General features: G+C 40.6%; 1 long non-coding RNA gene across 2 annotated transcripts; it reads right to left on the minus strand.

Annotated features, from left to right (window-relative positions):
* Window positions 1–23197: 23197 nt before the first annotated feature.
* On the minus strand, window positions 23198–37650 carry LOC122688125. 2 transcript variants are annotated; one of them, XR_006339346.1, is made up of 3 exons: window positions 37590–37650; window positions 31246–31410; window positions 23198–24332 (listed from the first exon to the last, which is right to left on the minus strand). It is a non-coding gene; the product is annotated as an uncharacterized LOC122688125 (long non-coding RNA). The 2 variants fall into 2 exon arrangements; XR_006339345.1 differs by lacking the exon at window positions 23198–24332 and having other exon boundaries at window positions 31057–31410.
* Window positions 37651–72089: the final 34439 nt, after the last annotated feature.

A 72089-nucleotide genomic window follows, 5' to 3' on the forward strand; every position in this document is an offset into this window, starting at 1 on the left:
TTACCAGAAACCCTTCAACCAAAGGTCTTCAGTGGAAAACTACACTTTTACACTGCATGAAATATCGCCCAGGGGAGCTTTTTGGGCAGGTGACTTATAGTCACCAAGATGCGCAGGAGAGCATACAGATTTAGAAGGACACATCAGAACGCACCAACTCAGACCTTCCTGTGCTCACCTGTCTCCAGGAACTTGTTCTAGGACCATTGACATTGCAGTGCCCGGCCAACTTCATGTGAGGACAGTCCAAAGGGCCTCTCCTTTTACTTCTTGCTGAGAGGCTCAATTGTTGCTGCGGCTTGAAATGTCAAGGGACTGAGAGTTCACCATACACTACCTGGAGTATAGGTGAATTAAACGCCAAGGGGCCAACCTTTACCCAAAGAGATAAAGACTCTTTGTGACCCCATGAACTGTAGCCTGCCAGGCTCCTCTGCCCATGAAATTCTCAGGACAGAATACTGGAGTGGGTGGCCATTCCTTTCTCCGGGGATCTTTCCAACCCAGGGTTGGAACCCAGGTCGCCCTCATTGCAGACTAATTCTTTACCAACTGAGCTGCCAGGGAAGCCCAAGAGAGATGAAGAAGAGCACATATATCCAGCCTTTTCCCCCACAAAGCAGACTCTCCTGAGATACTGAGTTCGTACAACCTCTCAGCAAAAGATCCCACTGGAATTCAATGATCGGATGATCTTGATACCCAGCAGAGGTCAGCTTGGTATTACACCTTCACTTTGTTTTTCTTCCTGACCTTAATCTCCTAAATCCTCACTCCGCCTCCCCTGGATTGAGTCTCCTGATGAAGCGCTAGAAAGACCTTTGCCTCAGATCCTGCTTTCTGAAGAACCCAAGTGGACCAATTGATCTGAATCTCTGCAAATGTATTAATCAAAATGCTTTCAGTTGCAAGTGGGAAAAAGCACAACTGAAAATATCTTAGGACATTTATAACCTTACACACTAAGAAGAGTGGGCTTCAGTCATGTGTCATCCAGGTATGAAAATACTGTGGCTTCTGCTTACTTTTACCTCTTGGCTTCCTTTTTACAAATAGTCTCAGAGACACATTCCTCCAACTTAAAATTCTCAGCAGATACAGTGATTTCTTTTTTGAAAATCTCTATATTCATCCAGGGAGGCATGTATGTTCATCCTGGGGCAGGTACTGTCCCTGGGAAGAGCGACTTTGGGTAGGAAGTCAACCCTATAATTATCATTCTCTCCAGGAATTTGTGAAATGAGGCAGGGAAAGTCCCGTAAAGGAAATATGGATGCAGAAGAGGCAAAAGGAAGTGATTACATGGAAAAAGTTGTCTTCACATTTATGGGGTTCAGATTGCACCCATAGATCATAAACTTTCTGTTTTCCAAGATTCTAGAGGTGAACATAATCAATTATTTCCCAAACCATGCATTTTTCCCTAAACACCATCTTTTTATTGCTTTTACTATATGAGGCATCCTAAAATCTTCCAATCAAATTGTGGTCCACAGACCAGCACCGTGGGCATCACCTGGGAGCTTGTTAGAAATGCCCAATCTCAGACCTCCTGTTAGGCTCACTCAATTCAAATCTGCATTTTAACAAGGTCCCCCATTGATTTGTATGCACATTAAAATTTGAGAAACAGTGTCCAAATGTCCTGTGTGCAGACAGACTGAATCCCTGATATATAAGATGGGAAAGGAGCCATTAGGTCTGACAAGGTTTAAGATGGGAATGATAATTTTGTCGTTGGGATAAGATGCTGTCATATTTTTTTAAAATTAATCCCAAAGCTGATGGTCAAATAAGTTATTCATTTCTTAGAGGAGCATCTGGCATTTTCCAAAGAAGAGTTTATTTACACAACCAAGATTATAAATCCCACACCTACACTCTTTCACAGACGTCATATGGCAGCATGATTTTTTTAAAGGTGCAAAATGTAAAAACAGATTCAACAAAGTAAAACTATGCATTGTGTTGACCAGTAGGTGCTGACGGGAATGGTGGCACAGTGGTAAAGAACCTGCCTGCCGGTGAAGGAGACACAGGAGACGCACGTTCGATCCCTACATTGGGAAGATCCCCTGGAGAGGGAAATGGCAAGCCACTCCAGTATTCTTGCCTGGGAAATTCCAAAGACAGAGAAACCTGGCAGGCTAGAGTCCATGGGGTCACAAAGAGTCGGATATGACCGAGCCCAGCACAGCACAACATGCAAAGTAGCCAAGAGATTTGCTAGAAACATTATTTCCATACAATTTGGAAGTTTATAGGGAGGTGTGTGTTGAAGCACCACCTGTAAGTCTAGTAATGTGTTCTTCGTGTAAATACTGTTCTCATAGAACTGTGTTCATGGCAACAAAATCGAAGTCCACAGAAAAACTACCACCTTTAACAAAGAAATATGATCTCTCTCTTTGATGTCAGAGGAAAATGCACATGGGTCAGCAATGGGTATATGGCTGGAGAAGTATAAAATGCTGAGACTTGGGCATTAAAATTCAAAGGCAATAAAGGGAATCCACATTTCATATGATCATCTGTCTTTATATTGTCTTTCATAGTCATCCACCATATCTGAATCTAGCTCACAACACATCATGGGACAGAAATGCATTTCCTTTGCAGGTGATAACTTTTTCAAGTCATTACTTGAACATACTAGTGCCTGGGGTTTAAGAGAACCCTGTGAGAAATCAGAGCCAATCATATAGTTGTTGTAGTGGGTTGACTGGTGACCCCCCCATCTCTGCCCCACCCCCTAAAAAAGATAGGTCTATCTGGAACCTATGAATGACATCTTATTTAGAAAAAAGGATCTTTGCAGATGCAATTAAGTAATTAACTTAAGGATCTTCAGATGAGATCATCTTGGCTTAGAGCAGATCCTAGGTCCAGCGACCTTACAGGAGAAAAAAAAAGAAAACACAAACACCGGGAAGAAATAAAGTGAAGATGAACACATGTTGGAAATATGCTGCCGCAGCCAGGAAGCACCAGCAGCCTCCACAAGCTGGAAAAGGCAACTTCGGATTCTCTCCCAGAACATCCAGAGGGAGCACATGCCTGCCAATATTCGATTTTAGGCTTTTAGCCTCCAGAAATGTGAGAATAAATTTCTGTTGTCTAAAGTCACCCAGTTTGTGGTAGTTTATTATGACAGTCCTAGGAAACAGACACCCTCATTTCAGGTACTCTTTCTTCTAACTTTCCTCCTAATTTTATAAAATAGACTTTTTAGAGACGGACTTTGAATATATCAGCTGCAAGCCACCCAAGGTTTTCTTTGCCTGGTGATGTAGATGGGGAGGCTTGTTGCTGGGAAGAGATGCTAATGAGTGGCCGTATATAAGGCATGAAGTTTGAATCATTTTTCCAGGATATGTGATACTCCATCCATATGCATTCTGTAAGTTCCCTTGTGACCAAGGCACAGCCAATAGAGGGAATGAAGGTAGCCATAGAAGTTGTTATATATAGCATTAAACTAGGCTCAGAGCTTTATTTTCACCCTGATCCATTTCAGAGTGAATCAGCCAGAGATCACAGTTTTGTTTTAGTCAGTTGGTGTTAGATCCCTGTCAGACTTATTCTTAGAAGTGCATCAGGGTACAAATAATTCATTCTGTGCTTCAGAGTAAAGAGAGGCTGAGTCTGGCAGAGGACAAGTAAGTGGGAAGCTGTTACGAATTGAGAAAACGACAGATGTGGTTATTCTCAGGACAATAACTGACAGTCATAAGCCAAGCTCAATGCAGGGAGGCACTCAGAAAACTCAGTCTAGTCCTGGACTTGGTGTTTGGGAAAGTTATGCAGGTACGGAGGTTATTAGGATGTGCAGATGCTTTTCTCAATTGTTCTGATAGTTCGTTCCAAGTCTTGTGATGGAAAAAAAGGCGGGGGTGTTACCCTTCTCTATTTCCTGTCATACCTCACCCCTGAATATGGACACCAGTTTGCAAAACCGGAATCAGATACCAGTTAGCTCCCAGAGAAGCACGATCATTTGCTTAAAAACCTGTAAGCCCCAGTGGAAGTCAGTGAAGCCCTCAGCAACAAAATGCAGAAAGGAAACTTCACTGGGAGATACCAGGAGAGACAGTAATCCACCGTTACACGTCAAATCCTGCGCTGGCTCCAGCCTTAAATCTGCGATGGCCTCAAATCTGTGTGTGTTTAAAATAAAGGCCATTGATATACCATTGACTGTGAAACAGGAGACAGTGCATTAGGAAAATCCCCACGTGTCCACATGTGAAAACAAGTGAGAGGGAGCCAGGGGGAGAGTGAGGACCAATGATCTCAGACTGAACTTGGGTGAAAGAAATCTCCCAACAGAGAATGTTGTAAACTCATTGGGAAGAGTTCTCCAGAGTTCAGTCCCCCAAAAGAAAATTCTCACTTGATTTTATAACTGTTGGCAGTTAGAAGAAGAACTGTGGAGGGTTGAACAGTGGCTTTTCAGAAGATACCCACATCAAATTCCAGGAACCTGTAATGATATCATATATAGGGCACGTGATGTGATTACGTTATAGATCTGGAGAGGATGAGCTATGTGGATTATCTTTGTGTGTATGTGTGTGTGCTCAATTATTTCCAACTCTTTGTGACCCCATGGACTGTACCTTGCCAGGCTGCTCTATCCATGGGATTTTCCCAGGCAAGAATACTGGAGTGGATTGCCATTTCCTCTTCCAGGTGCTCTTCCTGACCCAGGAACTGAACCTTAGTCTCCAGCATCTCCTGCATTGGCACACGGATTCTTTACCACTGAGCTACCTGGGGAACCTCAGTTCAGTTCAGTTCAGTCGCTCAGTCATGTCCGACTCTTTGTGACCCCAGGGACTGCAGCATGCCAGGCCTCCCTGTCCATCACCAACTCCTGGAGTTTACTCAGACTCATGTCCATCGAGTTGGTGATGTCGTCCAACCATCCTCATCCTCTGTCGTCTCCTTCTCCTCCCACCTTCAATCTTTCCCAGCATCAGGGTCTTTTTCAAATGAGTCAGCTCTTCATATCAGGTGGCCAAAGTACTGGAGTTTCAGCTTTAACATCAGTCCTTCCAATGAATATTCAGGACTGATCTCCTTTAGGATGGACTGGTTGGATCTTCTTGCAGTCCAAGGGACTCCCAAGAATCTTCCCCAAAACCACAGTTCAAAAGCATCAATTCTTTGGTGCTCAGTTTTCTTTATAGTCCAACTCTCACATCTATACATGGCTACTGGAAAAACCATAGCCTTGACTAGATGGACCTTTGTTGGCAAAGTAATGTCTCAGCTTTTTAATATGCTGTCTAGGTTGGTCGTAACTTTCCTTCCAAGGAGTAAGTGTCCTTTAATTTCATGGCTGCAGTCACCATCTGCAGTGATTTTGAATCCCAGAAAAATAAAGTCTGCCACTGTTTCCCCTGTTTCCCCATCTATTTGCCCTGCAATGATGGGACCTGCTGGGTCCTAAATGCAATAGCATGTATCTTCATAAGAGAGAGACAGGAGGAATTCTCAGGGAGGCAGAGAAGAAGGCAAACATAAAGATGGAGAGATGTGGCCACAAGCCAAGGAACCCCAATAACCCGGAACCTGGAAGAGGCAAGAGAGGAATCTTCCCTAAAGCCACTGGAGGAAGCACAACTCTGTCACCATCTTGCTTTCAGACTTCTGGCCTCCAGAACTGTGAAAGAATGCATTTTTTTTTTTTTTTGGAGTTTAAGCAGACCAGTTTGTGTCATTTGTGTTGGCTGCCCTAGGAAACGAAAACGAAAACTAAAATCCACAGTGTTTGAGGGCCAATTGACTGCCCTCCCATTCACACCCTGAGGAACAGATATTTGTCTAAAGCATTTTAGATTAAGTAATAATAACTTCCTAGGCTTTGAAGAACCATTTATCAAGAGCTAATCTATTTTTAGTTTTCACCAACATAATTTTCCCCCCAAGAACTGTGAGTCTAGGTTTCTATTAGAAAGAAAAATGTTGAAGGTAACGGATTTTTGATCCTGACTTGGGTATGGTATTTACACAAGCTATTAAGTTCTGTATTATTTACTGTCATTTCAAACACAGAGACAAATGTCAGAAGGGAAGATAGAGACCAATATGAATTCCTTATGAAGAAAAAAAGTGACAGAGAAAGAATGAGAGAGAAAGAAAATGGCACTCATGTATCAAGGAATAGAGTTTAGATCTGTGGCCGGTGCCTTATGAAGCTTGTGAACTGTAAATAACAACTTCATCATTCCCACCCAGGAAATACAGTTCTCCTGGGGAAACTACAGAGGGGCAGCAACAGCCATTAGTGTAGGATCAGCTATGATTTACCTTTGATATTACCAACATGGCAATCTGCACTAAGCAAGAGGCTTCTTTTCCAATAACCCCGAAGGATGTTCAGAGGTCAAAACTGGAGTTTTCTAAGATCAACATTGTTGGAGGAAAAAGTTCCACAAAAGCAGTAAAGTTTTTCAGACCTGTACAGATTTCAAGCATAAAATCAAACTTTACATTCCATGATGGGATTAATTTGAAAATTACCATCTTGTGTCTCAGATTGATTTAAACAAACTGCCTCCATTGCCCTGGAAGCGTCCTCAAATTGTGCAGTGGGACCAAATATATAATAGGCTGGAGGCCAGGATGGGGTGTTCTGTGCAGGTGAAAACTTTCTCAGTCTATTCCCAGTGATAAGACAGCCACACCCATATGCATGAGCTCCTGTTCATAAGCAGTAGGTGTCCATGTTCGTAAAAAGGAATAAAAAGTAGGTTGAAGATAATATAGCACTCCTTGGCTTTCTTTTTTAAAATTTGTATTGAAATATAGTTGATTTACAGTGTGGTATTAGTGATTCAGTTATTGTTCTATTGTTCAGTCACTAAATCACGTTCAACTCTTTGTGATGCCATGAACTGCAGCACGCCAGGTTCCCTGCCCTTCACTAGTTCCCAGAGTTTGCTCAAGTTCATGTCCATTGAGTCAGTGATACCATCCATTCATCTCATCCTGTCACCCACTTTTCCTTTTGCCCTCAATCTTTCCCAGCATCAGAGTATTTTCATATATATATATATATATACTCTTTTGTAACATTCTCTTCCATTATAAGTTATTACAAGATATTGAGTATAGTTTCCTGTGTTATGCAGCAGGTCCTTGTTGATTATCTATCTTATACATGAAAAGTCAAAGTGTTAGTTGCTCAGTTATGTCTGACTCTTTGCAACCCCATGGACTATCGCCCACCAGGCTCCTCTGTCCATGGGATTCTCCAGACAAGAATACTGGAGTGGGTTGTCATTGCCTTCTCCAGAGGATCTTCCTGACCCAGAGACTGAACCCAGCTCTCCTGCACTGCAGGCAGATTCTTTACTGTGTGAGCCACCATATAGCAGTGTTTATATTTTAATCCCAAACTTCTAATTTATCCCTCCTCGCCTTTCCCCTTCAGTAGCCATAAGTTTATTTTCTATATCTGTGAGTCTGTTTCTGTTTTGTAAGTAAGGTCATTTGTATCAATTTTTTAGATTCCACATAAGTGAGATCATATGATATTTGTCTTTGTCTGGTTTACATCACTTAGTATGATGATCTCTAGGTTGATCCATGTTGCTGCAAATGGCATTATTTCATTCTTTTCATGGCTGAGTAACACACACACACACACACACAGATCACATCTTCTTTATCCATTCATCTATTGATGGACATTTAGGTTGCAGGCTTTCTTTTAAGTCAATCTTTGATTCAGATTTTCTGGGAATCTGCGTTTAAGTGGGTTAACAATGAGAGTGCTGACTCTAAGGAAGAATGTATTATCTCAGCCTACTGATAATGATAATAGCATCTCTATTAAGTGACTTTGGGGACTAATATATATTTAGTTTTTATTCTGTCTACAAGGTTGAGCTTCTGTTGATTCATAATCTGAAGAAATTCACGTAACCAGTATGAAGAGAGTACTTGATATGTCACCCACTTGGCTATTAAAACATATATATATATATATGTATGTATGTATGTATATATATATTATGGCCTTTAACTCTCAAAACATTCTGGTGAGCCAACTGTTAGCATCCCTCTTTTACATGTGAGGGATCTAAACTTCAACATGTAATTTAGAAATTTTAAATGAGAGCACCAAGGTTTACAATTTAGAAATTCATACCTAATCAATAGTTTATACCAAATGTATTCTACCATCCATTTCAAGTTTGAAAGCATAGTTTTAAAACCAGGTGAGAACAGACATCAAAATGGTTCTAACCATACATCAGTGAAAGAGTGAAATACAGATGACTATGTTGAATATACTGAATGGGAGGTCTTACACACCCATGTTGTTGGAGAAGGCAATGGCGACCCACTCCAATACTCTTGCCTGGAGAATCCCATGGACGGAGGAGCCTGGTTGGCGGCTGTCTATGGGGTCGCACAGAGTTGGACACAACGGAAGCGATGTAGCAGCAGCAGCAGCACACACCACGTTATTACTCTTTAAAAAACCTATAATAAGTCCTCTGTGAAGGCAGGTATAGTTGTTACCCTGACATTAACATTCTGTGTTCGGCTTTAATATATTTTCTAATTGTCTATTCCCCTTCCTATAGGAGGATATCAGATTCCCTCCAGTTGTCACATAACTTTTAATATCGCTCTGTGTTAGAAATGTAATTCCCCATTCTATGGACTTTCTGTAGCCAATGACATTTGAGCAGAAGTTTTAAGGGTGATATCCTATCGCCAGTACTCTTACTGTTTCCCTTGCCAGGAAAGGAATGGTTCAGATAGGAACTTCTGCCTCCTTCTAGATCTTGAAGTGAGAAGGCCCATGGAGCCTAATTAGAGATGACTACAGATAATAGCATAAAAACTGAGTGAGAGAGAAACTACCATTGTTGTAAATGAATGAGCTTTTAGAAGTCTTGTTTGTTGCTGCAGCCTACGTTAGCACAAGCTGACTATTACATCCAAGTATTGTTCTGCTTTTAAAAAAATGAATTCCCAAGCTTTCATATGATTCTCAACCTTAAATTCTATACTGAAATAAGCTAGCAACTAAATGTGAAGGTTGAAAAAAGTCATTTTTATGGCTTGAAAATAAAATGTCTTTGAAAATTTACCTCCAATATACTCTTTCTCAAGGAAGTCACTGGAAAATATATTCCATTAAGCAAATGACCAAAAAAGGAAGAATACATGGGATCCAGGAAAATGGGAAATCCAGTTCAAAGAGAAGCAGATAAAACAATTAGCGTAACAGCACAGAGAAATGTCCAGATGACAGTTGTATATCAATTACATAAGGGCATATAATAAAACTCCAGGAGAGATTTCCTCAAAAATATGAAATTGATAGGATACCGAAAGTGTTGAACGTCTATAGAGCTTTACTACTAGATGTGAGGCTCAGGATCATTTTTAATTAAAAAAAAAAAAAAAAAGGAAGCTAAGCAAAAGGGTGGGAAAAGGTAATTATTAACTCTAGGAAAGGAAAACATGGTGTGAAGGAAAAGAAAATTAATCATGGTTCAGCTATAGAGAATGTTTACCCAGTCATAATACAAACACTGAATACTGTACCCAGAATTATAATACAAGTGTATTGGGAAAATGTGTGAACTGGAAGGCTATTATGTAAAGGAGGAGGTGGTAAAAGAGAGCTAATCTTTCATAGAGGGGAGTTAATTGATAATATCTATAATGAAAAAATTAAGCAGGAATATATACATGTTTTCTAGAGATGTGTAAGTAAATTCAGAGAACATCAGTTGAAGAGTTGAAAGTTGCTGCGTTAGGGGGGCTGACAAAAGGGGAAGGCAGAATACAGTTTTTTGTAACAAACCTTTTAGAAAGAAACTAGGTTGAATCCTTGAAATGCACGCATGTATAATTTGATGTGAAATAAACACTATTTAAATAAATATCCATTTTCAAGTAAGAGGGGTATAATTTAGAAGTTGGTATCAGGTAGTTCAGGGAAAAGCAGAAATGTTCCCCTACCTAGTTGTATTTTTCTAAGTTAAAAATCACATTTTCGGATCTGCAGGTTACTGCTAATTTCTGCCTTTCATTTGATCTCAAGCCTCAGTGTTAAGTTTCTGGAAGTTTTCTTCTTTAGTTTTTTCAGAGAAGAGCAAAAAATGTCTATGATGAAAAGCCAAAACCCAAAGCAGAAGCAAGTAAAGAGAAAAATCTCACAAATCAGACTGAAAATACAGCATCTATTAGCCTCCTGAGGCTCTGTATCAAAACACAGGATCTTGGAACCTGATCGGATTTGGAAATCCAGAACCCCTGCTGTTTCTTCTCTTTTCTTTAGTTTCTTTTTTCTCTTTGCTTCTAGTGTGCTGCAACCAGCAGGGGCTGGGAATGTGGTACTGTGGTACGTCCCTCCGGCCCAGATATTCACTCCATTGCTGGGCTGCATACTGAATGACCAATTAAAAATCAGCATTCTCAGAATTAATTCTGACCCCTGGGAGCAGGGTTCCCTCTGGAGTTGGCATGAGTGTATATGAATGTGCAAGGGAGCTTGCTGAAAGGCAGCTGACAGGATTTGCATCAGACCTTTGTGTGTCTATGCCTGTATCAACCTTTTGATAAAATACCTCTTTGAAAAGCCAGTCCTCGGTTTTCAAGCCTTGCAAATCCCCCAGAGAAAGATTATCACTTAGATAAGCAGCAGTATGTTAAATGACTCCATCTGCAAATGGATTAAACACACACACACATACATACATACACACATCAACCAGAACAACAAATCCACATAGAATAAGAAAACTTCACATCTTCTTCTTCCAGTGACTTATAGGGTTGTCTTAAAACAAGGTTCTTCAAAAAAGACACAGTGGAAGAGACTGGGAGTAAAAAATCCTTGCTCAGTCACCCTTATGAAAAGTCTGTAGACTGAAATGGAAAAGCTATATTATAATCTCCTTTACGAAAATGGCTCCATCTATAAAGTAAGTGTTCTATTATTCCTCTTTAATTTCTAGCACTTCTTCTCTTAGAGAACATCCGACATGAAAAACTTCTGCAATTAGATTTCACAGAAACATGAGATAATAAGTTTCGAGCTGGTTGGAAGCGCTGGGATAATTTAAAACATAAGGGATGAACCTCTGCAATGAAGAGATGATAAGGCATAAGCTCTGAGAAGGCAGGTTCGTGTGGCTGGTTAGTTAGGGCTTCCTGATTTCTAGTCCACGCATGTGGCTGATAATGTAAAAAAACATTCAGAATGAAAGGCCATTTGATGGTGTTGGGCTGCGCCTCTCAAACCTGCAGACCTTGTGGTTGTCCAGATGTGAGATGAATAAGAAGCCTGGAAACTGACAGAAACGGGAGAATCTTACACATGTGGAGCAGAAGGTCCCCGTGTAAAGGAGACGGCCGACGGGACATGGCTGCGTTCTTCTCCACTTGGGGGAAAAAGCTGGCTACTGTTTACGTGGGAATTGACATCAGGGTGCCTCATCAGTTACCAGGGAAACCAGCACCTGGGGCAGGGAGCAAGCATGTAGGTAGTTACTCATTATGCCCTAAAATTAAGAAGAAGCAGCATGGGATTAAGGTCGAGCATGGGATGTACGGAGAGCAAGAGGGCAGCCATCTTGAATGGCCTGACCATACGGGCAGGAATAGGGTGAATGCCAGAAAGCAGAATGACCTCCAGTTCTCAGATAGCAATTTTTTTTTTAACCTGGTGTACAGGTAACATTTACAAATAAAAAGAAGGTATTAGGTATAAAGAATCGATGCCTTTGAATTGTGGTGCTGTCGAAGACTCTTGAGAATCCCTTGAACTACAAGGCGACCAAACCAGTCGATCCTAAAGGAAATCAACCCTGAATATTCGTTGGAAGGATTGATGCTGAAGCTGAAGCTCCAATACTTTGACCCCCTGATGCGAAGAGCCGACTCATTGAAAAGACCCGGATGCTGGGGAAGACTGAAGGCACAAGGAGAATAGGGCAACAGAGGATGAGATGGTTAGATAGCCTCACTGACTGAATGGACATGAACTTGAGCCAACCCCGGAGATAGTGGAGGACAGGTGAACCTGGGGTGCTGCAGTCCATGGGGTCTCAAAGAACTGGACACGACTTAGTGACTGAATAACAGCAAAGGTGTAAAAAATCTGCAGACTCTGCCCAAAGAGAGAGCCAAGTTTATGCCCACGTTTGCCTTATTTTGAAAAGCACTACTTACAGGACCTTTGTTGACTGTTCTTTGAAGCTAGTGAGAAAACAGGTGAGGGGAAAATTTGAACACAAAACCTGAATTTAATCACAGATCCTCTGACACACATCCAGCCCAAGGCTCCCTCAGTTGCAGCTCTTCTTAGGTAACTGCCCAGAAGCAAAACTGAAAGAAATATAAAGGAAGCTTATTCCCAGAGACTATTTTCCTGGCTTTCAAGGCCTTTTTTCCAATGATTTTCTTTTTTTTCTCACCCATCTTATTAAGTGAAATATGATGAAAGTTTAGGAATTTTAAATCCACAAGTACCTTTACAACGGAGCAAAATAATCTCGGAGCACGGATTATGTTCTGGGTAGGGAGGATACATATTCACGTTCAAACAGTTATCCATTAAACCCATATGAGTGTCACCAAACAATCTCTTCCCATCCTTTTCTATTTCACTCCATTTTATAATCTCAAATTCATCTCATAGGCCCTTTCTTGGCAAATTACTACAATGCATTCACTTCTGAGGAACCTCAGTCATTACAGAATGTGTATTTCCAGAGAGTATAACCCCAATGAGTGCACTGAGAAAATCAGCTGGATCCAGGTGGAGGCCATCTACGATGATTCTCCTGTGGCTGGAACTAGTTTCATGAGCTGCCAATGTCCAAAGCTATTTATAAGAACATAATGGAGGAAGTATCATCTCAAAACCACACTAGCCAGGAAACAAATTCTAGGCAAACCAGCATGTTGAGATAGGATAAAAATGAAAGAAAGAAAGAAAGCCTCTAATAGGTTTGCTTCTCTTTTGTGCCAGCTGGTCTCCCTGGAGAATCCCCTGTGCCAACTTAGTCTGCAGGTATGTTCCCTAGGCTTCTCTTACTGGGTTAGTCAAAAAGGAAAGCCTGGGCACCACTGCCAGTGCTTGCCACCCATTGATCAACACAACGTCCTATGAACAAAGAGGGTATGAGTTATGAAGGGCATCTTCAACCTTTGCCCAAAGGGAGAGTGAGATTCACGCCTCTTTTATTCCACTTGGAAGTCTCTTCCTCTCTCAGTTCCTTTGTTCCTTGGAGAACCTCAGTCCTTCTGGCTTGGAGTCTCTCACCACTCATCCTCTTTAGACAAAATCTATTGTGTATACCAACCATCAAGCCCAGTGACTTTTGGAGTTTGCAAATGCTTACCTGAATTAGGCTTATTTGTCCTGGGACACAACTCTGCTTCCTTCACTCAACTAAGCCTTCAATTCAGGGTCAGTGCATTCTGCAAAGAGATGAAACACACACAGCTCCCGGAAGGGGGACCCCATGCTTCTGTACCCTTGTTCTTTAACAGTGTATTTATTACGTTTCCCCTCGGGAGGAGCACTGGGTCCCGTCAGTGAGCACAAACCCCTCTAGCCACACTGGAGTTGTAGTTGCATGTCCTCATCACCAGATAATTATGTCTTCTAAAAATAGTATAATCATTAACATCTCCCCAACCTAATTACGGTTCAGTTCCCAGGTAATCTATTACATTGGACACATCCTCAAATCCAAAGTGATTTCTATGGTAGACTTAGGTCAAGGTCCCCATCTCAATGTCCTTTTCTCCTCCTTTTCTTTAACATGACATGTGACACTTTTCCATGCACTTAGTCTTTCAGTCGTGTCCAACTCTTTGCCACCCCATGGACAGTAGCCCATCAGGCTCCTTTGTCCAAGGGATTCTCCAGGCGAGAATACTGGAATGGGTTGCCATGCCCTCCTCCAGGCGATCTTCCCAACCCAGGGATCGAACCCAGGTCTTCCTCTTTCAGGCAGCTTCTTTACCGTCTGAGCCACCTCCATTCATGTTTATTTCAAAAATATTAGTTCTCTGGAGAGAGGTAGATAGATGCATAAACCAAAGTCCATGCATCCTTTCTTACCGAGTCAGAACCCTTAGGATACGCATAATCATATCTTGGTCACTCACTTCCCTGGTTCCTTGGACAGTTAATGACAGAGGAGGATAGGCAAGGCACTTTTAATAAGTCAGGAACGGGCTTTATTTAAAACTCTGATCCATGCCTTTGCATTTTTGGGTCTTTTGAATAAAAATAGGTAGCCTAATTTGCACACTCTTTGAATGCTTTCTCTCTGTGTATCTCAGCTCTTCCTTGGCATTCTGCTGAACACGCACCTTGGTAAGAATTCAAGGCTTCCTTGGCATGATTTTGATGAATAGGAACCTATGAGGCTTAATAAGAGGCACCAAAACGGACAGGCACCTAAGGGGAGAAGCAGGTCTGTGTTGATGGATGTCTTTCCCAGGGGACTTGGGGCACTGCTGAGATGCAGTTTTTTTTTCAGCAAGTGGTAAAATGGAAAGATAATTCAAGGCAGCACATGCAAGGCAGAATGTGCAGTGTATTTTCTCAGCAGAAGGAATCAGATAAGCAGCTGCTTCACGGGGTGCCAAGGGGACAAACAGCAGAGAAGAAATGCAGCAGCCCAGAAAAGTCTGCATGGACTGGAAACACAAAAATCACCCTCATTGAGTCAAGTGATGGTTTAAGCGAGCTTATCTATTCATTCTTTATTGTACTAAACTAGGGGGATTCTGTTTATTCTGTTTAAAAAAAAATAAGGGCTTTCCTAATCTTTATGATCAGAGGAAACAAAAGCTGAAAGATACTATAACAGCTGCTTTTTAAAAAATAATTTTATTTATTTATTTGTTTTTCATTTATTTTTGGCTGTGCTGGGTCTTCATTGCTGGGCAGGCTTTTTTCCCTAGTTGCAGTGAGCAGGGGCTATTCTCTCCTTAATGGAGGATGAAATTTAAATGCAGGAAGTGTTCAATCAAAAACTATAATCATGTCAAGTAGAATTAGAACCGATAGGCATCAACTTTATTTTCCCGAGTTCAAGAACTTTGATAATCGCAAGCTAAAAGAGAGTGAGAGTTTTTAGGAAGATAGAGCCAAAGGAAGACTATTGAAATTGTTGTTGTTTTTTTTTTTTTGTATTATTTGTTTCCTGGGAGATTGACCACATTCATAAACAGAGAGAATCGGGCCGATAAGGAAGGGGAGATGGAACATGCAGGGGAGAGAGGACAACTGATCCAGCCAAGTCTGGGAGGTTTTGCAGAAGGAATGAACTCCCAGACATGATGAAAGGGGCCATCAGGCTCATAGAGAAGCAGGGGCACTCCCTTAGGGAAACACAAGGGAACTCATGAAAGGGGTCCTAAGAGGTGATCTAATTGTGAATACTGAGAAAAGCTGAACGAGTTATTCCTGATATTATTTCACCCTAGCCTTGCCTGCGTAGTTAGTCATCTGCTGAAACAAAGAATGGTAGGAATAGGAAACTTAAGAAGAGGAGAAAGAATTTTAAAAGCCTTGTGATCAAATGAGAAGAATTGACCAGGAAGAAGGAAAACAGTTACTGCCTTGTGTGACCTGTGGTTCTCAAACTTAGCACATTTCAGAATCATGTAGAGTGTGTGTGTGAAAACCCCTTGCTGGATCCACCTCCCAGAGATTCTGTGGAGCAGTGCTAGGATTTCTAAGTGCTCCCAGCTGATACTGATGCTGACATTCTAGGGACCACATTCTGAGAACCACTGTTATTTTTTTTTTAAGACGGAGTATGAAAAGAAAGTATTTAAGCCCAGAAAATTTCTCTGCAGAATTCTTTATAAGGATGTAACTTTATTAGATTAATTTAGAGGGCAAAACTTCATGATATTTATGTTTTGTTTTATGTGTTTTCAGGATTCCATGCCTTTGTTCAGGCTCTTTCCTTGGTTTGGAATACCCTTTTCTCTGTAACCTGATTTTGATTCTATGCATCCTTTGTAGACCTCCTCAAGTTTACCTTTCCAGGAAATAGTGTTTCTATCTCTCTTTGGAATTATCTAAGCTCTGCTTTTTATGAGGGCTTCCCTCATGGTGGGAAGGATGAGCCACCTCATGGTGGCTCAGACAGTAGAGAATCCGCCTGCAATGCTGGAGACCTGGGTTTGATTCCTGGGTTGGGAAGATGGCCTGGAGGAGGGCATGGCAACCCTCTCCAGTATTCTTGCCTGGAGAAACCCCACGAACAGAGGAGCCTGGAGGGCTACAGTCCATAGGGTTGCACAGAGTCGGACCTGACTGAGTGACTAAGCAAGCACAGCTTTTTATGAGCACATCATATAATTTACGTGCATCCAAATGTCATTTGGTGAAATACATTGCTTGACCACATGTCTGGATCTCCAGACCCCTAAACTGTAAGCTCCTGGAGGACAGAAATTATCCTATCTTCCCCGCTTCCTTGCAATTTTAAGCACAATGTCTGAAAGAGAGTTGCCCAGTATTATTCCTGAGACTGAAAAATAGGGTTGCTCCCCTAAAGGCTGCTTAAGAGACTCAGGAATATCCAGCAGCATAGGCGGGGAACATTAAATCAGAGAACATCAGAATACACTTTTGCTTTAAATGATTTGCCTTTTCCCCCTTGACAGCAGCTCTTATTAAAATAACATTAGCTAAAAATATTTCTGTGCCAAAACTAATTATGATAATGTTTCTCTGCATTTATATAGTTCATTTTATTCTAAAAAATGCATAGTACACAGACCTCAGCTTAGGAGAAAAGAAAAGCACTGAACTGGACTTGAGCTTCTCATTCTATCATGGGGCAGCCTTTCTATCTTATACCGTATCCCTAAGCCCATTAGCTCTGCTGCTGTCTGAATATGGGCTCAAGCATTGTTTGAAGGCCTCACAGAACCTACTTGGGCATGGATTCCAAAGAGAAATTTCAATTAGTCCCCCTCAAAGGATTAAATGTTGTCATTCCTCACTGAATTCTCTCATCTTGAACAGGTGATTAAGATCCTAATGGGCTCATACAGTTTTTCAGTCCCTTCCAACCAATTATGGTACTGAAGAAATTGCCAAAAGGGAAAAAAAAGAAAGAGCACAATGGGAAGCTGAAGGAGGATTCTTGTAAGAATTCTGCAAGCCTTTCTCAGAGTGAAAGGGTCTATTTGTTAGGAGGCTTGTCAGAAAGCTCTTACAATTTTCACCTTAGGTGTGTGGTACCCAGGACTCTTCAGCTCTCTTCCCATCAATCTTGTTTGTCTGTTACCAGAAACCAACAGGATGCACAGGCGCACTGAGGCACACACCCACATGCACACATCGTTACTTTTCACGACTGTGAAAAAAACAAATAGATCTGATCTCTGTCCATAGTTTCTGGAACGGAGCTTCAAAATCCCTTAGAATTTCCAGAATGCTCGGAGTATCTTCATTATTCTAATGGTGACACGTGGTGGCCTCTAGATAGTTTCAGAATGGAAGCTGGTCTCCAGCAAGACCAACCACTTGTTCAGAGGGTTGGAACTTTGGGACAACCTTACCTCCAGGGAGGAGAGGAGAGCCATTAATAAAAATTGAGTTCAACCACACAGCCAGTGATTTAATCCAACATGACTACATAATGAAATCCCAATAAAATCTCTGGACACTGAAGCTCAGTGGAGCTTCCTGACTGGTGAACACGCTGATGTGTTGGGAGGGTGACATGCCCTTGATTCCACCGGGAGAGGACATAGATGGTAACAATTCAGATTCTAATTCCAAAATGTGTTTTCTCCTGCTCTAAGCAGTTCTGCTACACCAGCTATGTTAAATGTTAGCTGCTCAGTCATGTCTGACTGTTTGCGACCCCATGGATTCCTCTGACCATGGAATTCTCCAGGCAAGAATACTGGAATGGGAAGCCATTTCCTTCTCCAGGGTATATTCCAGACCCAGGGATCAAATCTGGGTCTCCCGCATTGCATGCAGATTTTTATTGTCTGAGCCACCAGGGAAACCCCACGCCAGCTGTGTACTTCAATTCAACTCAATTCTGACTCTATCTAAAAATAACATCAGATTCCACAGGTTAAGGACTCAGTCCCACAAGATTTCCCTCCATTTCCAATGCTAATTGAACGCAAATTCAGATTGTTCCGTGTGCTTCTGACCAATTGACGATAAAGCACAGTATCCCATGACTCCCTCCTCCAGTTTAACTTGGTAGAACAGCTCATAGAACTCAGGAAAATGTTTTAATTGCTAGATAACCAGCTTCTTATAAAAGGATCTTATCAGTTGGAAGAGCTACATAAGGCAAGGTATGTGGGAAGGGGCACAGAACGTCCTTGCTGCCTCCAGGACCATCACTCTCGCCACATCTTCGCATGTCTACTAATCCATAAGACCTTCAAATCTCATCCTTTTATGGCTTTATGGTGACTTTATTACATTGTCAAGACCAAATTATGGACTTTGGTGATTGATTCAACCTCCAGTCCCTCTCCCCTCCCCACAAATCAGGGCTGAGACTGAATATTCCTACTCCCTAATCACATGGTTGGTTCTCCTGGCAACCAACCTTCATCCTTAGGTCCTTTCCAAAAGTCAGGTTATTAATATAATGGAAGACACCTTTATTGTTGTTCTCATTTCAGCAGTTCCAGTGGTTTTAGGGGCTCTGTGCTAGAAACAATATGAAGACCAAACATATATACATATATATATATATATATATATGTGTGTGTATATAAAACATATATTTATATTTTTTAATATTTCTATTTATTTATCTGGCTGTGCTGGGTCTTAGTTGTGGCATGTGGGATCTAGTTCTCCTGAAAGTGAAAGTGAAGTCGCTCAGTCGTGTCCAACTCTTTGCGACCCCACGGACTGACTATAGCCCACCAGGCTTCTCTGTCCATGGGATTTTCCAGGCAAGAATACTGGAGTGGGTTGCCACTTCCTTCTCCAGGAGATCTTCCTGACCCAGGGATTGAACCCTGGTCTCCCGCATTGTAGGCAGACCCTTTACCGTCTGAGCCACCAGGGAAGTTCTAGTTCTTCTTCTGCTGCTGCTAAGTCACTTCAGTCGTGTCCAACTCTGTGTGACCCTATAGATGGCAGCCCATCAGGCTCCCCCGTCCCTGGGATTCTCCAGGCAAGAACACTGGAGTGGGTTGCCATTTCCTTCTCCAATGCCTACTAGGGATCAAATCTGAGCTCCCTGCAATGAGAGCACAGAGTCTTAGTTACTGGACCTCTAGGGAAGTCCCAAATATATTTCTTGTTATAAATGACAACATCATAAAAGGTCTGTGTCCTGGACCCTCCCAGACCTCACCTACTATGTATCCTTTGTAATAAAACTGTAATAATAAAGTATAGTGCTTTTTATAAGTTCTGTGAGTCATTCTAGGGAAATATCAAACCTGAGGTGGCTGTAAGAACCCTTGAGTTGATATCCAGTCGATCAGAAGCACTAGGGGCCTGGCAGCTCCACTTGTGGTTGGCATTTGAAGTGAGGACAGTCTTCTGGAGGACAGAGCTCTTAACTAGTGGGTCTGCACTGACTCTGAGTGATGGATGTTGGAAGTGGGTTGTAGTATACTCTGGCTGGGGTTGAAAGGGAACAGTGAGACAGATAGATCAGGCCGACTTCTCCCACAAGCCCCCTCTCATCTCTTCACCAGAGGACAGAGCTGTTGCCATGACATTCTTAGGGGAACAGTGCCCAGGGGGTCCTGTCCATCCATTCAGCGACACACAGCCCAGAACAGCTAGAGGTTGAATGAAATCAGGATAAAGTCTAGCTTGCTACAAATCACACTGTTTATAAAATATCAGACAATTCTTGGAGAGCCCGTCTCCTGCTCATTTTGCTGTAATTACAGATTCTAGAGCCCCAATCATGCATTACCAAATATTAATGAAGGTATAGAGAAATGAGCAGAAATTAGCATTTTAAACAAGCTCTTCTTGAATTGATTCTTAGATGCCCTAAAATTTCAAAGACCTCTCAGTGTATCTGAGAGTCTCAGCGAGGCTGCCAGGTAAAAATAGTACCCTTACCTCTATGAAATACAAAGCCCTTGGACTGTGCGATACTGTTTTCCCTAGTTGGTCTGGGTCTTGGTTTTTAACTTAGAAATATTAGCAAAGGAAATTTACTTTCAATTGTACAAAATAAAGAAATACTTATCTGACTATCAGATCGTTTTCCATGGAACAGCAGCCTGTGTTTAGTGAAGTCTGGGGCTTTGGGTTAGTCTATCATGGGTGTTTCAGTTTGTAAGAATCTTTGCATGCAGGCTTGGGTCAAGGAGCCAAATGGGTAACAATTTAAGCTGCAACCTCAATGAACCATAAGATATATACTTCAAAGAACCTTAAATCACAGGATAGAATACATGCATCTCTGCATAGCTTTAGTTTAAAACTTTGATTTTTAGACATTTCAAATGCAGGGAAAGAGTGGTATAGAAATGAAGTAACTAGTCATTTATGAAAAACATCTTGAAACTGTAACATTTGATGGAGGTGAGGGGGAAGTACCTCAACTCACAGGCACTGGAAAAGGATATCAGGAAAGAGAAGAGACAAGAAGGAAGAGGATGGAGGAATAGGACAAATTAAAAAAAAAAAAAAAAGAAGAAGAAGAGTAACTTCAGGTATTTTCACAAATGTGTCCAGGGCCAACCTGTCTCTGGGACATAGATCCAGATGAGTTGGTAAAATTAAATGAGATGAAAGGGTCTAAGAGAGAAGATTATGAGAAGCCCTAGGAAAACAGTCACATAGATACCCCTGCAGCATGCATCAATACGTAGAGAAAGGTCAACGTTTCAACTCAAATGGGGGGTTAGGAGCTGGGGGCTCTATCTCAGAGATTCAAGTCCACAAGAGACTTCAGAAGAGAAATGGGCAGTCCAAAAGGCTCTATATTTGATTTCAAAAAGCGTTGACTTTTGTAAAGGTCATAGTTTAGTTTGATTTAGGTATGCTTGTGATCTAAAACAAAGCCCATTTAGAATGTTTAATCTAAAAAACTATTAAATTGAGCAAAATAATTATGAATCCGAAGTTGGACAACAGAATATATGTGCCTCATATCCTGACTTCCAGAATTGTCCTTGTAACATGTCTGAGATTTTTATAGAATATATATATGTACACATATATATAATATGTAAAGAGATACTAAAATTATATACATGTGTGTATATATACATATATACATGTATTAAAACATATACATATATACTAAAATTATATACATATGTGTATATGTACATATATATATGTAGCAGTCTAAATGGTACTGCTCAGATGGAGACACTGACATAGAGAACAAACACATGGAAACTAAGGGGGGAGGGGAGTGGGATGAGCTGAGAGATTGGAATTGATATATATCTTTATACACTGCTGTGTATAAAACAGATGACTAACGAGAGCCTACTGTTTAGCTCAGGAAACTCTACTCAGTGCCCTGTGCTGACCTAAATGGGCAGGAAATCCAAAAAAGAAGAGATATATGTATAACTGATTCACTTTGCCGTACGAGAGAAACTCACACAACACTGTAAAGCAACTATACTCCAATAAAAACAAAGAATAAAATAAATGGTGCTGCTTACTGTAGAGATACTGAGCAGGTGATGTGATGCAAAACCCCAGGATGACGCATACTGGCTTCTAAAAGTTTCTGGTATAGCTCCACATGATTTGTCTACAGTTTTTCCTACACCAGACAACTTTAAAAATACTGTAATATTTAGAGAGGTTGAGGTCATGTTTTGAGATTGGGCAAAGTGGAGAAATAAAGCTGTTTCTCAAAGATTTGAAAGATGTTTAACATAATTTAGGTATGTGAGGGGAGAGGACTCTAGGTAAAACCAAGTTGTTGAAGATAAAACCGGTATCTAAAATATTTAACACCTATATCTGTTCTCTTATTCCTGAACATTAGTGCTGTAAGGGCTGACACACCTATATTGACCCTAGTTCTACCTAGAGTTTCCCATCACAAACATCCCCACTCCAGGCTAACACATTGTAATTATATATACCGTCTTCTTCAGGGCATAGGAAAAATACCAATGTGGAAGAAAGAGCATGAGGTTAGACTAAATCAGATCTCAAAATATGAGAGTTGCAGTTGGCTTAAAACTCAATATTCAGAAAACTAAGATCATGGCATCTGGTCCCATCTCATCATGGCAAATAGATGGGGAAACAGTGGAAACAGACTTTCTTTTCTTTGGCTCCAAAATCACTGTGGACAGTGATTGCAGCCTTCAAATTAAAAGATGCTTGCTTCTTGGAAGAAAAACTATGACACAAGTAGCTTTAATATGCTACTTGTGTAGCATATTAAAAAGCAGAGATATTAATTTGCCAACAGAGGTCCATCTAGTCAAAGCTATCATTTTTCCAGTAGTTGTGTATGGATGTGAGAGTTGGACCATAAAGAAGGTTGAGCATCAAAGAATTGATGCTTTTAACTGTGGTGTTGGAGAAGACTCTTTAGAGTCCCTTGGACTGCAAGGAGATCAAACCAGTCAATCCTAAGGGAAATCAACCCCAAATATTCATTGGAAGGACTGAGGCTAAAGCTGAACCTCCAGTACTTTGACCACCTGATGCAAAGAGTCAACTCATTGAAAAAGACACTGATGCTGGGAAAGATAGAAGAAGGGGCTGACAGAGGATGAGATGTTTGGATGGCATCACTGATTCAATGGACATGAGTTTGAGCAACTTCTGGAAGATGGTGAAGGACAGGGAAGCCTGGCGTGTTGCAGTTCATAGGGTCACAAAGAGTTGGATACAACTGAGCGACTGAATAACAATAGTCTTGAAACTAAAAATCTGAGAAAGGCAATATTCAAAAGGAAAATTACAAGCCAGTTAGGCAGGAAGTGCCAGAGAATCAATACCCTGCTCTCTCCCTGGCAGCCCTCAACCAAAGGCTCTCAGCTTTCTCATCTGTCCCTCTGAAAAACTAAAGGAATATGTTTTGCACTGATTCCTGGAAGATAACCGGCTTTATAAAGCTCCTTTTATTGGTTTCCTTCTCTTTCCTGATTCACTAAGCACTCTCTTAATGGTGTTTCCTGAGATCACCTCCAACATAAATGATTGCATTTTCATTCTTTTTTAGACTCTTTTTAGGGCAAACAAACAAGACAGCAAGTTTGAGCTGGAAGGATACTTTACCTTGATAAATAAAGTAAGAGAAAAAAGAACAAAAACACCCTGAAAAGAAAACAAAAAAACACATCAAACATCCTCCTCAGTGGTGAAATATTGAACTTATCTCCTATACTATCCAAAACAAGTCAAATGCATTCTCTATTATACCTTCATATCAGCATCATATGAAATAATGCAGCAAGGCAAAAAAAAATAAGTAAAAGGTATAAGAATTGTAGTAAGTTGAATGGAAGACAGCCTGTCATTATTTGCAGATAACATGGTTGCAGGAAAAAGGAAATTATTTGAATTGCTATAAGATCAATATATTAAAAAAATTGATTGTAAAGGCAGAGGTCAGAAAAAAAAAAAAAACCCCACAGTGATAGTTTATCCACAGTGGAACACAGGAGCCAATTGAAAGAGCTTCTGATGGCTAAAGATAGAACAATTTTAGCAACAATATAAAGTAGTACTAGATTACAGCACAAAATTTAAATTAAATATTAATGAGCCCATGCTTAGATAAATAAGTGAATAAATAAATGTGGGAGAAGGCACAGTCTTATGTGCAGAAGAATTCTTATTAACTTGTGTGGCTATCTGGCCCTCAAGAAGGTAGAACATGACTCACTCCCCACTCCTTAGACAGGGGTGGGGTCTTCTTTCTAAAGGTTACAGTATGGTGAGGGGATAGAGAAAAACTCTACAGTGGTGAAATCTGACAAACACCACCTCATTCAGGCCACCGGGGTCAGCTTCTGTGCCATGAATCCTTAAATTGCAGTACAATTGACTTACAGGATTATATTAGTTTTAGGTGTACAGCATGATGATTCAATATATTTATAGATTACATACCTATACTATGTACCCTTGATAAGATGAAAGAAAAATGACATACTGCTTCTGTGGTCTTCCTCTCAAAAAACTATAATCATGAGAAAAATATCAGACAAATTTTCGATAGAAGGCTCTAAAAAATCCTAACCAGTGCTCTTCAGAATTGTCCAGGTCATCAAGTCAAGCAATCTTTTAAAAACTGTTTGAGCCAATTAAACCCTAAGAAGAGGTGGTGCCAAATGCAATATGATGTCCTGTTGGGATCCTGGAACAGACAAAGAAATTAGGTAAAAATAAGGAAATTTGAATACAATATTACTTGAGTTAATAGTATGCCAATATAGGTGGAATATATACAACAAATGCCTTATACTAATATAAGAATTTAAAAATATGGGAAACTGGGTATAAGATGTATGGAAACTGTTTGTACTATCTTACAAGGTTTTCTATAACTCTAAATCTCCTAAAAAATTAAACTTATTTTTAAAAGGATAAGAAATCAATTGCAATTTGACACATGCTCAAAAACATTTATAAAAGGTTGTTATTGAAAGATAGCTTTCATATTGGCTTCAAACAAAAAGTAAAGTACCAAGGAATTAATCAAGCAATACATGTAAAAAATTTGTATGGAGAAAATTATATTGAAGAAAATGTTTTCAGAGACTTAAATAAATAGGAACCATACCACATACACAGTCTGTAAATTAACAAGGAAAAGACACTATCTTAACGATGTAAATTCTCACCAAATTGCTCTAGTGATTTGATTCAACTCTAGTCAAAATACCAACAGACTTTGGGGAATTTAACAAGCTTATTTTAAAATTTATGGGGAAGATCAAAGGTGTAAGAATAGTGAGACATTGCTTAAGAAGTGCAAAGTAATTGGATTTGGCTTCCCAGATATCAAGTATTACCATAAACTGTAAAAATTAAGACAACACAATACTGTCACAAAAATGGAAGAACTGGAAAATTAGAGGAGAATCCAGGAACACAGCCACACATATATGGAAATTAGGTTTATAATGCTTTAAGCAAATATCAACTCTAGCTGGGTTAAATATTAAATGCAAAAGGCAAAACTTTGAGCAAAATCTTTTCATTACTTAAGATTAAGGAAGATTGCCTTTGTGTACAAAGAATGAAGGGAAAGATTGACAAATATGAGTATATTAAAATTTAGAATTTCGGACTTCCCTGGTGGCCCAGTGGTTAAGAATCTGCCTTGCAATGCAGAGGATGTGGGTTCAATCCCTGGTTGGGGAAGTAAGATCCTACATGCCCCAGGGCAAGGAAGTCCATGTACTATGAGGAGCAACAAAAGATCCCATGTGCTGCAAGCAAGACCCTACACAGCCAAATAAATAAATTAAAAAAAAAAAAAAATTTAGAATTTCAATTCATCAAAAGTCCATATAAATAAGTGAAATCCCTATGTAAGCTGGTAGAATTATTTTTAATAGATTAAAATTGTAATATTTGATGTCCAAAATATAACAACCTACAAACATAAGAAAAACGTAAATTACCCTATAGAAAAATATGGCAAAAATAAAAAATGGATAGGCAGTTCACAGAAAAAAATGCAAATAAAATACCTAAAAAGATATTCAACCTTATCAATTCACAATAAGGTACCATTTTATACCGATCATATTAGTAAAGACTGAAATATAACAATATCATATGTTGGTGAGGATGTAGGGGAAGATGAATAATAATAAAGTGTTATTTAGAATAAATTGTAGTAGAAATTGCTCCATCAGCTTAGGAGAACAATATGGTATTATCTCACAGACCAACAATGTAAAGCTTATGGTGTTGTGACCTTCTCAGATATACTCTGGGAGATGTGTATAATGTATTCTTGTCAGCACTCCTTACAATAGAGAAATAAAGGAAAGAAAGAAAAAAGAGGGAAAGAAAGGAAGGGAGGAAGGAAGGGTGGGAAGGGAAAAACACACTAACATTAATCACAAGTAGAAAGGGTATTTATCCCTCTCCCTCCACTTTCTCCTTGGTAACTGTGTTTGTTTTCTATTTCTGTGAGATTGTTTCTATTATGTAAATAAGTTGATTTGTGTCATTTTTTAAGATTCCACATACAAGTGACATCATTTGTTGTTTATCTTTCTTTGACTTACTTTACTTAGTATGATCATTTCTAGGTCCACCCATGTTGCTACTAATGGAATTATTTCATTTTTTTATAACTGAATAATATTCTAAGTCAGCTATAATTAAATTTTTAAAAAGTATGGCAGAGACAATATAGAATTTTATACAACAGTGAAAAGAAATTAAACACAGCTTTATTCAGTGTTATAGATGAGCTTAGTTATGATGTTAAGCAAAGAGAGCAAGTAAAATAAAAAGGGTTTCATTCAACTGACTTAAAGGTGCAAAGCATGTATATCTAAATAGTGAATTACTTAGGACTATTAACAAATATGAAACCATAAAGAAACTCTCTAAGGTAAAAAGTGGGGATAGGGATAAAAGTCACTCAGAGAAGTTTAAGGTGATATTTTATTTATAAATCTGGGTCATGAATATTTGGGTACTCCCTTAAACAGTTGTTCTATATTCCTTACAGATATTTCTAAAATATTCTTTTGTATCTAAAACATATCTAAAATTTTTTAAAAGAGAAATTTCAAACATAGATTGAACAGTTCAAACTTTGGAGCCATAGGTCCCTGGGCTCTGTTTCCAACAATCTCATTCACTGGCTGAAACTCTGAGTGATCCATTAATTTAATCTAAGCTTCAGATCCTCATCCTTGAATATTGAACTAATAATAAAATCATCACTTTACTACACAACCTTCATGGAAAGTATTAGAATGCTATTGCACGGTGCCTACTAACTACTAGATGTTCACTAGATGGTAGGTTGTGTTAACTGAAAAAAAAAGTACACAACGTGAGAGTTGTGAGTTAAATTTTATTTGGGGCAAAATGAGGACTATAGCCTGGGAGACAGCCCATCAGATAGCTCTGAGAAACTGCTCGGAAGAGGTGGAGGGGGAAGGTCAGTATGTATGTGATTTTGGTGAAAGGGATATGCACTCAGACACACATTTTAGCAGAAGGTTGCTGCTAGTCCCAAGGAGCAGATGTCTGTGTTAATAATTTTAGTGCTTTTCTGTGTATGAGAAGATACAGGAAACCAGGTTCATAAAATCTTCTCCTGAAAATAATTAATTATCTGAGGGCCTGTTCTGCTGGTTTTTCCCAGAGCAGAGAGTGCCTCATTCCTGATCTCCACCCTGAACTCCTTCTAGGGGGTGTTGAAAGTCAGCGACTGCAGTGGTCAGTGACTTCATTCTTATTGTATCGGATGGTGAGTCACAATTTTTAGATTGCAGTTGTCTTAGTGTTTATCCATTCATTCATTCATTTTTAATTCATTCAAGTGTTAAAGAGTGAAAACCAAGTTCATCAGCTACTGATGGTCACTCAGTTTAGAAAGATAAACCATCATCTTCCCTTCAGGTAAATAGTGTGGTTTATTCAGGTTTTCTGGAGACAGTACTTCTAATACTGTGATCTCATTAACAACTTTAGTAAGAAAGTAAGGCCAGGGATTAGGAAGAGATATTTGGTGTCTAGTCCGTTTTGGTAAAACTGAAACTACACCTTAAAACAACTTGGAGAAACCAGCCCAGCATCATTGGAAAAAAACAGATGCTTTGCAAAACCCATACTTGAGCTCACTCTCTAGTTAAGCCTGTTGCTTAACTATAACCCTGGGCAGATGATGAAAATATCTCTAGGCTTCATTTATTCATATAAAATATGGGGATAATATTCCTTTCATTGCAGATTTGTGGTAAGAAGTGGAGATAATATGTACACAGTGCCCAGGGATGTAGCTGATACATAGGAGCTCAGCAAGGGTGGTGGTTGGTCATTCTAGTGATACAGTTAGTAGATTTTTAAGTAACTCATAAATATTTCATTATTCTACAGTACACAAATCTTGTATATGTATTTTAAATTATAGTGTAGAAGCACAGTAGAGTGTAGTGGGGTGATTAGAAACACAGACACTACTGTCAGATGGCCTAGGTTTAAATTTTGACTCTACCAATTATAACCTATGTGACTTTGGGGAAGATCCTTAAGTTCTTTGTGTTTCTTCATCATTCAAGTAGAAAAAAATGGATGAGATAATTCCTATGGAATGATTAGCACCCATAAACATTGTTCAGTAAATGTTACTTATATTATTAGTAGTAATATTGCCATTATTAACATTATTTGGTTGTTTTTCCCTTCTGTGAAACTCCTAAAGTACTGCTGGGTATTGATTTTATTTTTATTTTAATTAAAGTGAATTCATGATCCTTTTTCATTTGCATAACTTCTTAACACTTTTGTCCAAGAAGAAACCCTTAAAGCAGTCATCAAAACCAGAGTTTCAGAAGTCTAACCTATAAAAATTAGCAAAGAATTTAAGAATCTTGGGACTTATTTTGGTTCCATTATGGGCAAATACCTTCTCCTTTCCAGTGCTTTAATTTTTACATCAGCATGTGGAAATATTTTTTTTTTTGCCTCATTTCTCCTATAGAAATTCTAAAAAGTAATCTCTTTCCCCCCTTCATTTTGGTTGAAACAAGCTTACAGAGTGACTGGGTGTTCAGAACTTTGTGATAAAGGGTCAGACCAAGTTAGTCTGTGACCACCAAACGCTGCTTGGTATTAAAAGTAGAAAACCTTAGGTCACCTTAAATAATCCACTTCACAAATAACCTTTGGATAGGACCTGGCTGTTTATCAAACTCTGTGTGAATGTATAATACCATCACTTCAGTGCAAGTTGGGTTCTAAAATAACCATATTTATTTCCCAGAAACTTTTCTCTGAATTACAACTATGCAGTTTATTTTAAAAAGTTGTCTTTTAAACAAAGACAAAAAAGAAAAAGCCAAAACTCTCAAACTAATTTTAACCAGCAATTCAGGATTGTGAAATTGCTGTTCAGACACCCGTACCTCCAACAGAGGAGACAGACAGGACTCTAGTACATCCCATTTTGACTCCAGGGGATGTTCTGTTGCCATGACTACGGAGGCCCTGCGGGACCAAAGTTCACCATTCTCCCTTCATGGGTGCCTTTTCCTAAGAGCCTGCACAAAGACCAGTGGTCACAGTCACTACTTCTAAGCATTTGTCTATATCTAGCCCACATCTGAACAAATAACTTTGTTTTCCTTTCTCCTTTATTATTTTATTCTTTCTTGTTTTCTTTTCAGCGGTGCTAGAGAGTTGAGATTTTTTTCCCCTCATTTCCTCACACAATTCCTCCTCCATAGATAACAAAGTCCAAATCCCTAGCCGTTGTAATTATTAGCATATTCCTAGAGAAAATTGCTACAGTCTACATTAAAAGACTCCCTGCAGAAATTTACACAGTAGGTATCCAATTTCTCTTTAAATAAAAGGCACTCAGAACAGTGAGGGGTTTAAAACAAGAGAAGAAATGGGGAACAAACAGAGCTTTAAGGAACAGCAGGGAGATTTGCAGTGGTCAAGAGCAGAGAGTAGGCTGAATTATTTGGATAATTAGTCTTCGTTAGCAAATTGGAGAAAATTGCAATGCCACCCAGAGATGTTATCATGTGCCCACAGACTGGCGGGATTAAGGAGCAGGTCTGACCCAGTTCCAAAAGGTTTGGCTTTCCATTCTGAATATTCTATAGTGGAAAATAAATTCTAAGCCTATGAGCTCTTTTTGAACTGTTTCCAAGGCTTATTAACATGTGCATTTAGTCAGGGTGATCCTTTATATCATTATGATCCTCTCAGTATAAGAGGAGAATCTTTAAGGACCTCTCCAAAGATCAGGAAACTTTGAAGATGAAAGCAAGGAAACAAAATGGAAATGGAAGACGTAACTGTGATATTCCTTCCTCAAGATGATGGAAAACATGAAAGCTAGGTTTTCTCTTTTATGTTCCAGAAACCCTCTCAAGGAACTTAACTGGCATCAATAAGAGGAACTTAAATCTAAATTTATACTTAAAACTGCAGCAATCTTGAAGAAAGCCCCGATTCTTGATGTTCATCTGGCAAAGGCCAGTCCTTGTTTTCTAGATTTCTAAGCACCTGTGTAAAAGTCCTTTGTGAAGGACAGTGGCATGCATTCCATGAACGGTTCCACAGAACAATTCCAAGTAGATTCAAATGCCGCTGCTTCTTTAGGAAATGTACAAAGAAGCCCTTTCCAATGAAGAAGACAGTAGGAAAGGAAAATTAATAAAGTTGGTTCAAAGGATCAGGTTGGTTTAAGTTTCTGAAAAGCAAATTCATTTTTTCAAAAGCGATTTAAAAGTTTTCACGTTGCCTATGCAGTGCCAGACTTGTCATGTGTCATACATCACGTGTGCCCTTGTGTGCACATACACAGCGGTGACCTTGGGGAGGAAGAACCATGGACCCATTACCATCACCTGAAAGTTGGCCTCGGCTATCTCAGGGTCTTGCTGCTTTGAAACTGTTACCACCGCTAAATTATAAGGAAAATTATGTAAAGCATAGGAATTGAGTAAAAAGGTATGCAGCATGTTCTTCCAGTGTTACACGGAGGCACTGCTTGAAAGGCACACGCAAGGATCACTTATTCTCGGGGAATATACTTGGTTTGAATCATTGTTTATTGTTGAATAAAAATTTAATAAAATATGTGAAAAGTGAAAGCGTTAGTCGCTCAGTCGTGTCTGACTCTTTGCGACCCTATGGACCATCAGGCCCCTCTGTCCATGGAATTCTCTGGACAAGTATACTGCGGTGGGTTGCCATGCCCTCCCCCAGCAAATTTTCCCAAGTCAGGGATTGAACCTGGGTCTCCTGAATTCTTTATCACCTGAGCCACCTGGGAAGCCCAATAAAATTTGTGGTAACTTACAAATTTGAGCCCAGTAAAAATGCAATTGGTTTCTCTCAGGTAGAAAAGATAACTCCTATGCAGGTTTGCTTGTGGGACATCACTCAGGCTCACATTTAATTTATCACTCTTGTTCTATCATTGCTTCAAAATGTTTGTAAAACTCCAGATGCTCTTTAAACCAGCCTTTGCCTCATTACTGGTCTCCTTGTTCATGAGTAAGCTGAATAAAGTTCTTGAAACAGGTCCATATGCATTTGTAGGAGAGCCATACCTTTAAGGTTTTGGAAATTGTGCTTTGAATTTTAAAAAGTCCCTGATGGCCTGAACCCCAGTCATAGGAAGGTGAAGACAAACCAGGTAAATTCTTGAATTTACAAGGATTGTGGCTAAAAATTCCTGTGGTGATCTTGTTGGATAAACTTCTTTTTTCTTCTCCCTTAAAAAAAAAAATGTACACTTTCATGAATCATTTTTCTGTCTCATTCATAAAGAGAAATGTCATGTCCCAGACCTGCTTGTTTCTCTCACCCAAAGAAACCAGCAGAATTGAATTAAAGGACATCAAGCCTCATTAAAGGAAGAGATGGAGGGAACTGATCTTGGTTGGATAAGCAATCTAGGAATTTAATATTCTCTGAAGCCCAGAAAAAAAGCTGAATTCTAAAAATATACAATCACCATAGCAATCAAAACTAAATTGGACAAAAGAGTAAGTTGGTCCATCATTCTAGTTGGAAAGGCCAGTGTGTGTGTGTCTGTGTGTGTGTGTGTGTGCGTGCACGCGTGCGTGCTTTCCTCAAGTCTCTTCTGGCTACCTAAAGGACATTAGAGGTAGAATGTGCGGATCAGAAAAATGTCAAAGAGAACAGGAAGATGACAAGCTATTCTTAGAGTCTTTTCTGAGGGCAGCGCTGTTTGAATGTCTCAGAATATTAAGGTAAACGCAATAGTCACTTGAGAGAAAAGACACCTAAGTACGGTTGGCATGTGACTTCTCTGGCTGTCAAAATCTGCCAGTGTTAGAAAGCACTTTGATCTCCAACAGAATGGCACGGAGAAGAAAACTAAACATTTTAACTGACAATGAATAGTTTTTTTCTGTGTGAAACTCTTCTCAGCTATGACCCAAAATGTGAACAACCATTTTTTTCCTTCCTACTCACAGTGAGATATTATCTCCTAGAAGAACATTTGTTGGGGGGGGTGGGGGCAGTCATCAATAAAGGTTCTGGCAGCTCTTCCCTCGGATGACCTGTTAGGATTATTGTTTCTTTTTAATGTTGTTCTTTTTCTTGTTTGTGTATTTTTGGCTGCGCGGGGTCGTTGATGCTGCACACTGGCTTTCTCTAGTTGTGGTGAGCAGAGGCTACTCTTTCCTGTGATGCACCGGCTTGTCTTTGTGGCGGCTTCTCTTGCTGCGGAGCTTGGGCTCTAGGGGACGCAGGCTGAGTAGTTGTGGCTCATGGGCTTGGTTGCTCCCCAGCATATGGGATCTTCCTAGACTGGGGACCTAACCGGTGTCCCCACATTGGCAGGCAGATTCTTAACCATTGGACCAGCAGGGAAGTTTGCCATTAGGATTATTTAAGGGCCTTAAAACCCCTCTTAACTTAAGCCTCACTGCATACTTAGAGCATCAGAATTTTCTTAGATAGGACCTGCCTAAACTTCTCAATTGTTTAACTTTCTTGGGCAATTCTTACACACAACTAGCGTTAAAGAATCTCCGAATGGACTGCTATGCTGTTAACTGGCTATCTGAATTTATATTTGTTGCAGTACTTAAAAAAAAAAAGGTATAATTTATAAACTTGGGAAACAAATGTATTTTATTGTTATCAAGGTGCCCCTTTTCATATGCCCTCTGCCTCAGTAGAGAAGTATGGCAGTAACATGTTTTTAAAGCAGAGAAATGCCGTTGTGACACATATAGCGGTGAGGGGTTTTCTTTGTCTTTTCTGAAGATAATGAGTTCTCTGGTCAGGCAACGGGACTGGGAACTCTGCAGGTGACCCCTGAAGCCCTGTGTGTTCGTTAAGGAAGAGAGCATGGGATCTTCACTGAGATGATATCCTCCAGGAAAGTTTGACCATGTCTAGAAAAATTTCTAACATAGCAAAGGTGGCTAATTCATGCTGGCCAAATAGATGGAAGTGTGAATAAATAAAAACTGGTGAATTCAAATGAACTACTGTATGTGCTCTACTAATCTTTAAGATTCTTTTCCATTAGGAGCTGTTACAAAATATTGAGTATAGTTCCCTGTGATATACAGTAGATCTCTGTTGTTTATTTTACATATAGTAGCATGTATCCATTCATCCCAAACTCCTAATTTATCCCTCTCTTCCACTATTCCCTTTGGTAACTGTCATTTTGTTTTTTATGCCTGTGAGTCTATTTATGTTTTGTAAGTAAGTTCATTTGTACCATTTTTAGTGTGCGCATTGTAAGTGTCATCATTTGATATTTGTCTTTGTCTGACATGCTTTCCTTACTCTAGGTCCGTCCATATTGTGGCAAATGGCATTATTTCATTCATTTTTTTTTTTTTAATGGCTGAGTAGTGTTCCATTGGGGCTTCCCAGGTAGCTCATCTGGTAAAGAATCCACCCTCAATGCCGGAGACCTCGTTTTGATTCCTGGGTCGAGAAGATCCCCTGGAGAAGGGATAGGTTACCCATTCCAGTATGTTTGGGTTTCCCTGGTGGCTCAGATGGTAAAGAATCTGCCTGCAATGCCGGAGACCTGGGTTTGATCCCTGGGTTAGGAAGATTCCCCTGGAGGAGGGCATGGCAACCCACTCCAGTATTCTGGCCTAGAGAATTCGCATGCACAGAGGAGTCTGGCGGGCTGCAGTCCATAGACTTGAAAAGAGTCGGACATGACTGAGCAACTCAGCACAGCATAGCTCAGTATTCCATCATTCATATATATATATATATATATACACATATACATATATATATATATATACACCACATCTTCTTTGTTGACTCATTTGTCAATGAACATTTAGGTTGTTTCCACATCTTGGCTATTGTAAATAGTGTGCTGTGAACACTGGGGTGCATATATCTTTTCAAATTAGAGTTTTCTCTGGATATATGCCCAGGAATAGAATTGCAGGATCATGCTATAGTTCTATTTTTAGTTTTTGGTTTTTTTTTTAAGGAACCTCCATATTGTTCTCTATAGTGGCCCTATACCAATTTCCATTACCACCAACGGCATTTGGTAATTTACATTACCACTCTCTCCAGCATTTATTTAATTTGAATGCATTGCTATTCTGATTCTTTCTCCTTTCACATCATTGGAATTTCTCTTCTTTGGGCTCAGACAAAAATTTTTTCACTCAATAAGAAAGAAAGAGGCTAGTGTTTCTCTGGGAAATGAGATATTATTACATCCTCAAACTTCATCCTCAGTTTGCCCCACATCCGAAAATCTGCTTACATATTTCCAGATCCTGTTCTTTTCATTCATTCTAGATTTCTATTGATTCTGCAGAGACAAGAAGATTTCTGAAAGGAAATTAAGAGTTAACCCTAGGGACTTCCCTGGTGGTCCAGTGGTTAAGACACTGTCTTTCCACTGCAGTGGTTTGATCCCTGGTAGGGGAACTAGGAACCCTCATGCCATGCAGTGTGGCCAAAAATAGAAGAAAAAAAAAAGACTTTAAGTAGGAAAAAAATGGCAGGTTTTATACTATGGTGCACCTTATCAAGTCCAAGCAAGGAAGAAAAACACAGGGCATATAATGAATGACTGGAAGGCTCTCATCATTAGGGACACTAGAGATCCTAAATCAGGGAAATAAGACTTTGAGATTATAGAATTCATTAACAATTAAAGGATGGAAAAAGCCCCCCTTGCCAGCAGGTTAGAAGTGAATTAAGAGAAGTGTTAGGGGACTCTGAGTTAGTTTCAGACCCTTTATTGCCACTATAAAAGTCTCCATATTAGCAGGCTCTGGGGAAACAGGACAAATCTCGCGGTTGTTTAGAACAGGCAAGCTCTGTGCCCCAACACTCAGGGCTCCTCCACCCTCCCCAGGAAAGGGTGTGTTGGGATGTTTATCTATTTGTTCTCAAAGCAAACTTTTTCTTGGATAAAATAAAGTTGGCTGGAGCAGTATAAATGCAAAATTCAGTTTAGATGCATAAGCAGATAACAGTGAACAAAGGGAGAAGGAGTGGAAGAGAGGAAAGGTAAACTTTCTTTTGGGTCAAGAAACAGTCTTGATTTCTCCACTTGAGTGACCTGGTGTCTCCCAAGGATGAAATCTATAAGTACCATTACTTCCTGCTCCACAAACATCCTCTGATTTTCTGTAATAGGCTATTGTCAATAACATGAGTGTTTCATTTGAGATTCTTTGGTGAAAATATCAGATATCAAAGTGAATTCCGAGACAGACTGCCCTGTAGAACTGGAACGTCATGGATGGCACAGGACAGCTCCCTGACTGCAGCTCTTCACTAACATGCAGGTATAGGAAGGGTCAGCAGAAGACAGGCTTGGGGAAGAGGGTATTTGGAGACAACTGGTTGTTTATTGTTTCCCACTTAGCCCCCATCTCCAGGGTTAGGAAGATCCCTCTCCTGCACTTCAATCAGGAGAGAAGTGATTGACCCAAACCTCTCCGAGAGCTTAATATGAGTCTCTGCAGTCAGTGATGTCTGGGTGCTGCCAGGAAATCTAACAGGCTAGCCCTGGCTCTTGTCCCAACCCTCCATCCCAGCTCTACCAGAAAGCAGCAGCTGGTGGGTCAGAGGAGGTGAGGGAGGAAGAGAAAAGATTCTATTGCTGCCTCCTTTTCCAGGCTACAGACTTTCTGCCTGAGACAGACCCTGACTAGGAGAGGAAGGAAGAAGTCCCATCCAGAAGTCCTGGATGGGTTGAATTATTGATTTTTCTATCAGAGTGAAAGGCCTAATTTCCAAAGCAACCAAAACCAGTTTTTGGACTAAGCGACTCTATGATTTGAGAATATGAATGTCAGACTTTGGATTTCCTGGACAATAACAAAAAGATTTTATGGCATTACATATTTGGGGGGGGGGGGCTGCCCTTTTGGCTAAATTAAAATGAACATTAAAAGATTAATTAAATTTACTTTGTGATTTCATACTATGAGTAAGTCTTATTTAATGTATATTTCTAAATGTGTGTTCTGTCAAGGATCTGAGCTGTTTATGGTAATGGGTTGTAGGGGTGTGGGCTGGGGGTGGAATAATGCAAAGATAAATTCAAAATAGCTTAAAGTCTAATACAGTATAAATTATACAGGTTTGAGCGCTGTCCTGGATTTATAGACAGTTCTATTACTAAAGTAACCTGAGGTAAAGTAGCCTAAGGTTCTCTCCCCACCCGGCCCCCAGGATTTCTAAGGAATACTATTATGATGAAAACTCAAATAGATCTAGTTCCCACCACCCATATAATATCAAACCTCCCACAAAATTTCCTCATGTCTAGAATTTCTGAGAACCTTATTTTTTTCCTACTCTGCCCTTCTTGGCGACTTTGGTTGCTCAAGAAGCCATCTGAGATCGGCTTCTCACAGATGGTATTGCCATGGTCCTCCAAAATGCCAGAGCCTCTGTACCTGATAATCCTCTGAGTGATTCAGTGAGGCTAGAAGATAGGTGTGTTCGGGATAGAAGAGGGAGATGAATTGGTGAAGCAGGTGGGAGTGAATCCTAAAAGACTCAAGACCTTAAATGTTTTTCAACTCCCTCTTGAAACGATGGAAATGACGCATATGCCACATAGAAATGTGTCCTGGAGGAGCATAGAAAGGATATGCCATCATCTGATGGAGGATGAAAGGGAGAGTGTTAGTCCCTCAGTCATGTCTGACTCTGCAACCCGAGGTTCTTTGCCCACCAGGCTCCTCTGTCCGTGGAATTCTCCAGGCAGGAATACTGGAGTGGGTTGCCATGTCCTCCTCCAGGGGATATTCCTGACCCAGGAATCAAACCCAGGTCTCCTGCATTGGCATTGGCAGATTCTTTACCATCTGAGCCACTGGAGAGAATAGATTCCCCTTATATCTAAGTTCTCCAAAATAAAGGATAGTTTCCAAGGTAAAAAGTGTGAATCTGGAATTCTCTGAGTTCCCCTTCCAGAGCAGACCTCCCTGTGAGGTGATCTGGTCCAATCCTTTCCTGTCATCCATCAGGAAATTGAAATCTAATAAGAAGAAGTGGCCAATTCAAGGTCTGGTTAGTGACAGAAGAGAAATAGAACCCTGGTTTCTTTAATGTCCAGCCTGGTGTTGTCCTTCCCACAACAATATATTTCTTTTCAAGTTTAGAAATCACGAGAAGATAAATTTTGGCCAAAACATTTCCCCTGGGGCAGATTAGAATTTTAAAATACTAGTAAAAAATAAACGGTTTCATTTAAAATTAAAAAAAATTAGAGGACTTGCAAATTAAATAAGAGAGGAAATAAATTCAGACACATGAATTTGCCTAGATGAGGCAGTTGAGTGGCGGAGATACTGAATAATCTCCTTCGAACTGAGAAGGGAATCTTAAGACTGAAAGATGAAGTGGGTAACTACATAAAGTGCAATTATGAAATTTATTGTGGGGAACTTACAGGCAGGATGGCGTTGGGGGAGAAGACAGTCCAGAGGCATTCAAAGCTGTGCTCTGCACTGCTTAAAGGGGTACAGGGGACTTAAAGGGGCCAAAGCTAAAAACAGATCATGACTACCAGCAAGAGAAGGATTAGCACTGAAGGGAACACAGTTTTCCTTGCCCTGAGAGTCTCCTGACCATTAACCATATGTGTCAGCAAAAGGCAGTCTTTCAGTTCCTGTGTCAGATGAAGGCAAGCATAAAAGGTGATAGGGAAATTTCCTAGCTTGGGCACCTTCCTTGTGAGTAGGCTAAAGCTCAATCATTCAGAGAGAGGAGTGGGTAGGGCATCTTGCTGGGGGTAAGATGGAGTTGACAATGCAGAGTCGGTGTGGTTCAGTCATGGAGCAGTTATTAGTAAGCTCTTCATTATGGAGACTTAGACTCACCCAGGCAGTAGCTTCAACAAAGGGAATATTGATCTGGAAACCGAAATCTGAGAATTATAGAAAAAGTCAAAATTAACTCACTATATTCCAAAATCCCTGTCTGTAATAATAAAGTTCTAAGCAATATAGCTATTTTGATGCTGATAGAGCTATAAAATATATTGAAATGCCATATCCTTCTAGAAAAACATATCCAGCCATGACAATAGTAGCAAGAATCTGTGTTTGGCCAATTCAAGGTCTAGTTAGTGACAGAAGAGAAATTGTTCCCACCCACAAGAAGAGAATACTTGTCCCCACCCACTCCTCAAATGTTTATATCATAATTTGAGGCATGTGTTTCCATGTTACTCTGCATGGCAAAAAGACTTCACAGTTGAGATTAAGGTGAAAGACTTTAGTGGAAAGGTAAGCGTAGAAAAAAAATCTTCCCACCAATAAAGGGAGAAGCAAAAAAAAGAAAAAAAATCTGCCATAGCCTTGGCTCTTGGTGGAAAGTAACTATAAAAACAAAGAGCATCCGCTTGATAGTTCATGCTGCTGCTGCTGCTAAGTCACTTCAGTTGTGTCTGACTCTGTGCAACCCCATAGATGGCAGCCCACCAGGTTCCCCCGTCCCTGGGATTCTCCAGGCAAGAACACTGGAGTGGGTTGCCATTTCCTTCTCCAATGCATGAAAGTGAAAAGTGAAATGAAGTCGCTCAGTCGTGTCTGACTCTCAGCGACCCCATGGACTGTAGCCCACCAGGCTCCTCCGTCCTTGGGATTGTCCAGGCAAGAGTACTGCAGTGGGTCGCCATTGCCTTCTCTGATAGTTCATGACCACTGGCCAAATAATTTTCAGAGAAATATGAGAATAAAAAGTTGAAGCAACATGGACGAACCTAGAGATTGTCACACTGAGTGAAGTAAAGTCAGAGAAAGACAAATATCATATGATTACCACTTATTTGTGGAGTCTTTAAAAGATGGTACAAATAAACTTATTTACAAAACAGAAATAGAGTCATAGATGTAAAAAACAAAATTTTATGGTTACTGGGGGAATATGGTGGAAGGGATAAATTGGGAGATTGGAATTGACATATGTACACTACTGTATATAAAATGACTTCCCTGGTAGCTCAGCAGTAAAGAATCTACCTGCCAGTGTAGGAGACAGACTCAATCCCTGGGTCGGGAAGATCCCCTGGAGAAGGAAATGGCAATGCACTCCAGGATTCTTGCCTGGGAAATCCCATAGACAGCGGAGCCTGGCAGGCTACAGTCCCATGACTATAGACACGAAAGAGTCAGACACAACTTAGCAATAAAACAACAACACGTGTATTAAACGGGTAACTAATGAGGACCACTGTGTAGCACAGGGAACTCAATGCTGTGTAATTACCCAGGTGGGAGAAGAATCTAAGACAGGGTGGATGTGTGTATAATTGATTCACTTTGCTGTATAGTAGAAACTAACCCAACATTGTAAATCAACTCCAAAAATATATATATATACTTTTTAAGTTCCAGTGAGCTGTAGGGCAAGTGGACACGTGTAATCTTCACTCTCGGACATCCTCTACACTGCAGCCCCTGTCTGGGAACCTCTGTTTCTGATTTCGTTTCCAACACGTGTGGTCCCCGCTGTTAACCTAGGCAGTTCACTTAAAACCCAACAGATCATTGATTAAAATGGTCTTAAGCTCTGAAATCCCCTTTTCTATCATTTCTTCCTAGTGGTCTGAATTTTGCCTTCTAAATCTAAGGCCACTAAAGCTAAACCATCTTCCATGTTTAATTGTAAACACTTGGAGGCTGTGGTTATGTGATTTCTAGGTATACGTCTCTGATTCCTTGGCTGTATCTTCCTTCTTATGGAAAATACAGACTCACATAGGCTTCAGTTAAAACCTTGTGAATAGTTTTTAAAAAGCAAATGATTGGGAGGATATGGTTTTATATGTTGAGTGCCACATTTGTTTCTTCGCCAAAATAATGGGAAATGTCACTTTTTATGTAATGGGAGGGGTGAGCTGTCTTTCTAAAGATGGAGAAATCTTCAAAGGCAAAATCTGGATGTTTCTTTTCTCTTTCCAGCCAGGAAATCCAGCAGGGTTTGGCGCATCTGGATGGAGCGCTCGATTTAGGAGCACATGCAGACTTTCTGCAATTCAGGAACCAGGGGCATTTTTCATTTTCGTTTTCCCTGTTATTTATTTTCTTCACCTCAGGTTTTTGAAAACCAGAAACAGGTGGACTAATCCAAGCTCCTCAGAGCAGACGGCGTCTCAAGCTCCCTGCGTTGAGGAACGGAGCTCCCCTGCAGAGAGCTGCAGCCGTGGAATAATTGACTCCAGCTCTGCCGTGGAAAGAACACCCTGAGAACTTTAAACCATTAGCCTTTCCATTGGCCCCATGGTCAACAACTGGTGGGAAGATGTGTCCTCGTCTGACCCTTGGGGTCACACGCATCACCCAGCTGCCAGACACTGGGTATCCATAGTAAGAAGCCAAGCCCACAGACATATGCAAAAATGGTCAGGAGAGGCAGAATGGATGGGCTTGATAAATGAATACCTTGGCCTCAGCCATTTGGGGGAAATTAGAAAGGAAGGAAAATGTTGGATGGAGGAACAATGTGTGGAGGATAAAACTTATTTTAATACAGTCTTGCCGCTCTACGGCTCTATCTTTACGTCCTGCTTTTGCTCTTTCCTTCCCTCTAATAATAACCCAATTAAAACAAAGCTGATTTTACACAAAGGAATAATGGTCCATATGTAAAACCCCATTACTTTCCCCTTACATGATGCCATTGTTAAAGAAGATTTGGAGGAAACACAGAAATCAGTCTGCAGGTGGGTATGGGGAGGTGGTTTTGCCAAAAGAGCTTAAAGGCTCTGCTGTCTCACTGCAGAGGCAGCATCCTGTTTTTCCAGTTTAGCAGAGGTGATGTTAGTGTCGTCTTTTATAAGATAAAATAAGGCCCAGAGAAATGAATGGTGCGTCTAAACACTGGACAGAGATAAAGCTGGATTATAGAATCTTTAGACTCTGCGTTCCCAGCTCAAATCTTGGACAAATATCTTATGGCTGTTATCAACAAGAGATTTATGTTCAATTGTGAATAACAAGAATCATACACAGAAGAATATCAAAAAGCAGCTTAAAACAACTAAGGATTTTATTTTTCCCACAAAGTCAGGTGGAGGTTTGCTAACAAGTACCAGATCAACGAATCATTAGGACTGACTTGGATGTGAGGTTCCTGAAATTCTACTCACCTTTTTTTGTGGACACTTGATGGCTGCATAGTCGCTGCTCCAAACGTACCTGGTTCCAGGTATGAAGGAAGGAATGGCAAGAATCATGAGGACACTGCAAGCTGGGACTGCTCCTTCAAGTTGTCTTTGAAGTCATATCTTACGATTTCTGCTTACATCCCTGGAGCCAGAACTGCGTCCCTTGGCCATGACTAGTTTCCATGGAGGCTGAGAAAGTATTTTCTAAAAATCAGGCTCAGTGGCTTAGTCGTGTCCCGTTCTTTCCCATGAACTGTCTATGGACTATAGCCCTCCAGGCTCTTCTGTCCATGCGATTTCCCAGGCAAGAATGCTGGAGTGGGTTGCCATCTCCTCTTCCAATCCCCTCCCCAAAACTGTGGGTTTAGTGGGTATGTGGCGACACTAACACCACGGGTAGGGCAGGGCAGGAAAAGTGGTGATTCATGTCATAGGACCCAAACTCTGGTAAACATTATAGGATTCTTTAGGTCGATGATGCCATATTTTTGTTTATTTCTCTCCAGGAGCAAGATTAAACACATGGTTATAAAAGAAACCATTTTCTCAGATAAACTAGACTATGCTTTCTTACTTAACATAAATGAAGAAGAGGAAAGAGAAGGAGGAGGAGGAAAGGGGAGGAGGAGGGGAAGGTGGGTGGGGAAGAGGGGGCAGGAGAAGAAGCAGGGAAGGAAGGAAGACTTTGCACTTCCCTTTCAGGACCTGCTGGGGTGATTCAGTATCCACTGCACCTCTAGCTGGTGGAGAGCCTGCTTCCCCGAACCGAGTTCTAGAGCCCGTTCTTTATCATCTGAAACTTCCTGAGGCCTTCCAGGAACATCCAGCTGAACTGGAGGTACCTGCCTCTCAAGATACAGCAGAGAAGCTGAACCTCTTCCTTGTGTCAAGAGGAACGGGCATTGGATGGTGGGCCTGGCAGATGAAGCTTTTAGAGGAGATGCTGCAAAGCCTAAGGAGCCAAGGTAAAGCGGGGGTGGGGGGGATGAGCTGTCTTAGGATGGGTTATTCGCCAAAAGACCTGAGGCACTGGGGAGCATGAACGGGACTTCTTGAGAAGTATTCCTAGGAAAAATGGATGAGGAGATGGAGAAAGGGACCAGGAAGAGAAGGAGGCATCCCAAGAGAGAAATATCAACCAAAGTCCCCCACGGAGCCTGGCTCAACCCTGCAGGGACGCTTTGGGGTCAGCGGAGGTCCCATCTCAGGATCGTCCTGATTAGGCCCTGGGGCACCCAGAAGAGTCACTGATGAAAGACTGCTCTCTGGGGAACACACCTTCCAGGCACTTTGCCTCCAAGACGTGCCGGTGGGTTTTGGCAGGTGACAGAAAGATGCAGGTCCTGCTCTATTTGGGGAATGAAAGCACAGAGAATCTGTGTGCACAAGAATGGTAAAAGCTGAGGCAGGGAGGCCTCCTTCTCTTCTTGTAACTGAGTAGAATGGTGAGATCTTTGCCTCCCACACGGTGTATTATAGCGCTGTGAACAAATGACCCAGCTTCTAAGTTAAAGGATTTGATACATTTCTGTTTCTTCTGAAAATCTTGGTGGAGGTGGCCAGGACTTTATGATAAAAGGGCCTGAAGACTTGCCCCCAGGAAAGCGACCATGGGTTCCTCAATAAAGCCACCACTGCTTTCTGTAACTGCAGAGTGGCCCCTGTTGAGAGGGAGTCCCCTGTCTGAATCCGGAAGCCTAAGAGTCTTTTCCATGCCTCTCAGTCCATTAGCGAAGGACAGACTCTAGTAGGACAGAAACGTCGATACAGCTGGTTGTAATCAAATGCATTCCTGAGTCTATATTTATATTTATCCCAGGTAGCCTTTATTTTTTTTTTCCCTTCCACAGTGTTCTACTCCTTTGTCAGATCTTCTGTTTACCAAAACCTATGTTGATGCTATCTCAAGCAGTTTCCTTATTCAGGTTAGGAAGGCTGATACAAGAATGGATAAGAGTAAAACTAGAATTGAGCTAGGGAATCTTTGCTGGAAGGATTCAGGAAATGTCTTTCTTGTTCCTTAAAGCAACCTCCCACCCTGCACCAGAGAATTGAAAGCTCCGTGGCTCAGCATGCAGTGAACAGAGGGCGAGATGGTGGTCCCCATGGCCACCCTGGGATTCTGTACAAAAGAATCTGTGTCCCGCAGCGTCAGGAGCATCCCATACCCTCTGGGATCAGTAACAAGAATCCCGAGTACACAGATTTGCAGCAGCTACGATTCTCTTGATGTTTCTTCCGTAAGAGTCCATTTCTGAGCTGACTGTTTAGCAGAGCCGTTTAGGCGCCTATGACAGAAAAGTCAGGAACTAACTGTCTGTTGATACTAAGACTGAATGGTCTTGGTTAATTTATTTCAATAACCAACAATATGAAAGTGAGAGAGAGGGTAGAATCCCCTGTTGGAGGATAACACGTGACTGCTTCATGATGCCTTACAGGGGCTCTCCTGCTGAGAGGAGCATGGCCTTGGCAATGGCCGTGGCACTGCCATAGCCTGAGTCCTTCTGATTCATCAGTAGCGTATGTTATAATGGTCATCAGCTGATAAGGGCTTCTCCTGCTCAGAGATGAGACATCTTAAGATTCCAATGCATGTCTCTGCATATGAATCTTCATCACATGAGGTAAACAGGGGTTGGGAAACATATTTATATTAGTATCATTTTTCCCATATATAATTCACCTAGGTAAGATGGAGCATCTCTTTGATTGGGTAGCTCTTCCTGTATTTTGATCTTGATAAAAATCAGGCAACTGTCAATATGTGTGTGTATGTGTGTGTGTGCATGTGTATGCTTGCACACACACACATGTGTTCGGTCGTGTCCAACTGTTTATGCCCCCTGGACTGTAGTCCCCCAGGCTCCGCTGTTCATGGAATTTTCCAGGCAAGAATGCTGGAGCAGGTTGCCATTTCTTACTCCAGGGGATCTCCCTGATCCAGGCATTGAACCCATGTTTCTTGCATCTCCGGCATTGGCAGGTGAATTCTTTACCACTGTGCCACCTGAGAAACGACTATCAATATAGTGCTGAACTAGTTAAAAATATTGTAATTACAAACAAGCCTAATTCTTTCTAGTATCTTCTCTGATGAGGTGAGAAAGCAAAGCATGGGTCACCCAGAGGTCTTTGAGGAAGTGATAGTTTACATGCAAAGGTGTTTTGATGGTGGTGTTATTCATTTAGGACCTAAATTTGGGGAAAGCAATATAAAAAAGAGTTGTCAGAAGACAATCAGTATGACTTCCAGAAGTGTTCATATGTTATAAGAAATGATCATTATGTTGTTTAATTTATTAATCAGAGAGATAATATTTTATAAATCTAGAAGAAATTACCCTATCAGTTATAAGGAGCTGTAACTTATTTGGAAATGAGAAACTTTTATTTTAAAAATGATTCAGAAATTATTTGGGTATTGAGTTTAGCAGTTTCTTAACAGTTTAAACATTTTCTTACCTTAAGACCTGGAATCCTGTTCGTAGAAAAATAAGAATATATGTTCATCAGAATATTTGCATGTAAATATTCATAGCAGTTTTATTTGAAATAGCACCCCCCCCCAATCTAAATGCCATCAACAGGTGAATGGATACAGAAAAATACTGTAAAATGAAATACTACTACTGCTTAGTGACATAAAAAATGTACTGGTACACTCAAGAAGGTAAATGAATCTTCAGATCTTTCTGCTGTGCAACAGAAGCCAGACACAAAAGACTACATATTATATAAACCCAAGGATATGAATCTATAAAGAAGATCAAAGAAACTTAATAGTGATGGAGTCAATTATCAATTACTCCAATTGACTTCAATTACTCCAACTGATCCAAGATCCAATACGGTGGGGAGAATTACTACAAAGGGGCGTGAGAACCTTTGGGGAGGGTGGAAATGTGCTACTTTTGAATGTGACTGTGGTTATACAAATGTGTACACTGATCAAAACTCATCAAACCATATACTTCAAATGGGTCCTTCTTAAAAATGCAATTATACTTTGATAAAATTCGTCAAAAAGACACATGCATTAAAGGAACAAGAAACATTATAAGTAAAATTTTAAAAAAATTTAAAAAGACACATGCATAATACAGGATATACTGGGAGGAGGTTCCTCTCAGCAGATCACACAGAAGTTTTATTACCGAGTGTTAACATCAGGTTGATGACACCAAGCTTAATTTTCCATTGGTTTATCATTTATAACCTTTTTTTTTTGTTTGTTTAATAACATCAATAGGCCTTTACACAAATATATATTTAGGTGACAAATTTAAAGCCTTTAACTTTAGCTTTCAGATGTATTAACCTCATCAGAGAATGACTCTACCACATTGAACTCATCATCTTAATTGGAGTTTTACAAAGGTCAAATTTGTTGTTTATAGATAAGGATATTTCATTAGAGAGGTGACATTTATAGTTTTACTCCATGCAAGTAGAGGAAATAATCCCAGATGATTCACAGTATTGTCTAAAGTTCACAGAAAACAATCTTTAAAAAGACATTAATTATTATAAATTCACTTAGTTAAATATATATATTATGAGAATATATATATTCTCATAAACTTAAATAGTGTGGAGACAATAATATTCTATCTCACTCCCTTGGAAATTTAGGATATGTAAAATAAAATGGCTTTCCATAAAATGCAAGTTTAATATTTGTAATCTAATCTTACATAAGTATTAAAATTTATATTTTATACCTCATTGTGGTAAAATGTGAGAAGACACATTACTAAATTTTTAAATCCAAATTATCAAACCTATCTTTTTTTGTCAAAGGATTTACCTTGATTAATATGTATATTACATAAACCAATACCTTATAATAAAGCTTTTATTTGCCATGTATCAAATGTATATCAGAATCTTTTATTAGTGCATTTTTATGAGTGTTTGTTGCCAGCTGATGCCTTTTGCATTTCTTTGTTTCTTATCTAGCAAACTGCCATTGCCAGCACAGCTTGATTTTTTTACGAGCTGGTAGAGAATTTTTTCTTAAAAGGCCAGCACATTTAAAGCATTAAAAGTTTGATTTCTTATCATAAACACCACAATAAATGCCAGTTGTTGTTTAAAGAAATTTCAAGAAAACTAAAAAAAAAAAAAAAAGTTTGATTTCTTCCTTCTCCCTTTGAAATTCAGGATACTATGATTGGTTAATCTCCTCCAGAGTCAGACAAAGGAATATCAGAGATGTGCTTAGAAAGTATTTCAAATTACACATTCAGAGAATCTTAAACAAAAGTTGAGAAAGTCTGGTGTGGCCTTTCTTGATAGGGAACACGCTTTTTGCCTGGGAACCAAGTTACTAAGGTTAGGATTTCAGAGCTTACCCTTCGAAGGTATTGCTCCTGATCATTTCGAGGGAAAAGCAAGAATAGGCCTAATTGTACAGACCCCTTTGACTTCTCAGGATGTTAGGGGCTCGTTAAGGAGAGGTCTGTGGGCCCCAGACAGGCCACGCCAATGCCATCTGTGTCCCCACTCCATCACTCTTCCAGGTGTGTCTACACAGCTGAAATGAAACCCACGCCAGCCCTCTGCCCTCCAAGCCAGCCAAACTGTTCCAGTTTCCTTAAATATTTGCGTATGCTTTCTCCGTTTTAATGGTAGATATGTGTGTATGTCTTGGATATTCACACAGTGTGGAAATTGGACAGATTCCCATGGTCAACGAAGGCCCAAGCATGCCCCCTTAAAATAATCTGACCACAAATGGAAAGGGGCTATAAAGAGATCATTCATTGTCATTTTCCCCCCTCTGTCAGGAGGGCTTTCTTACCTATAGACACACAAATGGAAAGCTGATAGCATCATAAAAGTCAGCCATTATGCCAAAGCCAGTATAATGGGGATTGTGTGCAAGCTGCCCCTTCAGGGAAGATGAACCCAGGCAAGCAGTTTGAGGACTCTATGCTGCCCCACTTCCCCTCACCTCCCCAAGAAAAGATCAATAAAGTATCATTTGGCACTGGCTAATTTTTTCAACCCATCAGGTTGAAACTGGCCTGTTGTTTTATAAAAGAGCTGCTCCCTTGACCCTATTTTAAGGAACAGAGGAAGGCTTGAGTCAATGGGAATTTCATGAAATCCTGCAGACACACAACTCTTCGCACTTAACACTGGTGGAAAGAAGCCAGATGGCCATTAATTAATGACAGAAATAATTTAGATCAGTCACGAATCAGAAATAAACCAGACAGCCACGCAGTTGTGAACCAGAAATAATCCAGAAACAGACTCAGCAAGATTCTGCTATGACTGCCCATGGCGACTCTCTCTCAGAGCCAAAAAGAGTGGGCCCAGTGAAGATGCGTGTGAAGTCCATGTACTGTGTTTCCCTGACTCCAACAGCTGAATCCTCATGGAAAGAAAACTGTTAACAGGTGTCAAAACTAAAACCCTATGCCAATTTTGGTTACTAAGTCCCCCACTCCCACCCCATAATAAAGAATAATACAAGGCAGTACATGTGCTTTCAGAACCTCCAGGCCCCCAGAATAAAGATGGAGAGCTGCATCTTTCATTGAAATCCCTTTAATAAATAATTTTTTTTAAATGGGCATAAGCTTTATGGCATAAGCAGGAAGCAGGGCTCTTAGATAGGTGACCATTCTGGCTTTGCTGTAACGAACGAGAGGCCTTAGTAACTGCCCAGTAACCTAGTAACTGCTTTTGTGCTGCGGGTTCCTTCCCTTATCGATCCATCTCAGAGTGCAGGGTTTTCAGAACGGGGAATCTCTTCCAGCCATGCTAAGGGGCAGCCTCTTTGTCAAACAGGGTTAGGCTGCTAAAGACAATATGTCAGGTCTACTTTTTTCATGATTATTTTATTCAAGTGTTTTTGTCACAGGGCTTCCCAGGTGTCTCACTGGTAAAGAATCTGCCTGCCAATGCAGGAGACACAAGCTTGATCCCTGGGGGAGGGAATGGCAACCCACCCCAGCAGTCTTGCCTAGGAAATCCTGTGGACAGAGGAGCCTAGCGGGGCTACAGTGCGTGAAGTGGAAAAGAGTCGTACATGACTTAGAAACCAAACAGCAACAACACCATTTTTGCTATTGGCAAAAGGTGTTTAGAATGCTCTTAAAATTGGTCATAAAACATTGTTATGTCTATAAATTTTCCCACAAATCAAGGATGGTGTGTATTTTTTTTTTTCCAAAGAAAAAGGGAAAAATAAAACCATAATTCTTTCTCCCTCTTTTTCTATCTGCATGCCTCCTCCAGCGCGCTTCTGGAAGGGAGGGTGTACCGAGGGGTCGGGCAGATGAGAGTGTTTTCCTATAGCTGGCCCTCTGGGACATTAATTCCGTGGTGTCATCAGGTTTAAAACCGCCTGGTTCCTGGTTGGTCTGTGCTGGAAGGGTTAACACACAGGGAAAGCAGAGTTAACAAGGGACAGGCCATAAATGGCTCCAGCTGTGTATAATTAACTGTAATACTGTGGAGTAAATGACTTTTATTGGCAACCATGTCATAACTTCATTAAAAGTCATATTTACAGCCCTATCATATGAAATGAGTCCTCCTGTATTCTGGAATTTAATGAGCATTCATTTTCACCTTGTTCAATTATCTTCCACCAGACCCCACCACCCCCACCCCCCAGCTCTCCCCCTCCCATCTCTTCCTCTCCCTGGTGTGGAAAGCATGAAGCCAAAAGACAATAGGAAAGTAATTAGCACCTGGCAGAAGGCCCCTCTTCCAGGGAGCATTTCCCCAACCACAATAAAATCTGTTTCTCCTTGTTTTCCATTATAAACAGGTAACTTCCTTACACAAAAACATTAAGTCGCGGTCATAAAAACATCAACTTGATATGATGGAAAACTTCAGCAGGCTGGGCCTCCTCTGCAAAGCAGTCACGTTTGAAGCCATTAGGACCAGAGTCCAAATGCACACAGTGAATCGTGATCACAGAGAAGAAAGGGAAGCTAACAGTTGGTGTAACCAAACACAGGTTCGGCCGTTTGCTGTTCAACAGCCGATAAATCAGGGAGAAAGCTTTGGCAGAAGAAATGTGCTTTATGCAGAAGAGCTGGCAGTCTGGGGAGAAGGTGGACTCCTGTTAAGAGACCAATTCCAAAGATTCTGCTCAGATGTGACAGTTTTTTAAGGGAAAAAGGAGTAACAATCGCGGTGAATTATTAAGGCAGGAGGTCAGATCCTTCTTCATCATTTTTCCATTGTGTGCAGGTCTGCTGACTTTTCCTTTTCTTCTTCCTTGGGATGCTGTCTTGCCCCCGTGGTCAGCCTGAGCCTGTGGGGTACACCTGTAAATTTACTAAGGGGAGACAAAGGGTCAAGAGTCAGTCATTCTTTAACTGCTCAATTCTTCATCGTTCTCCTAATCCAGGAGAGGAATCAACAGGTCAGGTAAGGTGTTGTGTATATTTAGAAAAGCAGCAATCAGGAGCTAAGTTAATGTTGCCTCCTGCCTTCAAGCAGGAGGAGAAGGGGACGATGGAGGATGAGATGGTTGGATGGCATCACCGACTCAATGGACATGAGTTTGGGTAGACTCCAGCAGTTGGTGACGGACAGGGAGGCCTGGCGTGCTGAGCTTCATGGGGTTGCAAAGAGATGGACATGACTGAGCAACTGAACTGAACTGAACTGATGTTGCCTAATCTCACCTTTATGATTAAGTCTAAGGAAAACAGTGGCAAACAAACAGAAAGAGGGCAAAGGAGCTGCTTACCTTGGTTTTGAATCAAACCTTTCTCACAATAGCTCTCGCTGTCTGAAAGTACCTCTCTCATGTAGCAGGAGAGTATCTAATGACGTTTCTCTCTTTTCCAACCCTGCCTGCTACTTGCCTTCCCTCTCTTCTCTTTTTATCTTCTCCACTTCAGTTGCAAAGGGAATATCTTGTCCAATGCATCAAGTGACTCAGGAACTCAATCTCATGATCTCTAACTTGGCTGTCTTCCCATCTCACATGTCTCCTTAGAGTTTCTGAATGGTGAATATGGAAGCACCATAACAAGAGTGGGTTTTCTTTGTTGATGTTCCAACTGAACCACGTCCCTGTGGTTCAGAGTAAAAATAGAAGGTCCCTGTGCATATTAGGAAGAACATGCTCTGGAGACCCAGGCAGAATTGTAATTTTTTTTGGTGGGGAGGAGGGAGGATGAGAGGAGACATTTAAAAAAATTTTTCCCATTGTTATTGAGTATAATTGACAGGTAACAGTGTGTGTAAATTTAAGGTGTACACTGTGTTGATTTGATACTTTTCTAAGTTGCAAAATCATTACCACCTTTGTACTGGCTAGTGTCTCCATCCCATGACCTAGTTACCATTTCTTTTTTGTGGTGAGACCATTTATGATCTTCTCTGTTAACAACAGACAAGTATATTAGCTATAAAATATTAGTGGCTATAATCACCTGCTGTACATTATATCCCTAAACTTACTCATCTTAAAATTGGGACTCTGCACCCTTTGGCCAATATGTCCCCATCTTCCCCACCCCAACCCCTGGTGATCACCACTCTTTGTTTCTCTGTTTAGATTCCATGCATAACTGATATCATACAGTATTTGTCTTTCTCCATCTGACTTACATCACTATGCATCATGCCCTCAAGGTCCATCCAAGATCTTGTAAATGGCAGGATTTCCTTCATTCTTATGGCTGAAAAATATTAGAATTATATACATATATAATTCTGTATCTTGCATCTTCTTTATTCACTTATTGATGGACACGTAGATTGTTTCCATACCTTAGCTATTGCGAATAATGGGCAGATCTATATTATAATCCACAACACCCACTAGCTATATGACTTTGGAAATTCCAGCTCAACCTTCCTGAAGATCATTTTCACATAGTAGGATCAATGACCATCTTTTTAATGGGGCTTGTTAGTACTAAATAAAATAATACCTCTGACATTATGTCTAAAAGAGAAGGCATTCAATGAATGTTTTTTCCACCCTTCCTCCCTCATCTCCCATCCCTTCCTTTCTCTCCAGAAGTTTATAATTTCCCTGTACTCTATTAGCTTGGTGCAAAAGTAATTGTGGTTTTGGACTGTGAATTTTAAATCATTCAGTTCCATTCAATCACTCAGTCATGTCCGACTCTTTGCGACCCCATGAATCACAGCACACCAGGCCTCCCTGTCCATCACAAACTCCCGGAGTTTACTCAGACTCATGCCCATCGAGTCGGTGATGCCATTCAGCCATCTCATCCTCTGTCGTCCCCTTCTCCTCCTGCCCCCAATCCCTCCCAGCATCAGGGTCTTTTCCAATGAGTCAACTCTTCACATGAGGTGGCCAAAGTATTGGAGTTTCAGCTTCAGCATTATAGCTAGGCTTAAACACATCTTTATTAACCAAAATAAGAGTGATTACAATCAACACATTTTTTCCAATGAGAAATAAGTTTTTTTGTTCCTGTAGCATAAATATCCGTGCTTCAGGATTCCATGAACTCTTGGAAAACATTCTCTGCCTCCCGCTGGTTGTGGAAGTGTTTTCCCTGCCAAAAGTTGTCGAGATGCTTGAAGAAGTGGTAGTCAGTTGGTGAGAGGTCAGGTGAATATGGCAAAACTTTGTTGCCCGGTTTGTTCAACTTTTGAAGCATTGCTCGTGCGACATGTGGCCAGGCTTTGTCATTGAGAAGAATTGGGCCCTTTCTGTTGACCAATGCTGGCTGCAGGCTTTGCAGTTCTCAGTGGGTCTCATTGATTTGCTGAGCATATTTCTCAGTTGTAATGGTTTCACTGGGATTCAGAAAGCTGTAGTGGGTCAGACGGGCAGCAGACCACCAATGAATGTGACCTTTCTTTTGGTGCAAGTTTGGTTTTGGGAAGTGCTTAGGAGCTTTTTCTTGGTCCAACCACTGAGCTGGTTGTCACCAGTTGTCATATGAAATCCACTTTTCGTCACATGTCATAATCCAGCCAAGAAATGGTTTGTTGTTGTTGCATAGAATAAGAGCAGACGACACTTCAAAATGACAATTTTTTTTTGATTTGTGGCCAGCTCATGAGGCACCCACTTAATTGACCCTTTTCATCTTTCCTATTTGCTTCAAGTGCCAAACAACTGTAGAATGGTCGAGGTTGAGCAACTTCTCATGTAGTTTTAAGAGGATCAGCTTTGATGATTGCTTTCAGTTGGTCATTGTCAACTTCTGATGGCGGGCCACTGCACTCCTCGTCTTCAAGGCTCTCGTCTCCTCTGCAAAACTTCTTGAACCACCACCGTACTGTACTTTTGTTAGCAGTTCCTGAGCCAAATGCGTTGTTGATGTTGCGAGTTGTTTCTGCTGCTTTATGTCCCATTTTGAACTCAAATAAGAAATCATTCAAATTTGCTTTTGGTCTAACATCATCTCCATAGACTAAAATAAATATAAACTAAACAGCAAGTAATGTCATTAGCAAAAAAACATAAAGAGAGAAAGGCACATTAAAATGATGTATAACATAACCACATCTATTTAGAATGTATTCCAGTGTCAAATTTCAACAGTGCAGAAACCACAAGTACTTTTGTACCAACCTAATATTTTAGCTAAGATAGAACATTTGGCATTAATATTTGGGGCTCCAGATGATCTGAGGCCAATGTTGACAAAGGGTGCTTATTGGTTGGCAAGTCAGAGCTTGTAAAACAGACCTGTCTACCATAAAAGGATGAAAGGTGACTGACCCCAAACTCAGTGGGGAAGGCAGTGAGAAAAATGATAGCTATGGCCGGCATTGAACATGAAGTCATCTCCCCTCACAAGACCCCTGTGGTCTAACAGCCTGAGCAGGGGTGATGGAGAGGGGGTAGTGCCCAAGAACCATTCAGGCTTATAACCATAAGCCTACACTTTATATTTGTGAATGTAAAATGCCCTTGGAATCTGGCATCGTTTGAAATGCATTAATGCCAACCCGCTGCCAACCATGCCATCTTTAGCAAATTCCACTGCACCCATGTGCTGCCGCCTCCGCCCCCCTGCTTTACCTGATTTTCGGCTGACCCTTTATAATTAGCACCTTGGGCTGGTGGTATTGTTCAGGAACACTGTTTCCATCATTCATCTGGGGATTTAATAAAGCTTAGAAACACTGTGAGCAGGAGCAACATCTAATGCAATTTTCTTTTCTTTTTTTTTCCTCTTCAAAGTAAGAATCAAGATTTGTTTTGGGGTTGTGAAATCCTTGAACTGGGTTGCAACCAGCATTTAAATATTTTTTAATGGAATAGAATAGAGCACACTGGAATAGAAAATAAAATACAGCAATAAAGGAAAATATGCCTGTGTGCATGCTAAGTTGCCTCAGTCCTGTCCAGCTCCTTGGGACTCTATGGACCAGAGCCTGCCGGGCTCCTCTGTCCATGGGATTCTCCAGGCAAGAATACTGCAGTGGGCTGCCGTGCCCTCCTCCAGAGGATCTTCCTGACCCAGGGATAGAACCTGTGACTCTTATGTCTCCTACATTGGCAAGGGCAGGTTCTTTACCTCTAGTGCCACCTAAGAAGCCCAAAGGAAAGTATAGATTTATAAAAATTGATGTATATAATATACATATGTGTGTGTGTGTGTAACTCTGTAAGATACTGTCCAGTGTTTGAAAATCATTGATACAGTGATCAGCATCCAGACTCAAGTCTTGGGGCAAGTTGCCTTGTCCAGCCGTGTTCTTGCTCTATTGCACTCTGCTCTTCAAAATGCTATTTACCTTCATCTTCCTTATCAGCAAATGAGCCCAATAGCACACAAAAAAAGAAATCAGAATTCAAGAAAAGAGAGACCATGGGGGAGGGAGATCTATTTTAAATGAATCAAGGAACTTTTTGTCTCATTGCTGCCCAGGTGGGTTCCTACAGTTCCTCAGCCCCAACCCCTTTCCATATAAACTAGCAATCATTAGACTTAACAAATCCAATAAAAATCTCAGATATACAAATTTGCATTTAGATGCAATGAGCTACAGTGTGTACCTAACAAGATAATTAAGCACAAGATTGCAGGGTGGCGTTTAATTGCTCTTTACCAAGTGTTCCTGGGTAACTCATTCCAAATATTTTGAAATGGGGGGGGGAAACTCAGAAGAGGTCCCCAGGGAATATCACCAGCTACCTTCTGGCTCAAGGTCTAGTTCAAGTAAAGAGGGCAAAAGGGGCACTGCTGAGGAAAAGGGAAGACTTCAGGGGTATTCCCAGGTGCCTCCTGAGAGGCATGCTTGCTTGTGGGCCACTGTTTCAGGCTTGCACCTTGTTAAGTATTGTGTGCTTTTCCCAGTAGTTTTGATCTGTGGTATATTTCTTGTTCTCTGACTTCCCCTGCCCCTAATTCCAGAGCCTGAATTTTAGTTCGGAGGCAATTACATACAGTGTGCACACTCTGTTTGAATCCCGTCTCAGGGAAGAGGAAAGGGAAGACGCAGAAGAGCAATGAGTGATGGCAGACCCCTACTGAACACTAGATGTTTATACACCCAACCGGCCACTCTACAGAAGCCGGCAGTTAGATCGCACACAAAGACCACAGGACGCCCTTGCACATGTCCAGACAGATGGCTGACCGGCAGAGGCATCTGCTCTGGTTTCAGGCACGGCAGGGGGTGGCCTGAGAGAATGCCCTCTAGAATCTGGGACAGGTTTTGGAGGCCTTCAGCCTTTTACACTGTGGAGTGCTCACCTCCCTCAAATGCATGTCTTTTATCTCTTTCTTGACTTATTGACTTTCAAGTGTCAACTTCTTGGGGGGGGGGGGCGGGAAAGAGAGAAGAATGCATATATAAAGAGGTGTTTTTTTTTTTTCCCCACATGGTGTTAGTCACTAGGCGATGATATCTGACTCTTTGCAACCCCATGGACTGTAGCCTCTATTAATGGAATTCTTCAGGCAAGGATACTGGAGTGGGTAAGCCATTCCCTTCTCCAGGGGATCTGCCTAACCCAGGGATCAAACTTGGGTCTCCTACATTGTGGACAGATTCTTTACCTTTTGAGCCACCAGGGAACTTCCTTTTTTTCCACACAGTTTTCTTTTTTTTTTTCAAGAGGGTAAAGAGAATAGAAAAATACACAACAGAGGAATCAAAGGATACAGTGGAAGAGAAAAACATAAAACAAGACCCCAACTAGAAAGCCTTCTTAAATGACGTCCCACTGCTTTCTCCTTCCTTCACTTATTTTGCCACTTATTGAAAATTCAGGAGAATGGCCAAGTATTTGGATGTGAGAAGCACAGTAATTAAACAACATATGATCACTATTACAGCCGACATATCTTTTCTTCTCTCTTCAAAGAACAGAGAGAAATACTAAAATTGAAAGGTCTAGCTCCGCTTCTTGACCAGACTCTACACAATTAGTCACTAGGTTATTGGGGCCAGATTCCTTGTTCCATCCTTCCCCCTGGCTTCACCCTGTAATGATAATCTATTAGTTCACCAGGCTTGCTCTTTCCTGACATTTCCAAAAGATCTAACTAAAGTTGACAGCTGTCTGTTTTTCACAACCAGGACGAATGCTTCCAACATATTCATTAATTTTAATAAGTTATTTCAAAATATTAGTGCCCTGTCAGTGTTGATTGAGAGAGAGTGAGTGAGTTCATTGCAAGAGGTTCAGGAAGCATCTGCTTATATGTGACAAGTGCTGTGCATAGCTGCAAGTGTGTGGACAGAATACTTGCTGAGAATCCCAGCTCTGCTGAGTAAGGATGTGTGATTTTGTACAAGCTTACTCTTCATTGACTTTATTTTCTTCCCTGAACAGAAGAAAAAGTTGATACCCATCTCATAGGGCTGTTGTGAAGATGAAATGAATTAATTCAAATAACATATTTAGAATGACACAAAACACATGTTTAAGACAGTTTCTGTAAGATGAGGAAGAGGAGGCAAAAACCTTACCCAAAAGAGACAGAAACAGTACAAATAGTATAAAATATAGAGAGACAAGAGACAGTACAGAGACCTTTGGACTCCCAGGGAAAACATTATCCTTTGGCAAAGTCGGGTTTATTTGGAAAAGGAAGAACAACTTACAGGGTGAGGCCAAGAGCCAGGAAGAACAATGTGATAGCTAATTTTCTGTGTCAATTTTCCTGGGCTATGGTGTATACTTTAAAGTCAAACACCAGTCTAGATGTTGTGAAAGTACTTTCTGGATGTGATTAACATGCAAACCAGTAGACTTTAAGGTAAATTAGCCTCCATATGTGATGGGTCTCATCCAATCAGTTGACCATCTTAGGAGAAAAGAGTGAGTTCTTCCAAAAAAAATTAAAAAGTGGAATCTGCCTCCAATCTCCCTTTGGGCTTGAACTGCACTGTCAACTCTTCCCTGGGTCTCCAGTATGCCCACCTGTCCTGTGGATTTCAGATTTGATAACCCTACAGTTACGTAAATGAATTACTTAAAATAGATTTTTCTCTACAGATAGATAGGTTGGTATGTATAGATGCATATACCTACATATATATATATATATACACATACACACACACACATATCTATCTCCTCTCTCTCTCTCTCTCTCTATATATATATATATATATATATACACACATATATAATCTCTCTATCCATCTATCTCTATCTTCCTGCCATTGGTTCTGTATTTCTGAAGAACCCTAAGATAAACAACACCAAAGGAATAAGACAGAGCCCTAATCAGGGAACCAGCAATATATATACAGCTCAATTTCAGATTTGCTATGGAACAGTGACTTCTATGTGCCTTCCATTTATCTGTTGTTGAATGTGACTATCTGTTTTATCTATTATCTTATGCCTGTCCCACTGTGGCTTGTTCATGGGCAAGTCAGAGGTAACTAGGCTCTTGTGCTCACCCACCTCCAGAAGGACATGGCCCTTATTTGAAGACCCACACCTGAGGAACTTCATCAGCACCTGGACCCAGTCTAGCAACTCCTAGACTTTGAGTTGCTGCTGCAATTGGATAAGACTCTGGGAATCTTCCCTGGAGAAGGGAATGGCAACCCACTCCAGTATTCTTCCCTGGAGAATTCCATGGACAGAGGAGAGCCGGGTGGGCTACAATCCATGGGGTTGCAAAGAGTCGGACACGACTGAGCTACTTTCACTTACTCACACTCTGGGAATCTTAGGAGCGGGAGTGAGTTTATTTTTCATGCAGCAGAATGCGAATAATTTATAGTCAAGGTGTTGGTTTTGGCTATTTTTTAAAAGGCCACAGACACCTCAACACTCTATCAGTTGAAAGTCAGGCATCTCTTTCCTCTCACCAGGAACCTTGTCAGGCTTGACAAGCAGGCTTGACTGCTTACACCCCTGCAGTCTTTTAGGAGTGTTACAATCGGACTGCCAAGACTAGGTCACAAAAGGAAATCCAGTCTCTGTCTAGTTGGCTTCGAAAATGCACACTTGGAACCCTGAACTGCAAGGAAACAAGTGTTCTCATCTTGAGGACACCAGGAGGGGAAGCCAAGTTAGGACAGACTTTAATTTTTCATCCCAGCCCTTGGATATCCAGGCAAGGCACCAGATGTGTGAATAAAGAAACCGTCAGGTGATTCCAGGCACAGCGTCACCCCTAGCCATCAGGTTGTCTTTGCTCAATTCCCAGATGCCCTGGGAGCAGAGATTGTCATTGACAATCTTGTCATTGACAAGTCATTAACAGTGTTGAACTTCACTGAGCCTGGAGTTTCCAGAAGGCAGTGCTCATTGAGAAAGCCTCTCACACTTGTTATGGCAGGAAACAGCTAACTGGAAAGGACCACCCTGCCCTCACAGTTTCCAAGATCAGACCCACTCCATCCTTCCTCATGACTCCCATGTAGCTCATGAATGCTTCCCCTGTAGCTCATGAATGCTTCCCCTGTTTACCCTTTTGTAAAGCGCCAGATCCCCCTGTATTTTCTCTATGATTGTCCTCATTAGTGAACATTCTCTGTTGCAAAAGCCAGAGCAAAACCATATCCTTAATTTTCAGGTGTATTGTTTCCATGCCATCCACACTGAGCCCCTTCCAAATGCTTAATGCTCAGAGTCCGTGAGCAAATGAAATAGGTATTGTTTTAAATTTGGAAGTAGGTTTTTTCCTCCAACAAAAATAACCAGAAGAAATCTTGTAGCCATCTCTTTTTATGCTTTAAAGTTAAAAATTTCAACAACTTATATGTGGAAGCTAGTCTTCTACATATATTACCACATGTACTTAGGGATGTTTTTAATCTGCAGGATTATGACTTCATTCAATCTGGTAAGGATTTTCTCTATCATATTTTAAATTATTGCTTCTGTTTGACTTGTCCTCTTTCTCAGAAACATCAATTATCTCTACATTAGATCATCATTCTTTCTCTTCCATATGTATCATCAGGTTTTCATTTTTATCTCTTTTCTCTTTCAATAAATTCTGAAGTATTTTCAAGTTTGCCCTGCATAACACTAATTTAATTTCTGTTAGATTCAAATATGATCTTCAACACTGATATTAAATCTGTGATTATAATTTTATATTTTTAAAAAATTATCTTTAAGTTTTACTTTTTAATACGTTGTTCTCATATCAAACATTAATCTTCTATTTCACTCTTTTTTCTCCAATCTCTTAGTATATGGAGCCTGACCATTTTCTTTGAAATTTTTGAGTGCAAAGTGATATATTTTAAAATTTATTTTCTGCTCTGCCTTAAAATATATATTATACATAGTCTTCTTCTCTACTTTGATATTTGATATACTTCGAGTTCTTTGATTTCCTTTTTTTTTTTTTCTTCATGTTGCAGGTTTTTTACTGATTTCACTTTACATTTTTTCCCGTGATTTCCACATCACCGAATGAGTAAACATATCTATCCCTGTTGTGGTTTGTCTCTCTAGCTGCTATTAGAATTATTTTCTGAAATATAAAGCTGTAGGTTTTAAAGGCACACACATTCCTAACCATGCTTCTGGCATTTTGTTGTCTCTCATTTAAACTAAGTTTGCATACATAAGGCAGGGTCATCTGATCTTAGTACGTAATATTCTAATTAGTGGAATGGAGTTTATTTCTGGATAATTCTGAGTTCAATCTGCATTTACTTCATATTGTTTTCATTCTGCCTTTTAATTTTCAGAAAGAGCAGATAACCAACAATAGTTCACAACATGTACCCTTCTGCGGCCCATTCTAGTTCTATATATTTTGTGAAAAGGACAATTCAGTAAGTACAAGACCTATCTCAATCTACTCTCCAATTTACCCATCACCAAGGATTGCAGTTTTCGTGAGAATGTTTGTATTGTAATGCCTCAGAAAGGGCTCTCCAGATGGCGCAGTGGTAAAGAATCTGCTTGCCAATACTGGAGATGCAAGAGACTTGGGTTTGATCCCTGGGTCAGAAAGATCCCTTGGAGTAGGAAATGAAAAGATTTTTCAGTATTCTTGCCTGAAAAATCCCATGAACAGAGGAGCCTGGCAGGCTACAGTCCATGGGGTGGAAGAGAGTTGGACACGACTGAGCAATTGAGCACACTGCTTCAGAAAAGGATTTCTAAGCCCGACCCTGTCAGATGGCAGACCTCTGTTGTTCATTCATAGCTTGGCTATTGACCTTACTGGCTGAGCTGGTCGTTTTGCACATTGATCTTCACATTTCACAACATGGGTGTAGGCAGTGCCTACAGCTTGATAGTTTTGTCTTCCACTTTATTATTTAGTAGTATGAGAGTTTGTGGCATAAACTATTCGAAGTAGTTTAGGAGCCTTTAAACAGAGGCAGAAGGAAAATTGTTGATTATTTGCTACTGTTTTCAAGGAAAGTCACTTAGAATTATCCTCCTGTAGCCTTCTGATTAATGCCCATCCCAGCAGCATTTTCTCAGCGGGCTTGTGAAAGTTCAGATCCTTCTCTGAACATCAGATCCTTCAGTCAATGGAGCCCAAGAGCAGGAGCACAGAATTCTTCATTGTTTTGTTCCATGTAAAGGGTAATGTTCATTTGATGCAAAAAAAAAAAAAGAGTTTCATTTCTATTCCCATAGCCCCTGCCCCCACTCCCGTAGCCACAACTGTTTGCAGCGTGTATGCTCTTTAGCTGACATTTATGGTGCTTACACAGATAGTGATAAGGAGAGAAAGGGGAAAAAAACAAAGAGCTTGACCTCTGCAAGTTTCAGCGTGGATTCCAAATTAAGTGTCATGTTATCTAGTGCCCAATTTTCAGGGTGTTTGGACCCTGGGCCCCCAGCATCAAAATTACCTTAAAGCTTGTTAGGAATGCAAAATCCTGGCCCTACTCCAGACCTTCCAGAGCAGAATCTGCATTTTTAATACAATCCTTAGGTGATTCACGTTCAAGTGTGAGAAGCAAGCTCTGTTCCATTTAGTGTTCTGCCTGACAAGTTCTAGAGAAAAACTCTGAATACTCTGAGTTTGCCCAGCTGTTCTGTCCACACATGACCATGGGCTGGGTAGGTGGGTGTTCATCCTCTCAGATATCTTTCCATTCTTGCTTTTGCAAGGACTCTAGTCAATCATTATTGGTTACTGCTAAAGAAACAATAATTAGCTCTTAGGTCCCATTGACAGGACTTAAGTGGTACTGAGTTTACATTCTAGAGAGAGGATCCAACAGTAATCCCAATAAGAATGTCAATATCCTATCAGGACCTTTGTTGTTTAGTTGCTAAGTCATGTCTGTCTCTTTTGTGACCCCATAGACTGTAACCCACCAGGCTCCTCTGTCCATGGGATTCTCCAGGCAAGAATACTTGAGTGGGTTGCCATTTCCTTCTCCAGGGGATCTTCCCAACCCAGGGACTGAGTCCAAGTCTCCTGCTTGGTAGGCAGATTCTTTATCTGAGAAGCATCAGGGCCTTTGATACCAAGTAAACAGAAGTTTGGTTTCTATCAACTCAGTGAATACATGGAGGGCCCTGCTAAATTCTCTGCTTCTAACTAGGTTTACTTGCTGAAGGAAAAGTTGACTGGAGAAAAAGAATGCACAGCCTAAAATTTGAGGATTAAGTTTTATTTAGTGAACAAAACTGAGGACTTAACCCACGATGCAGCCTTTCAGGTAGCTCTGAGGGACTATTCCAAGGAAGTAGGGGAGGAGCCAGGATATATGGCAGTTTTGTAAGAGAGACCAAGGTAGTTGGATCTTGAAAATATTACTGTTAATTGAAGAAAACCAGACATCTCAATAAATTTAGTGCTTTTCTATGTGGAAGAGACAGGAGTCTGGGCTCCTTTGATTCATACCTCAGACATCCAGGGCGAGTAGCCTGCACTTTCTCACGCTGGGTCTCCTCAGGGTCCGTCAGTGGGGGTGACGGAAGGCTTGATGGTGGCCATCCTGTTTCTACCCTGACTTCCCTCAGGGTTCACTGTCACTGGGGAGGCTGTAATGGGATGGCTTAATGGCCGCAACATCTTTTGTTTACTGATGTGGCAAGCAACATTTTTTTTTTTTAACTGATAAAATACAACCTAGGACTTTGGATTGTGTTCATAGACAAGGCAGCTTCTTTACACTCTAACCTAGATGTGTTGTAGGCTTCTCGCAAGGGAAGGATGCTCCCTGGATGCCTGTCTCAAAGAAGGAGTTGTCAGAGGGGTTTTGCTGAATGGGTCTAGTGTATGAAGTGTAGAAAGGTCCTCACTGGGTTCTACTTCCTGAGGAAAAAAAATCAGGTCACTTCATGGGCTGTGTTTAAAACAAAAAAAGAGAAGGGGACTTCCCTGGTGGCTCAGTGGTAAAGAATCTGCCTGCCAATGCAGGAGACATGGGTTCCAACACTGATCCAGGAAGATCCCACATGCCTCGGAGCCCCTAAGCCCTTGACCACACCTACTGACCCCAGGCTCTAGAGCCTGGGAGCCGCAACTACTGAAACCTGTGCACCTAGAGCCTATGCTCCCCCAAAAGAGAAACCACCGCAGAGAGAAGCCTGCATCCCGCAACTGGAGAGCAGGCCCCCGCTCACCACAACTAGAGAAAGTCCATGCGGCAGTGAAAACTCAGCATAGCCAAAAGTGAAGAAATGAATGAATAACAATAATAAGAAAAAGAGAACACAATGTGTCACAGATTTGCAAAACCAATTTATCAAAAGTTATTTTTTTCCTCATTAAAACATGACCATTCCTAGTGATTTCACTTGCAGCATTGAACGTAAGATTTGATTTATTTAAAAAGAAATCTATTCAACCTCAACTCTTAAGAATATACCTATTATGTTGCCTGACACAAACGTTTTTCAAACCTCCATCCACTCTTTAAAGCCTTTGATCACCGAGCCCTCCGTTCTAGGCATTGTTTTAGAAGTCTTTCTCTTCCTTTCTTGGATTCTGTTCTATTTTATGTCCTCCATGTTCATTCACCCAAGGCCACTGGGTGAAAACTAAGCCTTCCAAATTGATTCCACTCTATTGCCTCTTTCACGTCAGCCTGCCCTCAGCTGTCTGGTTGCCAAAGGAATTAACAAGTCAGTGGAATAACAAGGTTTCCACATTTTGGCTGACTTTTCAGATAAGTCATTTGAAAGGAGAAGCCATGCTTTTCTTCCTAAGTCAACTTGGTTTCCTGTCCCTGGCTGAACTCCACACTGAATAATTTCAACTGCTCGAGGTTAATTTTCCTGTAATCACCTCATTGTGATGGAGGGTTTTGGAAATTACAAAAATTAGATGCACTACTAGTTGGCTTGTCTGGTTTTTGGAGCTACTCCCTGGGCTATAATACAGGCAGAGGAAGCCAGATTAGATTCCCAAACCAACACTTACCAAGAAGGCATTTAGATTTGAGGAAAGAAAATTGTTGCCCCCCCAAAATCACGCATGTGTATTATTTTCTTTCTTTTAATTGGCTTGGAGAAAGTACAGGAGATATTCATTCCCTTCGCGCTGGGGCAGTGTGTCAACAAATACTTCTGGGCGCTTGCTGTGCCCACTTATGAGCTGAGCCAACAAGAAATACAAAAGGATATGTCGTTTCCTAATCTGAAGGGGCTTCACTTAGGAGAAAATAGCAAATTGTGTAGCCATGCAATGAGGTTTGACATCTGCTCAGAGATCATCGTCGGATGTGCAGAGGAAATCATCTTGATATTTTCTCCAAATCATCTGATTTTTGTGACAAACCCCCTTCCCAGTGGGTAGTAGAGGTAACTTAAACTTGGATAATAATACTGCAAGCTTTTCTGACCTCAAGAGTCCTGCTCCAGCTTACACTTTTGTTCTCTTCAAAGTTCCCCTCTTTAAGCCTCACTGGTGTGATAGTGGTTGTGGGTAACTCAGCCGCTTAGAGCAATTACTCAGACTTTTGTATTTCACTGCCTCCTCCACCACTGCCAAGTGGCATTTGGATATAAGAGGGGGGCTCAGTTGGTGCATTTGTATGGAAGTTTGGGTAAGAAGAGGGGTCCTCGGATCTACCTGGCTTCCTCTAGATCATCCCCAGCCCCTGGGTGGTGTGGCCAGGTGGTTCTGCTTTCTGGTCTAGTCCCAGTGAGGGGTGAATGGTTTCATCAGGTCTCCACAGTTAGCTGGACACATCACCACTGGTCTCTGCACAATGCTGTCCCTTTTCCCAAACCAAGTCTTTTGCGATCCACCACTGCCCTCACCCTCTCCATCGCCCCTCAGAACATACAGGGCTTCATTGTCGCTTGTTCACCATGATGAATCCATAGGGAGCCCCCAAGGTGGTTTCAATATCAGCTATTACCCAACTTCTACTACCCCCATACCACTGTTCCCACATTATACCGGTCGTGGCTCTGAGATAAAGACTTTTACTTTCCTAAGTCCATGGAAAACGCTAAGATATAGCCATGGACATGAGTCAGCCTTGTTTTCCCCATTCTTTATGGATGTTGCTTAAGGTTCTCTTGCTCCTGGTTGAATTGATATAGGAACAAGGTCATTAGCATCTTTGTTTGTTTCCCCTCATCACTCCTCTAGTTGAAAGGGAGAGACTCAGAATCCCTACTTTATCTAAGATCCTTCTACTTAGAGAAATAAACCATGTTCCCACCATTGTTGGCCAAAGGGCTTTTCCCCGCTGTACTATGAAATCATCTTGTGGTTGGATCCTTTGGGTTTGGTTCCTGGTTTACTCAATGGGAGGTCACCTATTAGCCTGAAGGTTAGAACTTTAACTTGCTGCAGAATCCAATCTGGATATCAGCAGTTGATAAAATCTTTCTCATTGTATGATGAAGGGGTTAAGAGTACATAATCTGAAGCAACACCCCTGAATTTGGATCTTTGCTCTATCACTTCCCTACACTTGTGCCCTTGGGTAAGTTATGTAATGTCTCCTTTTCCATCAGGGAAAGGAAACAAAGTGATATTACTACCTCACAGGGTTGCTGTGCAGATTATATATTTGCTTAAGCTTATATGCAGTAAGCCATATAAAAATATTGAGTATTATGTGAATTTCTCTTGGAACAATTCTAATCGATGTTGTCTGGAAAGCAAGAAGGACAGCGAGTGTGTCAGGAGAATGGGAAATTGGTGGGGAGGTCAGTATTATCAAATGTGAGAGATAACTGCAAAAATATATTATCTCTCTTTTCCTTACATGAAACAGTTAAAGGATAATGCAAAGTGATGTATAATTAAGCACTAAATTTTACTCTGCATGTTGTATGGACTACAGTATTCAGATAAAGGAGCGATGAGCTGAACTTTAGTGGCAGTCTTCAGGGGAGTTTTTATGGAACTCTAGGTAATGGAAGGATGGATGGGATTTGGGTGAAGAGATGGAACGTGCAGAGCTTGAAAGATGTAAATGGAAGGATTTTTATTCTTATGGGCGATGTGGAGCCAGGTGGGCTTTGTTATTGTCTTTGGTGAATTCCTGATTTTATTCCTTGGAAACAATTCAAAGGGATGAAAGGGACTAGATTGACCACTGCTCATTGTCTGGCAGTAAGATAGAGTTGAGTCTGTAAAGACTTGACTGTGTGACAACCAAGAGGCTACCGGGGTGGTGGGTTAACTGTTACCTGTGATGATTCTCCTGTCATCTGATCCTGTGAAGATGAGGAACTTTGGAGGACTTTTCTTCCACTTTTAAAAGGAATAATAGGAGGAGCAGCTCCACTACCCAGCAGTCTGTGAAGGTGAGGGTTTCCTTTTCCCCTGCTCTCTTGCCTTATCTTTCCCCTTCTCCAGGACCAGACACTGACCCTGAAGAGTTTCTCTTTTGCCCTTAAGGTTCCCTCAGGCTTCTCTTTGTCCTACGGCAGGCTCAAGTTCAGAATGAATTTTAAGTGATGTTCTAGGAAGAAACAAGTTACAGTAAGAATATTTCGCAGCCCCCTTTTTGACTTTAAGCTCTCTCAGACCATCAGGAACAGGACCTTGTTGCATCAAGTCTAGGACTGAACATTTCTCTTTAAAAATTAAAAAAAAAAAAAGAAAAAGTAGCTTTTCTAAGATTAATCCAACGCCCTTGGACAACTGTTCTGACTTCTTGGAAAAGGCAATCGGAGAGTGAATTATAATGTAATCACCTTGGATACAGTTATTTCTTCTATTTATAGCCATATGAAAAATTTATGCTAGACTGAGTGACTGTCTTACCATTAAGGCAGAGCCTAAAAATCAGGGGCACAACACTACCTAGAATTTCAGCAATTGCACTGGGCCATAGAACACTGGTGGTGGGGGTAGGGGTGGGTTGGTGGTTTAGTCGCTAAGTCGTGTCCAACTCTGTGACCCCATGGACTCTAGCCCACGAGGCTCCTCAGTCCATGGGATTTCCCAGGCAAAAATACTGGAGTGGGTTGCCATTTCCTTCTCCAGAGGCTCTTTCTATACCAGAGATTGAACCTGAGTCTTCCACGTTGCAGGCAGATTCTTTACTGCTGAACCACCAGGAAAAACTTAGGCACGATAATCTATATTTGGGTGCAAATGAGTGTTCCTATTTATACACTTGTCTCCCTGAAAATCCTCTCTAGAAATCTTATTTTTCAGAGGAGGAAACAAAAATCCATGGCATAATGAAGTTTATCAGCAGGAATTCTAATCTCATCTTAGAATTCTATAGAATCTGTCATTGAAAATGCAGACTCCCCCAAATCTCAGCAAGTGTCCTGAGAACTGCCAGAGGAGCACCACTTATTAGACAGATTTTAATTTGTGCAAATCCATTAACAAAAATCTCTAATTAAAAAAAAATCAATAGATGGTGGTGACATTAACCAGGAAAATCTAATAGGGGACCATTAAAATTTTTTTCCTATTCAATTAACTTGAATACAACATGATGGACTCAACAGATACTTTAATTAGATGCATATGAAAGGAAATTTTGCAAAATTGAACAACTCTCTTTCTGCAGCTGATATGAGGAAAACTGCAGTAAAAGATTTGTTCGAATCCCTCATGACTGGTGATTTCCTTGGGAGGGACGTGAATTCTTAGACAACATCCTTACAAATCAGCCCTTCCCCAAGAAGTTGTCCTTTGTCAAGCAATAGTACACAGTGCTGCCTGCTTCCTTCTTAATTCTTTTTTCTGGGTTAGGTATTCTGGAAAGCATAAAAGGTAAGTTTCAAGGGACTGTTTACCAAACTCACTATTCCAGGCTCCTCACAGTAAAAATAGCCCAAAATAAATGGCTTTAATTTATAGGGTGAGCATGTGTCCAAGATTGTCCTGGACAGTCTCAATTTATGCTGGTTGCTGTGGCATCATTATTAATAGCCCTTCTTTTTGCTCTAAATAGTGTCTTGGTTCAGACAATAAATTATACAGTCATCCTACTAATTTATCAACCATTTCTATACTCTGGTTCATACTATTAAGCTACCCTTTTCAACTTTTGGTCAGAAATGCAGGATTTCCCTGCTCATAAGAGGTTAAAATTTGGGAAATTGAAGAGTTCCCATTATTACTTATGCAAGCAACAAGCGAATAGACATTTGTCGCCTCTCTCGTTTGGTCATCTTCTTTTTTTTTCCCCTGGCCTCCCACCTCTCACTTCTCTTCCAGCGCTTTTATAAGTAGGATGAGCCTTAGAATCTTGTGAGATGAGCTTAACATAATTCCCACTACAGAGGTTCTCATGTCCAAGATGACTCTGTCCTCTTTCACTTAGAGAATTTTCCTCATCTAAACTAATTTATTAATTGCTACATGATATATATGCTTGATCGAGAAGGTGATACATAAAATCTTGCAAAGCCTTTATGGTAGCCAAACTCCAAGCTGGGTCTCACTCATCCCTGCTCCCTGATGTTTACACCCTTCTTGTACCAGGATTGGGTTTTGCAGCCAGTAAAATGATGGTTTGTCATTCTAAGATTAGATACTAAAAAATTACAGTTTCAATTCTGTGTGTTCTGTTACTTACATGGTCTCCCTCTCTTTTTCAGATAACTTACTTCGGGGGAACAGGCCGTAAACAACACTGGAACAAGCCTGCCTGGCAAGAAGCTGAACTCTCAACCGCAGGCAGGTTGAGAGTAGGTTGAAGTGAGCTTGAAAGTGAGCTTGAGAGTAGGTTATCCGATTCCAGTTGAGCTTATAATCTTGGTCAACAGCGTAACTGAAATTCATTGAGAAACCCTGAGGCGTGGCAGCCCAGATTCCTAGCCTTCAGGAATTGTGTATTTACTTATCCTGGACTGTGCTGGGTCTTTGTTACTGTCTGGGCTTTCCTCTGGCTGCTGTGAGCAGGGGCTCCTCTCTCGTTGTGCTGCACAGGCTGCTCGTTCCGGTGGCTTCTCTTGTTGTGCGGAATGGACTGTAGGGTGCCTGGGCTTCGGGAGTTGCGGTCCCTAGGCTGTAGAGCAGACTCAGTATTTGTGCTGCAGGGGTCCAGTTGCCCCACAGAATTCACGATCTTCCCAGATCAGGGATCAAACCCATGTCTCTTGCATTGGCAGGCAGATTCTTAACCACTGAGACTCAAGGAAAGCCCTATTCATTTTTTTCAGGTGGAAGGTTTGGGGGGGTAATTTGTTATGCAGCAGTAGCTGACTGATACATTTTAAATCCCTGCCTGCTGAGGGAATGTAGTCAGAAAAGATTACTATAGCTCTCAAACAGTTAGTATCAGGAGCTATGAAATAAATGGAGATAATAAGGATGTAATTCATCTATCTATTCATGCAACAAATATTTATTGATCACCTACAGTTGGTACTATATTAGGCACTCTACTTGGTGCTAAGGACACCAGAATGAGCTGAGGGGAGCACTTGAATTTATGAAGTTTGGAGTTATAGTAAAATCTGGAAAAGACAAGAAAACTGCTAATTAATTTCTGAGTACATGCCTATTCTGAAGGACAAATATGTGAAAGTGGATGTAAGGACCTGAAATGTCAACTAGATGCTGAACATTCAAAGCTTTATTGCTACTGCTTATTTTATGCATGCGAGTATATACCACCCTGAAATCAAATAATGTACTCATATGAAAGGAAATCAGATCCTAATTAGTAGATTTAGAAATAGTTTTCCCCTAGTTTGGAGAGTAACTGAAATAAAATAAATTTTAATCACTAAGAGAAATTTGAATATTGATATACTGTAAAATGATTGGTTTTAGTTGAACAGTAAGCATATAATGATAAATTTTGTCTGGTGTTCATTTACATGTGGGCTTAACCAAAAAGAAGAGTGATGAGGGGGTAATCTCTGAGGGAAACTAGCCCTGAAATTTTGGTTTAATTTCCTGATTTGATCATAAAAATGGGAGCCGTGGCTGTTTCATCTTAAATTCTGAGTCCATCACTGACTTCTTCAGTGGTCTGAAAGAAGCAATTTACTGCTTCATATTTCTGTTAGCATACATTAAATGAAGATAATAATGCTGAGATAGCTATATCAGGAAGATTTCAAAAATAAATCACATAGTGTTGGATAAGACTTAGGCAAGAGAGAGTTATTACCTGAGTAAGAATTTGTCTTTGCATTTCCTGTGCTGTGTCATCATAGTTTTAAGCAAATTCTTGGCTGTGACTGTGTGATCCACATCCAGTGAGTTGCAGTGGCCCCCTCCACGTTCAGAGTGGGGTTGATTTTCTGGTAAGGGAGGCAAGACAGTGCTTCCTGCAACACCATGGATGTCTTTCCTCTGCCCACTAACCAAGAATCAGTGCCAACAAAACCAAAGTAATCACCATTCTTCTCTACTTCCCTTCTCTCCCCAAAGCTTAAACTAATAATAAAACCATTTTAAAGCTTTCTCGTGGGAAACTTGGCCATGACTGGAAGGGAAATCAATTGTTCTTAGGACAGCTATTATTGTAAGAATTAATCACCGCTATTTGCAATTACTGTACCGTACAATTATCACTAATATTTATGCCGCTTTGACTGCTGCTAGAGACTGCATTGCTGTAGCTGCTCTTAGCCCAGAACAGAGAGGAAGAGTGGAAAAATAAATGAAACCAGAAGGTGGAGATGACAGGTTGAGGGGCTACGATTCTCCTGCTGTCAGGCCAAGATGTATGAACCAGCCACTGCCTGCTCATGTCACAGCAACAACCCACTTAGAGCTGGAAGTTTTCCTTTGAAAGAAAAGAACTCAAATGGGTTTGAGAGGATACACATTAGAATTATTCTCAGCCTTAAAATCTTACCTTCTTCTGAGCCTGCATAACTCAGTTCTCTTGAAGCATATGACTTTATATCATGCACAAAAACAACCTTCCATTCCCTAGTTGCAACTCAGCAGTTGGACGCTCCAGGGTGACTCCCTGTCTGGGCTGGAGACAGAGGTTTGGCTGCCATTTGGAGGGGAATGTTTCAGATTTTAGGCATTTGATTTCACTAAGCAATAAAAAAGAACCAGTCTTTTTCTCATACATTTATCCAACATTAATTTATAAGTTAAATATGTTTAAAATTCTTTATACTTTTACATTCTTGAATAACTTCAGACTTTACAAAAATTTGAAGAAATTGTATACAAATGTTTGTATCACCTTCCCTCAGATTCTCCCAAATCACAGTTCAATTACCCAAATCAGGAAATTAAAATGGAAATAATAGTCTGAGCTAATCTATAAACCTGCAAACATCACCAATTTTCCATTAATATCCTTTGTTTCCAGTCCAGGATCTAATCTAGAATACCACATTGAATGCCGTTGTCCTTAGCGCACCTTAATCTGGAATAATCCTCAGTTTTGTTTTGTTTTTTACCTTTAATGCATGCGTGCTAAATTGCTTCAGTCGTTTCTGACTCTTTGCAACCTCATGGGTCATAGCCTACCAGCCTCCTATGTCCATGGGATTCTCCAGGCAAGACTACTCTGATGTTTTTGAAAAGTAATGTCTGATTATTTGTGAAATATCTCTCAATTTGGTTTTCCTTGAGATTTCCTTATGATTAAATTTGGTTTAGACATTTTGGGGACAAAAATATCACAGATATGAAGTTGTAGCCTTCATAGCATATCTTATCAGGAAGCACATGGTATTACTTGGGAATTCTTTTCTTTTTTAAGTTAACTTTTTATTTTGAGATAATTGTAGATTCACAGGCAATTGAAAAAATAATACAAATAATCTCTATAGACCCTTTACCTAGTTTCTTCCAGTGTGAACAGCTTCCAAAATCAGACTTCCCTGGTGATCCAGTGGTTAGGACTCCAAGCTGTCAACGCAAGAGGTGTGGGTTTGATCCCTAGTCAGGGAACTAAGATCCCACATGCCTTGAGGCCAAGAACAATGAATAAAATAAAATAATTTAAAACCCCACAAAGTCATAGTACAATATCACCACCAGAATGTTGACATTCATGCTCTCAAGATACAGAACATTCCCAACACAGGGATCCTTCGTTTTGTTCTTCCGTAGCCACACAGGCTTTCCTCCTTCGTCACCCTCTTCTTAACCTGCAGCAGGCGCTGTTATGTTGGCCATTTTCATAACTTTATCATTTCAAGAACGTTTTGTAAATGGAATGTAAACTTTTGGGACTGGCTTTTCATTCCGCATAATTCTCTGGAGTCTGATCCAGGTGGTCGTGTGTGTCAATAGTTTGTTCCTTTTTATTGTTGAGTAGTATTTCATGGTATGGATGTATTACAGTTTATTCACTTGTTGAAGAATATTTGGATTACTTCATTTGGGGGGTATTAAGAATAAAGCTGTCATAAACACTTCCATATAGGTTTTCATGTGAACGTAGGTTTTCATTTCTCTAGGATGATGAATGCCCACTAATGCAGCTGCTGTGTTGTTATTTTAGTTGCATGTTTAGGTTTTTTAAGAAATTGCCAAGCTGTTTTCTAAAGCAACTGTATCATTTTATATTCTGCACAGTGATCCAGTTTTTTTTTTCATACTCACCAGCATTTAGTATTTTCAGTATTTTTATTTTACCCATTCTAATAAGTGTGTAGTAATATCTTATTATGGTTTTAAATTGGATTTTGCTCATGGCTAATAATGTTTAGCAACTTTTCTTTCTTTTTTTTTTTTTTTTAATTTTTTTATTAGTTGGAGGCTAATTACTTCACAACATTTCAGTGGGTTTTGTCATACATTGATATGAATCAGCCATAGATTTACACTTATTCCCCATCCCGATCCCCCCTCCCATCTCCCTCTCCACCCGATTCCTCTGCGTCTTCCCAGTGCACCAGGCCGGAGCACTCGTCTCATGCATCCCACCTGGGCTGGTGATCTGTTTCACCATAGATAGTATACATGCTGTTCTTTTGAAACATCCCACCCTCACATTCTCCCACAGAGTTCAAAAGTCTGTTCTGTATTTCTGTGTCTCTTCTTCTGTTTTGCATATAGGGTTATCGTTACCATCTTT

The sequence above is a fragment of the Cervus elaphus genome, chromosome 32 (genome assembly GCF_910594005.1).
Source record: "Cervus elaphus chromosome 32, mCerEla1.1, whole genome shotgun sequence".
Lineage (NCBI taxonomy): Eukaryota > Metazoa > Chordata > Mammalia > Artiodactyla > Cervidae > Cervus > Cervus elaphus.